Consider the following 72,089-nt stretch of genomic DNA (forward strand, 5'->3'; position numbering starts at 1 on the left):
CGTTGATGTTCCGTTCTATGCTGCTAACGGGGGCTCACTTGGCATCATTGGACAAATTCGAGCGCAAATTTGTATCGGAGATATCAAATTATCTGGCCCAATTTTTGTCTCCTCCTCGCTGGCGGTTCCGTGCCTGCTGGGGACGGACTTCCTGGGCAAAATGCCGATCCGTATCTTAATCGACCAGGGCTGTATTGAGCTCCTGTCGGGCCGACGTATGGCATTTCTGCCGTCTCCCTCTGCGGGTCGGACGGCGTTCGCGACGGTACCGGCGCTCGTTGACAGAACGGTACGCGTACCGCCGGGGGCCCAGATGCTGGTGCCTCTTAAACTACGTCGGCCTTTCGCTAAAGGGATTGGGGACCAGGGGGTTCTGCTGGGGCCTTCTAGGGTCGGGGTTAGCGGACCTCATTTAATTCCGGCCCAGACCATCGTTAAGGGGGACGGGGACCCTTTCATCGCGGTCCTCAATGTGGGGTCGCGGACGGTGGTGGTTCCACAGGTGACCGTGCTTGCTCACGCAACGCCAGTGCCCTGTGAGGAACCCGTCGTAAATCACGTGAGCGCTGCCCCTCTGCCGCGACCACATACTGACAGTGATGAGGGGTGGCTCGAGGCGCTTTGTGCGGGATCGACGGACCTGTCGGAATTAGAGCGTCAAAAGCTTAAAACACTGCTGCGTGAATTTTCCGACGTTTTCAATCGGAACAAATACGATCTGGGCTGTACTCATCTGCTGCGTCACCATATTGATACGGGTGACAGCACGCCAATACGCCAGAATCCTTTTCGGTTAAGTCCCGCCGAAAAGGACCATGTCAAATCGGCCGTTGATGACATCTTAGCCGCCGACATCATTTCTCCTTCTACCAGCCCTTGGGGAGCGCCGATTGTCTTAGTTAAAAAACATGACGGCTCATTGCGGTTTTGCGTCGATTTTCGTCGCCTCAACAAAATTTCTGTTGCCGACGCATACCCGCTCCCACGGATGGACGAATCGCTTGACGCCTTGGCGGGGGCGCGATTCTTCTCCACATTGGATTTGCTTTCGGGATTCTGGCAGCTTCCTCTGGACGATGATTCGAAACCCAAAACTGCATTCCGTACACCGCACGACCTGTTCCAATTCAACCGGTTGCCGATGGGACTCCACTCAGCGCCGGCAACTTTCCAGCGATTGATGGAATTGGTTTTGGCTGGGTTACAATGGGACTCGTGCTTGATTTATTTGGATGACGTTATCGTCTTTAGCAAAACATTCGACGACCATCTACAGAGGTTGCGAGCGGTTTTCCTCAAAATGCGGGCTGCTAATTTGAAATTTAAACCCCAAAAATGTCATTTGTTACGCGAATCTGTGCGTTATTTGGGACATATCGTCGGACGCTCAGGTATTGCTACCGATCCCGCCAAAACGCAGTGTGTCAGCTCCTGGCCGACTCCCACCTCTGTGGGAGAGGTCAGGAGTTTCGTTGGATTCGCGTCGTATTACCGACGGTTTGTCGCGGATTTTGCAACGATTGCAAAGCCCCTACACGCTTTGACATCGAAGGGGGTCCGGTTCCACTGGGGACAGGAGGAGGAGGCTGCCTTCCGATCCCTCCGGGATGCGCTGGTAAAGGCTCCTCCCTTTGTTTACCCTGATTTTTCCAAACCCTTTTTTCTCGACACGGACGCGAGCAACACGGGTATTGGGGGCGTGCTTTCGCAGGTGGTTGACGGCGTACGGTAGTCGGGTGTTGTCTCCAGCGGAGCAAAGATATTGTGTCACCCGTCGGGAACTGTTGGCAATTGTTAACTTCATCCAACCGTATCGCCCATATCTGTACGGTCGGCATTTCACCGTCCGCACAGATCATGCGGCACTACAGTACGCCCTGCGAGTTCAACAACCATCGGGACAATTGTCTCGATGGTTGGAGATTCTCCAGGACTTCGATTTCGAAACTACGTACCGTAAGGGCGTTCGCCACACCAATGCGGACGCTCTGTCACGGATGCCAACCACCTCCGAATGCGCATGCCTCCTGGGGTCGGGACGTTGCAGGCCTCCGAGTGAGATATCCGTTCCGGTCCTGGCGGCCGCCGCTGACGCAACGTCGATGACGGATTCGATTGCACAACAGGGAAAAGATTCCCTGTTGGGGTTGCCTGTTGCTGAATGGGGGCGCCTCCAGATGGAGGATACCTCCCTCCTTGCGTTGCGTCGTCGCGTCGGAAGTGCTGGGCGGGGGAGGGGTGATGTCGACTCATGGGAGATGGTCCAGGGTCTGTTAATGCATTGGGACGGGAGATCCCATCGACACCGGCTGGTGGTCCCTTCTGTTTTGCGGGGTAAGGTGGTGTGGGCCGCTCATGAGCGCCTCCTCCACCTGGGGACTCAAAAGACCCTCGCCATGCTCCAGCTAGATTTTTTTTGGCCGGGCATGACAAGGGATGTCGGGGATCTGTTGGGGTCATGTCCTCGGTGTGCGCAACGTAAACCACCAGCACGGGAGTCTAACCCGCCTTTGCAATCCATCAAAGTTTCCAGGGTCAACGAGCTTGTCGCGCTTGATATTCTGGGCCCATTCCCCTCTACCCCCAGGGGCAACAGATACCTGTTGACCGGGGTGGAATATTTTACGCGCTGGCCTATGGCCTGGCCCCTTGCCAACCAGTCGGCAGCAGCCATCGCGGAGGCCTTTGTCCAGGGATACGTCCTGGACAAAGGTGCTCCGGAGCGGCAGCTGACCGACCAGGGCAAACATTTTTCTGGTAAACTTCTCCAAGAGGTCTGTGAGCTCCTGGGCACGAAAAAAATTCGTACCTCCCCTTATCATCCGAAAACTGACGGGATGGTGGAGCGTCTGCATCGAACCATCACGTCAATGCTGTCCCAACAGGTCTCGGACTCACAGACCGATTGGGACCTTCAAATTCAAGGGGTCTTGGCAGCATATAGAATGGCTCCCCATGCGGCAACGGGATTTTCCCCCTTCTTCTTGATGTACGGCCGCGAACCTGACCCGCCTGTTCAGACCCAGCTGCAGATCTCCGCGCCGCGGGGTAAAACTAAATTGGCCGACCATGTTAAATTCAATATTGCTAAATTAACAGAGGCACGGGAGGCTGCTATGCAAAATTCCGACCTCCGCCAGAAGGCTAACGAGAGGCTCAGGCTGGGTCGGGCGCACGTGCTGCAGTGGAAACCGGGTGACAAGGCATGGTTACACTGTCCACAGGTACCACTTGCAACCTCCTCTAAACTGGTGTGGCCGTGGCGGGGCCCTCTGGAGGTGGTTCAGGTTTTGCGGCCTCAGTGTGTACGTGTAGTGGTGGTATTGACGTGCGCCGACTGTGACAGTGATGGATCACGGGGCGGCGCGGGGTGCGGGGTTGGGCACGCGTTGTGGGCGTGGTGTGGACGCGCGCGCCGGGAGTGACAGATGACGGGGCGGCGCGGCGTGGGTGGTGAGGCACGATGAGATGTGGGAAAAGAGGATCGTAGCCAGCGCCCAGCGATTGGTCGAATAAGTGGGTGCTCGCAGCGACGTCCGCAGGTGGGGTATAAAGGGGGACGCGCGAGAGCACTCGAGGAGAGTTACCCAGTTGAAGACCCGAAGACGGAGCTGAAGACCTAGTGCCCCGAGACCCCTAGTCCCGCCGTCCTTGTGGGGACCGGGGCCCTGTGTGGCTCGGAGGCGAGGCTGTGGGACCCGGGGTCCGACGCCCCCGTGGGTCGGGCTGGGGACCCACAGTCGAGACGGATACCCCGGGCAGGGAGTGTCCCGAGTAGCTCAGTGGCGTTAGTCGCCGAGTAGCTAAGTGGATGTTGGTCATCCGAGTAGCTCAGTGGCGTTAGTCGCCGAGTAGCTAAGTGGGTGTTTGTCACCCGAGATACTAAGTGGATGTTGGTCATCCGAGTAGCTCAGTGGGCGTTAGTCGCCAAGTAGCTAAGTGGGTGTTTGTCACCCGAGATACTAAGTGGGTGTTTGTCACCTGAGATACAAAGTAGGTGTTAGTCACCTGTGAACGAGTTTGATAAAATAAAGAGTGTGTTACCCGTGAAGTCGTCTCCCGCCGAGTTACTACACTACAACTGGCGTCAGAAGTAAACCTGTCTTCAAAAAGTATGGACACGAGGAAGACTACCCGTACCCACGAGCGAGGTCGGGACGACGACGGCGTACCGGGGACACCAACCTCGGGAGGAGAGGACGAGGAGTTGCCGCCGATGCAGCACTTCGCGGTGATGGCCGACGCTCCGCTTGCCTCCGACACCAGCCTCCAAGACGCGCACTCCCGGTTGGCGGAGTTGCTACTCGCCGCCGCCGCTGTCTTGGCCGACATCTCCGTTCCGGCGAGCGGAAAAACGGCTGCGGGGTTGGTGGAGGAAGCGACGTTGGAGAAATCCCGCCAAAAGGCGCTTCGCGCCAAAAGTCTGGAAGTTGCCGCCGTTTTTGGGGGGCCGCCACCGATTGGCGGGAAAGACGGACGCCACGTGGCCGGACACCTCCGCTCAGCGCAGCCCACGTCATCAGCGCGCGCCGGAGCTCTCCATTTTGCGCCTGACAACCGAGCCGACATTTTACACAACTACAGCGGAGCGCGGGAAAATCTCTCTGACGTCGACGACGATCGGGTCCTCCAGCAAAGATTGCCCGCGCTGTCGGCGTTCAAGGCGGATGGGGGCGACTGGGGAGCCTTCCAACGAAGGTTCCTCGCTCATCAGGAGATGTCGGGGTGGTCCGACACCACTGCCCTGCGTGCGTTGCCAGCGATGCTTGACGACGACGCGCTTGCAGCCTTCACATCTGCTGCAAGGTCGTCCCGCTCTACGCTCCAGGCCGCACTACACCTGATGGCGAAGGTGTTCGGGCCGCCCTCCACGTGTCGCCACCAGTTCTACGATCGGCGGAAGGTGGCTGGAGAAACGACGCTCGCCTATCGCACGGCACTACTCGCCTTGGCGGACGCAGCTTTTCCCCGCATGGATAAGGAGGGGAAGGACGCCATGGTGACGGAGCAGCTGCTGGCGTTGGCCCACGAGTTGGGGGTCCCCATCAATGTGGCGGACGAGATGGATATCTGCTCCCTGGCGGTCGCCACGAGCATTCACGCGTACGAGGTCCTCAAACGCAAGCCGGGGGTCGTCTGCAAATGGGCGGGGAACGCGGCACTGGCCGCCACGATCGCCGAACCTCAGCCAGCTGCGGATCAGGAGCAGGCCTTCGCTGCATCGCGTCCGGGGGAGTGGAGAACGGGAGGTCGTTCGCCCACACGTTCGCCCCGCAAGCTGGAGCAACCGAAACCTACGACGTCCGTCGTCTGCTACAACTGCGGCCTTCGGGGTCACGTCGCAGCCGGGTGCCGGGCCCCGCGTCAGCGCGCCACAGGACCACGTCGGGACGACGACCAGGGCCACAAGTCATCCCAACAAAACCCGGCAAGTCGCGGCACCTCACACGTTCGGTCCACAAACACGGCACATTCGGGTCGCCGCTTGGCGGTGGGGGGTTCGCGGCTGGGTGCCGGGGGTTCATTTCGGCGAGGGGGGTCCGTACGCGGCCCGCAAGCAGTCGAGTGGTCCGAATTGGCCCACAGGATCGTGGCTGCGTCGGCCGGGTCGTCCGTGGTAACGGGGTTCATTGACGGGGTTGAGGTCCGGGTGCTTGTTGACACGGGTGCGTCGGCCACCATCATCTCGGACCTTATTTATAACATTCTTCCCGTCCAAAGTAGACCCCTTCTGCCAGTAGACGTGCCATTTTATGCGGCGAATGGGGGATCCCTGGGGATCATCGGCCAGATTCGGGCGACTATTTGCATTGGTGACATCAAATTGGCGGGCCCTATTTTTGTATCATCATCGCTGGCCGTTCCCTGTTTGCTAGGTACGGACTTTTTGTCCAAAATGCCCATCACAATTCTTATAGATCAGGCCTGCATAGAGCTTCCGTCAGGTCGGCGGGTTGCGTTCTTGACGGGCCCTACAAAAATGCGCACGGTTTGTGCGACGGTGCAGGCGCTGGCAACTCACACTGTACGGGTGCCCCCGGGATCGCAAATGTTAGTACCCCTTCGGTTCAGGAAGCCACTCGAGGTGGGTGCGGAGGCACAGGGGGTGCTGTTGGGGCCGTCTAACAGGGCCAGAAGGGGCCTCGACTTAGCGGTTGCTCAAACCATGGTGAGAGGGGACAGTGAGCCGTTCGTAATGGTCCTGAATACGGGGTCGCGGCCGGCCGTAATTGCGCAGGGAACGGTGCTGGCTCACGCCGCGCCGCTACCCGTTGAGGAACGGCTCGTGGCTCAAGCAGATTTCACTGTCAAGTCGCATCCTCCAAGTGATGAGGGGACTGAGTGGTTGGACTCGTTGTGTGCCGGTTCTGCTAACTTGTCTGAGGTGCAATTGGGAGCATTGAGGGGTTTGCTACTCGAGTTTGCCGATGTGTTCAGCAAACATAAGTACGATATCGGCTGCACTGACCTGTTGCGCCACCACATAGCTACAGGGGACGCGGCCCCTATTCGTCAGAATCCCTTCCGGCTCAGCCCAGCCGAGAAGGAACATGTGCAATCGGCGGTTAATGATATGTTGGCGGCCGATATCATTTCGCCCTCTTCTAGTCCGTGGGGTGCTCCTATTGTTCTAGTAAAGAAACAGGACGGGTCCTTGCGGTTTTGTGTCGATTTCCGCCGCTTAAACAAAATCTCGATGGCGGATGCGTATCCGCTCCCCAGGATGGATGAGTCGCTGGATGCCTTGGCGGGAGCACAGTTTTTTTCCACACTCGATCTGCTTTCTGGATTTTGGCAATTGCCACTCGATAACGAGTCTAAACCTAAAACTGCTTTCCGGACACCTGGTGGCCTATTTGAATTCAACCGTTTGCCCATGGGCTTACATTCCGCTCCCGCCACGTTCCAGAGACTCATGGAATTGGTTTTGTCGGGCCTCCAATGGGATACCTGTTTGATTTATCTCGACGATATCATCGTCTTTAGTCGGACTTTCGAGGAGCACCTCCAGCGACTGAGAGCGGTGTTCCTCAGGATGCGTTCCGCTAAGCTTAAATTTAAACCGGCTAAATGTTTTCTGCTTCGGGAATCGGTCAGGTATTTGGGCCATATCGTGAGTCGTTCAGGGATCTCGACGGACCCTGCTAAGACGCATTGCGTCAGCTCATGGCCAACGCCAACCTCGGTCACGGAGGTTCGCAGTTTCATTGGTTTCGCCTCCTATTACCGTCGTTTTGTCAAGCAATTTGCCACCATAGCCAGGCCCCTGCACGCTTTGACGGCTAAGGGTGTGAGGTTTCACTGGGGGGCGGAAGAAGAGGCTGCGTTCTGCTCCCTTCGTGACGCCTTGGTGCAGGCTCCCCCCTTGTGTTACCCCGATTTCACACAACCGTTTTTGCTTGACACAGACGCCAGCAACACGGGTATCGGGGGGGTGCTCTCACAGGTGGTCGGGGGGGTTGAACGGGTGGTCGCCTACGGTAGTAGAGTTCTTTCCCCCGCCGAACAACGCTATTGCGTAACTCGTCGTGAATTATTAGCGATTGTGTTTTTTACACAGCAATTCAGGCCGTATCTTTACGGCCGTCATTTTACGGTCCGTACGGACCATGCGGCTCTACAATACGCTATGCGCGTGGCACAGCCATCGGGCCAATTGTCCCGATGGTTGGAAGTCCTTCAGGACTACCAATTCACGACGATTTACCACAAGGGATTGCGACACTCAAATGCGGACGCCTTGTCGCGGTTGCCTCCGTGCACGGACTGCACATGTTTGTTGGGATCGGCGCGGTGCAAACCCCCGGTCGCCGGCACCCCGGGAGTTGCGCTCGCCGCCTCTGACACCCCGGGAGAGGACGCCCCCACGGGGAGGGATTCGCTGTTGTCGTTGCCCCTCGTTGAGTGGGGCCGTCTCCAGATGTCCGACAGCTCCCTACTTACGCTACGTCGGAAAGTTGGCGCTCCCGAGCTAGGGGAGGCGCGGGTCGGTTTCTGGGTGTGCAGACAGGGCCTTTTGATGAAGTGGGACAACATGTCCCGGCGTCACGTGCTCGTTGTGCCTGTTGCTATGCGGGGTAGGGTTGTTCTGGCAGCTCATGAACGGCTCATGCATCTGGGTTTTCACAAAACGCTCGCCCTAATCCAGCGAGACTATTATTGGCCGGGGATGGGTAACGACGTGGCGAATATTCTTAAGGGATGCGTAGGGTGCGCCAAAAGGAAACCGCCACCATTGGCAGCTAATCCACCGCTGCAATCCATTCAGGTTTCGCGTATAAACGAATTGGTAGCGTTGGACATCTTGGGGCCCTTTCCGGCTACACCAAGGGGAAATAGGTTCCTGCTGGTTGGCGTGGAATACTTCACCCGATGGCCTATGGCATGGCCGCTCGCCAACCAGTCGGCTGCGGCGGTGGCGGACGCCTTTGTCCAGGGTTATGTTTTGGACAAGGGCGCCCCCGAATGCTTGCTGACGGATCAAGGAAATAATTTTTCGAGCGTTTTGTTGCGCGAGGTGTGCGACCTGTTGGGTACAAAGAAAGTGCGTACTTCCCCCTACCACCCGCAGACTGACGGGATGGTTGAGCGTCTGAACAGGACGATTACGTCTATGTTGTGCCAACAGGTCTGCGACGATCAGGTTGATTGGGACTTACAGGTGCCGGGGGTACTCGCGGCCTATCGAATGGCCCCTCATGCGGCGACGGGGTTTTCCCCATTTTTTCTTATGTATGGGCGGGAGGCCGATCCGGCCATGGACGTCCAACTGGGGATTTCCCAGCCACGTGCAAAATCTAAATTGGCAGACCACATCAAATTTAATATCGCCAAATTGACTGAAGCGCGGGAGGCGGCGAGGTTGAATTCGCGGTCGCGGCAAATTGCGAACGAGAGATTGCATGAGCGGAGGGTGCATACGCATGATTGGAAACCGGGCGATAAGGCCTGGCTGCATTGTCCACATGCACCGTTGGCTACGTCCCCCAAGTTGTTGAGACCTTGGAGGGGACCGGTGGAAATTGTGCGGGTTGCACGACCCCAGAGTATACAGATTAAATGGGGGAAACGCCGTTGGTATGTGCACCCCTCCCGACTGAAGCCCTATGCGGCACCGTGTGACCCCGTTCTGTGCCGTGACGACCGGGCGTGTGATGTGACCGTCGACTCGGGGAGGGAGGTGTCGCAGGCTGATCCTCACGTGTCTCCACCTGACCCACCCCCAGGTGCCTCGGGCTTGACGGCTGCTGACCGTCGGGAGCCTGAACCCCGGGGCACGCACGGGTCCTCGATGCCTGGCCGATGTCTTCCTGAACCGCCGGCACCACCGGACGTTCAACCGCGTCTGGTGCCGTACAACGGACCGGCAAGGCGGACTCGGGCTAGGGCTCAACAATTTTCATGAAGACGTTTTTTTCTCTACACCGAGCTCGCCCGGTGTTCCCCTCTGCCGGGGTATTGTCCCGTTGTAGGGACGCTCGGAAAGAAGGGGACACCGCACGAGTCGAAAGAAAAAAAAAAAAAATTTTTGTCCATTTATTTTCCTTTCTGCATACACATTGCTATTGTCACTCGCCGGTTTGTATATATTGTTCTATTGTCGCGGTGGCATTGGTTGATGGTTGCGGATGGTAGTGTTCGCGTCGTGTTGTGTTGTTACGTTAGTTGTTGTTCTTGTTGTTGTGTTGTGTTACGGGGCACACAGGGCGGTTTGTATATTTTTATAGCAGCCGGGTCGGCTGCGAGCTATGTGGTAGGGGGTGATGTAGTGGTGGTATTGACGTGCGCCGACTGTGACAGTGATGGATCACGGGGCGGCGCGGGGTGCGGGGTTGGGCACGCGTTGTGGGCGTGGTGTGGACGCGCGCGCCGGGAGTGACAGATGACGGGGCGGCGCGGCGTGGGTGGTGAGGCACGATGAGATGTGGGAAAAGAGGATCGTAGCCAGCGCCCAGCGATTGGTCGAATAAGTGGGTGCTCGCAGCGACGTCCGCAGGTGGGGTATAAAGGGGGACGCGCGAGAGCACTCGGGGAGAGTTACCCAGTTGAAGACCCGAAGACGGAGCTGAAGACCTAGTGCCCCGAGACCCCTAGTCCCGCCGTCCTTGTGGGGACCGGGGCCCTGTGTGGCTCGGAGGCGAGGCTGTGGGACCCGGGGTCCGACGCCCCCGTGGGTCGGGCTGGGGACCCACAGTCGAGACGGATACCCCGGGCAGGGAGTGTCCCGAGTAGCTCAGTGGCGTTAGTCGCCGAGTAGCTAAGTGGATGTTGGTCATCCGAGTAGCTCAGTGGCGTTAGTCGCCGAGTAGCTAAGTGGGTGTTTGTCACCCGAGATACTAAGTGGATGTTGGTCATCCGAGTAGCTCAGTGGGCGTTAGTCGCCAAGTAGCTAAGTGGGTGTTTGTCACCCGAGATACTAAGTGGGTGTTTGTCACCCGAGATACAAAGTAGGTGTTAGTCACCTGTGAACGAGTTTGATAAAATAAAGAGTGTGTTACCCGTGAAGTCGTCTCCCGCCGAGTTACTACACTACATACGCATCAAATGAGGGAAGCGGCGGTGGTTTGTGCACCCCTCCAGATTGAAACCGTTCGTTGCGGCCCGAGTTCCCACTTCACACACGCGTGGCCAGACATGTGGGGGGTCCGCCGACTCACAGGGTCCGTCTCCGCTGCTCTCACCTAACGTGCTGCCGGCTGTCCCGCCCCCAGGTGCACCGGGAGTGAGGGGCTCACGCCCGACAACCCCTCCTGGGGATGCCGAGGGTCACGCGGCAACGGAAAGTGACTCACTCGCACACGGACGGTTGCCACCCAACAGTGCGCTATCCGGGGTTGCCCCGTGTGACGGGCCTGCTGCAAGAACACGCGCGAAAACGCGCAGACTTTTGTGATGCCCGGAGGATTGTACATATGTTGTGTTCACTGTGTGTTGTGTGTGTGGTGTGTTTTCCTGTAAATTGTATATATGTTTCGATTTAAAGCTTTCGTGACTGCAGGGATTCATCTTCTTGGTTTTTTCGGTAAAGTCACGTAGAAGGGAAGTAATGAAATATTAAAAATAAAACATGTTTCATTTTATTGTTTCATTTTATTATGTTTTATTTTTATTATTTTATTACTTCCCTTCTACGTGACTTTACCGAAAAAACCAAGAAGATGTATATATGTTGTGTTCATTGTGTGTTGTGTGTGTGGTGTGTTTTCCTGCAAATTGTATATAGGGTGCTCTTCTTACGGAATTCGTATTTATTCGGGGGGGAAGGGGGGGGTGCGTCGGGTTATTTCTCTTCTTGCTGTTGTGGTTCTTGTTGGTGTTCTTGTTGTTGTTATTGTTGGAAAAAAATTGTGAGGCACACGCGGGTTCAAGGGGTAAATACACTTTTATTGTTGTTTGTTGCAGCCAGGACGGCTGCGAGCTGTACAGGGGGGGGGTCATGTAGGGGTGTTACGGAGGGGCTGTTATACAATGGGATCAGATGGGAAAGAAACACAGTGGGCGTGGCTATGTCGGTGCACGGGAAGGTGCTCCCAGCGACGTCTGCATCGGGCAGCCTGGGGGGCTGACTCGGAGCTGGGATCCCCCGGGGCCCCACCCCTCAGCGGGGGTTTTAGTATAAAAGGGGATGAGCCGGAGGGCTCAGGGAGAGATGTTGAAGCTAACCAGTGAAGGCTGAAGATCGTCGTAGATAGAGCCCTGGACTCCCTGGATCGCCGCCCTTATCAGGGCTGAACAGGATCGAGCCAGCGGCGTGGTCCCGAGAGCCAGAGCCGGTGCTCTTGTAAGAGCTGGTCTGGGACTCCGGGTACCGTGAGCCCGACTTACCAGTGTCGGGCTAGCTAGCCTCCCCTAGCCCGTTAGTGGAGGACCCAGAGGTAAGCTAGGCTAGAGAGTGTATCCCCAGTTAGACGGGTGAGGAGGCCGATACCCCCTCCAGTGTTGTATGTCAGTGTTGTGCTGTACCGACACGGAATAAATACGTGTGCCTCTAACCCCGGCGTCCAAGTCTCCTGGAACACTATTACATCTGTATACCAGGTGCCCTAATGCATCCTCATGTCTCTTATTCTGCGTGTGTGCCACTGGCTTGTGTCTTCGAGTGCCAGCGTCATGTGATGGAGCTCCAGGGGTTGCTGCGTGCCCGCCAGGAGGCGCTGGATGAGGCGGCACGGCCGCTGGAGTAGCTGCGGGCGCGGTCTCGCCGCTCTCACCCTGACGGAGCGTGGGCAAAATTATGTTAGTTATGAATTAGTATCATTATTATTATGGCCCTGAGAGGATTGATAGTTGACAGCTCCATGACCTTTCTGAAATCTCATGATTCACATATGCAAACAGGATTGGATATTTTCAAGTAAGTTTATTTACAAATATTTTAAAGTAACGAAGTCTGAAGTTGTCATCAGGTGAGAACAGTTCTATTAAATTATGAAAAAATAAGAATAGGTTTTACCCTTTTTGGCAATAAAACAGGTGTTAAGATGTTCAAACACCTAATATATACCGTTTGCAAGTAAGCAAGTCTGCATTAACCACACGCACTTGTGGTGAACATGCAAACAATTTTATTTCTATAAAGGGTAACATCTATTCTTATTTTTTCATGCTTTGATACTGGCAAAAAGGTCCCAGTTCTATTAAATAGTGTATCGTAATTCCCCTGGAATAATACTCTAAAGCAATGTGCACTTTAAAATAAATACTTGTATATGTATAATCTTTATTTGAAGCTTTCGTGACTGTCGGAATCCATACTCTTTGGTTCTTTCGGTAAAGTCACGTAGTTAGAAATAAAATAAAACAAATCACGACGATTTAATCGCAACACAAGCGGTCGTCATCAGGCCAAGGAGTCAGCCTCTAAAGGCAAACTGTTGGGCGTAGCCCAAGTGTATCAACAAACACCAAAAACACGGGCGGTGCACGAGTGCCAATGCAGCAACAATGCTAATGCAGCAACAATGCCAATGAAGCAAAAATGCTAATGCAGCAGCAATGCCAAACGCTGGGGATGCGGGGGGAAATTAACTCGGAAAATTAGACTAGTACCCGGCAGATATGATGGAACAACCATAAAAAGTTAAGGTTTTACCTGGTTAATAACATCCTTGCAATGATTGCTCAATTTGTATCCATCTTCTTGGTTGAATTTATGTTTATGTTTATATATCTGGATGGCTTCATGAACAAACCTTTGATAGTAGCCCGAAGGTTTGCAGAGTACCTTGGTCTCGGAAAAAACAATATCATGCGAGCCCACAGCGTTATAACAATGGTCAACTACGGCAGAGGTATTGGTTCTGCCGTGTTTCAGATCTGCCTTGTGTTCGCGAACACGGTCCGAGACATGTCATTTCATTTTCCCAATGTAACTGCTACCGCAGGTACAACTCAGTTTGTCGACTCTAGGATATTGCATGTCAGGAATGACATCCTTCACAGATGGGATTAAATCACGTATTTTGTGTACTGTATTGAATCGAACCTGGATCTTGTGTTTGTTTAAGATTTTGGAAATCTTTATGGTAACACCTGCTATGTATGGTAACGTTATGGTTTTGATCGGGTTCTCAGGGGGTTGTTTCTCCATGGTTGGGTGCTTGCTAGCAGCACTTGCCCCAACAGTCTGTCAGGGCTACACGGGGGATCTTTGCCTTTGTTTGTGCACCTGGCACAGGTGCACTTTACGCGCATCACTGCGAAGTGAAATGACCATCACTTCCAAGCAGTGATCCCCCCCCCCCTAAAGTGAGTAGCTCCGTTTGTCACGGCGTGAGACTGAGACGCCTGTCACACGTGAAACTCACCGAGCCATCTCAGAGTCGTTGCATCTCACGGTCGCATCTCACGATCACATCTCACGTGAGACTCACAGAGTCACATCTCACAGAGTGAGACTGAGACGCCTGTCACGCGTGAGACTCGCCGAGACATCTCGGAGTCGTCGCATCTCACGGCGTGAGCACTGTGCTGCTGCTACTACTATATCCTCCGTCTCGACTATTCATTGCGCTCTGGCTGCGCAAGAATGAGCAGGGCCGCTTCTGCGTGGCCCATAAGAGAAAATAAATGTTTTAGTCTGATCTTAAGAGCACCGGTTGTCACTCCAACTGGACTTCAGTTTCCAGAGACTATTACACATCGGGGCTACAGAAAAAAAAGCAAACGTTTCCAATCCCTACCCTGACGCCTGCTGTATATTTGAAGTTTGTGTGTGTCTCCTTAGTCGCTTGTATTTTTCTCCGGGTCCTGCGGGTTTTCACTCCACATTTAGGAACGTGAGTTTAGTGCAGTGGTTCTGTGAACCTCTTTGCTGGCTAACCCCCTTTTGTTGAATTTTGTTTCAACCGAATATACCCCCTTACCTCACCCAACATGGCTCTGAGAAATGAATGTGTAATGGGTTCTAGAGACACTTGTACAGGATACGTCTTTATTTCCACACACCATATACTTCCAGACACTGACTTCTTATACAGTTGTAATGTGAGGATATATCCGGGTTGCTGATGGATCACACCTCATTACGATGATTAGCTCTACCGGTCCTGGCCCATTGCCAATGGGGGGAAGTCTAGGGGCGAGGCCCTGACGTAATGGGAAGGTGACATTTGTAAGTAGAGGATTGGATCTGCTGGCTTTAGCCACAGCCAATGGGGGGACGAGCCAGGGGCGCGGTCCTGGGAACGTACGATGGAGTCTAGAAGATTCCATAGAGGTTAACCAGGATTGGTGGAAAGGTACCACGTGACCCCGGTATTAAAAGGGGTGGAGACGGACAACACGTGGTCAGATCTGGAACGAACAGAGGGTGAGGCCACGCTGGAGCGGGGTACAGGCTTCCACGTGGCCGCGCGTGTCTCTCTCTTTCTCCCTCCCTTTCACGCTGTCTGTCAGCAGCGTGAAGGAGTAAGATAGGAGTCTTGTGAACGAAAAACAAATAAAGACCGGATTCCAGAAGTCGCTTCCACGACCTTTATTACATTGGTGACAGAAGTGCTTCTTGAGACCGTTTGGACAATTATTAGAAAATGCCCAAGCACCTCAAGAAAAGAAACCCACCGGATCCTCCGTCGGATCAAGATGTCGAGGCGGACGAGGACGAGCTGCTGGGAGCCACGGGTCCTCTACCGCCGTCTGCCGCTCTCCCCGATGCCGCGCATCGACGACAGGCCGGCGAGGCGACGTCTCCGGCTGCGGACGAGGGGTGGCGTCGGGTGGCGGAGTGGATAGAGTCGCTCCGTGCGATCCTGCTAAATCTTGCAACGGCGGTCGCGTCATTAGCGGCCCTCGGTTGGCCGCGTGGAACTCACCCAAGGGCCGATGACCAAGATCTTCAGCGGGAAACGTCGTCCGTCATTACTCCTGCTGCGGAGGGGGAGGCCTCCATCTTGGGGGGCCACCGGACGCCATCTTGGGCGGGGCTGCTGCCATGCGGCCGCCGGACGCCATCTTGACGGAGCCGCGTGCTGCGCGGGGAGCGGGATCTGACACGCCCGAGGCCTCGGATATTTACCGCGGCCATCGCCTTCCTCAAGTTAAAGAATTTGTCGCCGGGGGCGACTGGAGCGCATTCACGTGACGGTTCGAGTCAGCCTTTCGGTCGGTGCGATGGACGGAGGCAGAAGCGCTGGAGGCTCTGCCCACGCTATTGGACGACGTCTCCTTGGCAGTCTTCCGCTCCATTCCGGCGAGTAAGAAAAAGACGCTGCGTGACGCTTTCGCGGAAATGGTGGAGTTCTACGAGCCGCCGATGGCGGCTACCAGGAAATTCATGCAGCGGTGTCGAGGAGCGGATGAATCGCCCTTGGCCTACCGAGGGGTGCTGTTGGCGCTTGCCATGGCCGCCTACCCCGATTCGTCAGCCGATCTCCTGGATCCTCTCATCCTTTCTAGAATGATTTAGTTGTCCCAGGAACTTAACATATCATTGCCGGTGTGCGGCCACGAACCGCTAATGTCTCGATGGGCGGCGCGCTGTTTGGACGCCAAGTTCAACCTCAAACGCTGGGACCAGATGGCTGCATGGACGGTAGATCCTGGGATAGACGGGCCACCGTTGGGATGGGCCCCATGTCGTGTCGTCCATGACTCCAACGACTCCAGCGATGACGAGGTGATGGCAGCCGTTCCTCGCTGGGCCCTGAAACGCCGGCCGCACGACCAGCATGACCAGCGTGACGGGGCCGGACCTCCACGAGCGGGGACCGGGGCAGCCGACCGCCGGGCGGCGACAGCCCCATCTTTTAGGTGTGGCCGACGAGGCCATTTCGCCCAGGATTGCCGCTGCCGATTTCAACCTCCTCAGCTCCCGTCGGGCCGACTTCCATCTCCTCCACCGGACGCGGATCTACGGCACCCTCGGGCAAGTCGGCACATATCGGACACCCGGCAGGTCTTGACATATCACGCATCCACTCGCACCCATGTTTGCACTCCTGAAGGGAATTGTGGGTCACCTGGGTCGATGCCACACTCAGTTACACAATGGAAAAAATTGGCTCGAAGGGTGGTGGCAGCCGCATCGGGGTCTTCGACGGTACGGGGTACTATCGATGGGATCGATGTCCGTATTTTGGTGGACACCGGCGCGTCTGCAACCATCATTTCCGATGTTATTTTTCATCTCCTGTCCATTCCTACGTCGCGGATCCGACCGGCTAACGATTCATGCATTGCTGCGAATGGGGGTAGTATGGGTATTTTGGGGCGAGTAGATGTGCGCATTGCTATAGGGAATATCACCGCGGTGGGACCAGTTTTGATCTCGCGTTCATTGGCCGTCCCATGCTTATTGGGCACCGATTTCCTTTGTCGGATGCCCGTTAAAATACTCGTCGATCAAGGTTGCTTGGAAATGCCAAGGGGCCATAGAATGTCCTTCCTGCCGTCCCTGCAGGGCCGTTCGCCCCCAGGAAATGCTGTTAACGCGATTGTTGCTGTCACGGTAGAAGGTACCATCAGGCTCACAAATGCTTATTCAGCTGCGTTACCGAAAGCGGTTGGAAGCCGTGGACGATGCGACGGGTGTGTTGTTGTCCCCGTCGAACTCTGTGGCAAAATCCTTTTCCCTAGTGGTGGCTCAAACTATCGTTCAGCCTGGTCAGGCCCCGTTTATACAAGTGTTAAATGGGGGCCCGGACCGGGTCGTCCTCCCGGCTGGCTCGGTGTTGGCTCATGCCACTACCGATTTCACCAGCTTTGAGAGCAACCAACCCACAAAAATGGCCGCTGGCGTGCCACGATCCGATTGTTCGGACGATCGATGGATCGTAGAATTGTGCGGGGAAAATACGTCCTTGTCGGCCATGCAGCGGAGCGCCTTGCATTCACTATTGTCGGAGTACGCTGACGTTTTCAGTAAAAACGATTTGGATTTGGGCCATACCCCTCGCTCTTGTTGCACCATATCGACACCGGTGCGGCGGGACCGATTTGTATGCACCCGCATCGCATGAGCCCTGCAGAAAGGGAACACGTGCGTGGCGCGGTGAACGACATGTTGGCGGCCGATATAATTTTGCCGTCCAACAGTCCTTGGGGCGCGCCGGTGGTGTTGGTTAAAAAGAAGGATGGCGGAATGAGGTTTTTTGTAGACTTCCGCCGATTGAATAAGATATCCGTGGCAGACGCATACCCCTTGCCATGGATGGACGACTCGTTGGACGCTTTGTCGGGGGCAAATTTCTTCTCTACCCTCGACCTGTCGTCTGGGTTTTGGCAGCTCCCCCTCGATAATGCGTCCAGACCGAAAACGGCGTTCCGCACGCCGCAGGGCCTCTTTGAGTTTAACCGCCTACCTATGGGCTTGATTGCAGCACCGGCGACGTTCCAATGCCTGATGGAACTGGTGCTAGGGGGGCTGCAGTGGCGAAATGTGCCTCATATATTTGGACGATATCGTATTCAGTCGCACCTTCGAAGAACACCTCCAACGGCTGACCTTAAATTGAAACCAAAGAAGTGCCACCTTTTGCAACGATCTGTCCGCTACCTGGGACACATCGTCAGCTCTGACGGTGTGTCCACGGACCCTCAGAAAACGTCGTGTGTCTGAGAGTGGCCCACGCCCACTTCAGTGGGCGACGTACGGCGGTTTATAGGGTTCGCATCCTACTATCGCCGATTTGTTAAGAATTTCGCGACGCTAGCTAAGCCACTGCATGTTCTGACAGGGAAGAATCAGAGATTTAAATGGGGCCCGGAAGAGGAGCGCTCTTTTCAATCTCTCCGGGATCACCTGGCCATCGCTCCGACACTTGACTACCCAGACTTTTCTCAGCCGTTCATCCTTGACACGGATGCTAGTGACATCGGCATAGGGGCCGTTTTGTCGCAACGGAAAGACGGGGTCGAGCGAGTGGTGGCATACGGCAGCAGGGTTCTGTCTCCTGCCGAGACGCGCAATTGCGTGACACGATGGGAATTGCTGGCAATCGTCCATTTTGTTCGCAAGTACCGGCCGTACCTGTATGGAAGGAAAATTCTCGTGTGCACTGACCATGCTGCCTTGCAATATTCTTTGAAATTGGAACAACCGTCCGGTCAATTGGCTCGGTGGTTAGAATCGCTGCAGGAGTTTTCCTTCAATATCACGTACCGCAAGGGTACTCGCCATGGCAACGCGGATGCTCTCTTTAGGTTGCCCGCGACTCCTACCTGCACCTGTCTGACGAGTACGCACCGCTGTGCGGTGCTGCCTACCCCGCCCTGTCCGGTCATGGGGGCGATATCAAAGGATGAAGGCCAGGATGTACCCGTTGGTGCCGATAATATGCTGCATTTGCCGCACTCGGTGTGGCTACGCGAGCAAGAGGCTGATGCCTCTTTGGCTCCACTGCGGGAATTGGTCGGGAAACCGAGATCTCATTTGGCAGGATGGAAATGGCAGTTGTTTCGGGGCCAGGCGGGATTACTGATGTGTACGGATGGGTTGTCGGACCGTTCACGCCTGGTTGTGCCGACGTCCCTTCGCCACGATCTGATCCGCAGTGCTGCACGCCGACAAACTGATGCAGCAGGATTTCTTTTGGCCAGGCATGACAGCGGATGTCACTAACTTTATCCGGTGATGCCATGATTGTGCGAAGCGGAAACCGCCATGTCAAAATTATGTCCCGCCCCTATGATCGATCGAGGTGTCCCGTATTAATGAGCTGGTTGCTCTGGATATCCTGGGCCCGTTCCCTCCATCGGCTAGCGGAAATAAATACCTTTTGGTCGGGGTCGAATACTTTTTTCGCTGGCCTATGGCCTGGCCTCTACCTGACCAAACGGCCTCATCCATCACTGAGGCTTTCTTGAATGGGTACGTCATGGATAAGGGAGCACCTGAAGGGCTGCTCACGGATCAAGGACGTAACTTCTCCTCTAAATTGCTCAAAGACGTCTGCTCTGCCTTGGGTACAAAGAAAATCCGCACTTCCACTTACCATCTGCAAACGGATGGCATGGTGGAACGATTTAACCGCACCCTTTCGGCCATGCTTTGTCACACGGTGAGTGAAAAACAAACCGATTGGGACTTGCACATACCGGGCGTCCTGGAGGTATACCGCATGGTTCCGCACGCGTCCACAGGAAATTCGCCATTTTTCCTGATGTTTGGCCGTGAGAATGTACCCCCGATTGATGTGCAACTTGGTGCAGTGGGGAAACAACCATCCCCTTCCTTGCCTAACCACGTGCGGGACTCGCTTAAACAGGTTACGGAGGCACGAGAGGCCGCCAGATGTGCGACGGCCTGTACACAGGCAAGGAACGAGAGGTGTGCGCGTCGATCGGGAACTGACATGCCTTGGTCGCTGGGCGATATGGCATGGCTCCATTGCCCTCAGATGCCAGTGGGTACGTCCCCTAAACTGCACAGGCCTTGGCGGGGGCTTGTGAGGCTGGTGGACATTCGGAATCCCCAGAGTGTTCGCATCCAGTACGGCCAACGTCGTTGGTATGTTCATTCCTCGCGGCTCAAGCCCTATGTTGACCTGCGTGCTGGCCCTTCATCCCCACTTGTTGACCTGCCGGGGTCTGGCGTGCCGATTGTGCCACTTGGCTCGCCGATTGCTCCCCAGCGGGGCTGTGTTCTACCACCCGCAGACGCACAGGTTTTGAAGGACGACGAGACCCCGGACGATCCACCTCCAGCGGGGCCTGTTCCAGACACAATGGAAACCGAAAATTCTTCTTCTCCACTGCAACCACCTCCTGCTGAACAGTCGGCGAGGCAACCATGCGCGAGGGGAGGAGAGGGTCCAGCGTCGCGTACGCGGTCGAAGTCTCTCCCATTTCGCTAATACTGTTGTCCTTGCGGTCTGTCGCCCTGGTGTTACTACGCTACAGGGGCGCCCTAATGTATGTCGGTTGTTTTAATGTTTTAATTCATCTGCGCGTTGGCGCCTACTCCCCTTACTTTGCTAATGCGTCATGGACGCCCTAAGATATTATTCAAAGGGATTCGGGCTGTCACTCTTTTCCCAGCCGAGACGGCTGACTTTTTACACCGGGGGGGGGGGGGGGGGGGTGATTTAATGTGAGGGTATATCCGGGTTGCTGATGGATCACACCTCGTTATGATGATTGGCTCTACCGGTCCTGGCCCATAGCCAATGGGGGAAAGTCTAGGGGCGTGGCCCTGACGTAATGGGAAGGTGACATCTGTAAGTAGAGGATTGGATCTGCTGGCTTTAGCCACAACCAATGGGGGGACGAGTCAGGGGTGTGGTCCTGGGAACGTACGATGGAGTCTAAAAGATTCCATAGAGGTTAACCAGGATTGGTGGAAAGGTACCACGTGACCCGGGTATTAAAAGGGGTGGAGACGGACAACACGTGGTCAGATCTGGAACGAACGGAGGGTGAGGCCACGCTGGAGCGGGGTCCAGGCTGCCACGTGGCCGTGCATGTCTCTCTCTCTCTCTCCCTCTCATGCTGTCTGTCAGCAGCGTGAAGGCGTAAGATAGGAGTGTTGTGAACGAAAGACAAATAAAGACCGGATTCCAGAAGTTGCTTCCACGGCCTTTATTACACAGTTACTCTAGCCTACTCCCATGGGTCTTCTGGTTATGCCTATCTACGTAGCGTGCCTAGCCTCGTCTACGTTCCCAGGTCCTCCGGCTATGAATATCCTAGGGGAGGCTATCCGACCCGACCCAGCCAAGGTGCAGGTCTAGACTACTGGCTTCCTCGGACCTCGCCCTTACAAGGGCGTCGGGCAGGGAGTCTCAGAGTTTCACCACTGGCCTGCACAGCGGCTTGGCCTTTACAAGGACAGCGGGGTGACGGGATCCAGGGTCCTAAGCTGGCTGGCCTTCTGGCTTCTGTCTGCGACTGGCCCTGAGCTACTGGGGAGGTTCCCCTTCATATACCTTGCCATCGAGGGGTGGGGCTGCGTGGGTTCCTGGAACCCCCACAGCCCCTCCCGCTCTTGGGCTGGGCAATGCAGCCCCTCCCCTGGCGGTACGAGGTACCGTCCTTGATGGGCCCTCTCCACCATTGCAGGTAAGTGCGGCCCATCTACGGTGCTACAAATGCATGAATAATGAACATCAATATTTTAATAAATTGTCAATTTTGTGATGATTCCTAATTATCTAGTAACTGCAAACGAACAAAACAAGCAACGGATGCTCTGCACGCGTGACGTAATTTGTTCGCGCTCGCTGGTTACTCTTGGAAACACGCATTATTTACGATCCATGAGTTTACAAAGGTTTCTTTGATATTGTTCTATGTTACCATATGGATTTACATTTTATCGTAGTTATTTTATATTGGCAGATTCATACGTGATAATTATTCACCAATGACTCGCGTGTGTTATAATTTCAGACATTTCTAATGCGAGCGTAAACGGGGTTCGCTGCTGGGCTCTGGCCCAATCATACGGCCCAGGGTATTGGGGGGCGGAGCCCAGTATGGGGGCATATGGGAGGGCCCGCCGTTCATCTCGGGTCCAATCAGAAGCGAGGTGAATGGGGGTGGAGCCAGCAGTGCACTATGGGAAGGCCGGATCTGACGGTCCGGAAGGGGCAGAGACAGGATGACGTGGTAAAGGGGATATAGATGGGAGCCCGGAAGGGTTCCGGGTCAGTTGTTGGAGTGAAGAAGCTGAACCACGTTGGGTGGTCGGAGGGGATCCGCGCCATCAGCCACGTGGCTGGAGGAGCTTCGGCACACCGTCGGCCAGCGGTGTGCGGAGTGGGGGAGCGGAAGGACTGACGAGGAAGCGCGTGTGGGGCGCGCGTGAGGAGACGCTGGTCCGCTGTCAGGACCAGCGGGGTGCGAGCAAGAAGCTAAATAAAAGAGCAACGGAGACCAGCAGTGTGTGACGAAGTCTTTTATTACATTGGGGTAAGAAGTGCTTCGAGATGTCAGAACATCTCAAGAAGAAAAATCAACCTCCCCCTTCTTCAGAGGACGACGAGGACCTTCCTCCAGCGGTGGCGATCCCGAACACGGAGGGCGCGGGCGGGACGGTGGTGAGCGACACAACAGGTGTTCAAGATCTCGTCGCGGGAGCCGGGCCCTCTGCGTCTTCGGGCGCCGAGGACGGCTGGTGGCTCGTAGTGGAGCAAATTGATTTGCTACGGGCCGTTTTGCTGGATTTGGTCACCCTGGTCGCGCCAGCGACGATGACGGGACAGCCACGTGTCGGGACTCTCCGGGGGGAAACTTCGGGTGGGGTCGAGACATCCGCCATTGCGGCCTCTGCGAGGCTTCCCGCCTTCCCCGACATGGGGCAGGACGCCGCTATCTTGGGCGCGGCCACGACTGACTGGCGGGAAGCCTCCATCTTGTCTCCGCCACGTGGGGCTCCCGCTTCGGGTGACAGCAGCGGGGGGACTCGCAGCCACCGTCTGATGACTATTAAAGAATTTACTGTCGGAGGGGATTGGAGCGCATTCGCTTGGCGCTTTGAATCGGCTGTCTGCTCCGCCAAGTGGACGGATGCAGAGGCTAAATTTCGATTTAAAGCTTTCGTGACTGCAGGGATTCATCGTCTTGGTTCTTTCGGTAAAGTCACGTAGAAGGAAAATAATAAAAAAATAAAAATAAAACATAATAAAATTATTCTGACGACGTTTCGGCCACAACGCAAGCAGCCGTCTTCAGGTGGAGAACAGGTCTGTCAAGTAGACAGAGTCTGAATGGCACGCCCTAGGCTTGGAGCGACTATTTATGCTGGGATGGAGGGGCGAAGAGCGCCTTGACAAAATAATTTTCATATCAAGAGGAATTTGGCATATTTATGGGAAATGCAGATATGCGATTAGTACTACTTGTGAAATGCGTAGGAGGTTTGGCGAGGGGTTTAAAGTCATTATGCCTATGCATTATGCAGGATTAGCAGTATCAAAGGGAGGGAGTAAGGTTAGAATTAATAAAGGGAAGGAATGTTAATAATATGGCGCCACAGCAACTAATATGGTTATAGACTATACATTGTAATATTACACTATGTTTTATTCTACCCACCCAACTGTATACCACACTGCTATATATTCACTATAAAATTACGATACTATATATTACCTTATACATTGTATTTAACATTACACTTTAATACTATTTATTATTATACAATATGCTATACACTATACCATTGACCGTCGCTTGATGCAGCAAATCTGGCTGTGACGGTCCCACCTGATGACGGAGACTTGTGTTGCCTCCGAAACGTCGTGATTTTTATTGTTTTATTTTTATTAATTTTTATTTCATTTTTTACCTACGTGACTTTACCGAAAGAACTAAGAGTATAAAACCAACTTAATTACGGTGTGACTTTGGGTGTCGGTGTCACTGTGAGTGTGTGTGTCACGGTGTGGGTGCGCGTCACGGTATGTGCGCGTCACTGCGAAGTGAAACCAGCTCACTTCCCAGCAGTGACCCCCATGGTGAGACTCACGTAGTCACATCTCACGGCGTGACCCCCGTGCTGCTGCTGCCACCTTCCTCCGCTGGCAATGGCGAGCAGCTCTCGCTGTCCCCTGGCCGCGTTCCCAGCGCCGCTGCCCCTGCTCGTGACGGATGAGCAGGGCCGCTTCTGCGTGGTGGTAGACACGGCCCGGGCACTTGCGAGGATCGCGAAGCCCGTGGTGGTGGTGGCCATCGTGGGCCGGTACCGCACGGGCAAGTCCTTCCTGATGAACAGACTCGCGGGGACCAGGGCCGGATCGTGCACCCCGGTGCAGGGTGAGTGTGCTGTGTGTGTGCAGGGTGTGTGCCGTGTGTGCGTGTTTGCAGGGTGAGTGTGTTGTGTGTGTGTGTGTGCTGTGTGTGTGCAGGGTGAGTGTGCTGTGTGTGTGTGCAGGGTGAGTGTGCTGTGTGTGTGTGTGTGCAGGGTGAGTTTGCTGTGTGTGTGTGTGCAGGGTGTGTGTGTGTGCAGGGTGAGTGCGCTGTGTGTGTGTGCAGGGTGAGTGTGCTGTGTGTGTGTGTGCAGGGTGAGTGTGCTGTGTGTGTGTGCCGTGTGAGTGCGCTGTGTGTGTGTGCATGGTGAGTGTGCTGTGTGTGTGTGCAGGGTGAGTGCGCTGTGTGTGTGTAGGGTGAGTCTGCTGTGTGTGTGTGCAGGGTGAGTGCGCTGTGTGTGTGTGTGCAGGGTGAGTTTGCTGTGTGTGTGCAGGGTGAGTGTGCTGTGTGTGTGCAGGGGGAGTGCGCTGTGTGTGTGTGCATGGTGTGTGTGCTGTGTGTGTGTGCAGGGTGAGTGCGCTGTGTGTGTGTGCATGATGAGTGTGCTGTGTGTGTGTGCAGGGTCAGTGCGCTGTGTGTGTGTGTGCATGGTGAGTGTGCTGTGTGTGTGTGCAGGGTGAGTGTGCTTTGTGTGTGTGCATGGTGAGTGTGCTGTGTGGGTGTGCAGGGTGAATGCGCTGTGTGTGTGTGCATGGTGAGTGCGCTGTGTGTGTGCAGGGTGAGTGTGCTGTGTGTGTACATGGTGAGTGTGTGTGTACAGGGTGAGTGTGTTGTGTTTGTACAGGGTGAGTGTTGTGTGTGTACAGGGCGAGTGTTGTGTGTGTACAGGGTGAGTGTTGTGTGTGTGCAGGGTAAGTGTGTGTACAGGGTGTGTTGTGTTTGTACAGGGTGAGTGTTGTGTGTGTACAGGGTGAGTGTTGTGTGTGTGCAGGGTAAGTGTGCAGGGTAAGTGTGTGTGCAGGGTGAGTATGCTGAGTTCATCTAGGGTGAGTTTTGCTGGCTGGCTGGCTGGAGGGACGAATAGGTGGGCGGTCACGTGCAAAGGCCGTGCGGACTGCTCGGTGTGTGAAGCAATTAATGTGGAGAGACAGCTACGGGGAGGAGGTACTTAGGTCAGGTTTTTTTATCTGTTAATTATGTTAACACCGCTCACCGCGTGTTATGCGGGCCAGTATAGTGGTTGGGAAGAGTGGCCTCTGCAACACGACGGTTGATACGAGGGTGAGCGTGGAATCGTCCCGCTGCCCAAACCGGTTTGGCCGGCACTGTGACGCAAGCCCCGCAGTCCTCCATTCGTTGGTGGAAAATCCCACACACGGCCGCACATTCATTTCGTTCACGAGCACAAGACAATAGCTTTGCACACAATCTTCATGAGCACTGCATGATAACAAAACTGTCTCACAGAAAGATACATATAATAGGCTGACCTTGTAGGTGATAGCCCTACTTAAGGCAGGGTTCGGAATGAATGTGGCGACTTATCCGTGTCACCATCTGCACGAGAGGCCCACCCTTGATCTGCCAGGCAAGCGGCGGCCAATGCACGTCGACACGAAACGTTTAAATGTCACAGTTGGAATTTTCCGAAATAAGTGGAATAGCAAATATACCATGATATTCATGTGGTCATCGCTGACTGCGCTGATGTAATCGACTTCCTATAATTGAGAGCATTGTTTAACCATGGGAGGCTGCGATCCAGTTTTGAACCCGGATCTTGGTGATGCTACTGGCCCAGTGCTTTGATCTGATTCCTTAGTAGCCCGTAAAGGCAGGTGGCCACCTTTCTAAGTTCCACATTTCAATATCGAGGGCACTCTGGCCACAGGAGAACCACTGATGATGATCAGACGCTACTTCTATTATTATTGCTTTAAATTTTTGTGTAAGGTTGTTTTTTTATATTTATTTAGAGTAAAATGTGGCTGTGATTGTAGGAGTAATGTGTGGTCATGTTTAAGATAGTTACGTATCTTATACAAAGCACACTTCAAACCTTTGGCATTCTCTGGAAGGCTCCACAGCTCCCTCGTGGAGATCCACGGGGACGTCACCCGTGGATCTCTAAGGTGACATCACTTGTCGGTCTTCACAGTGACGTCACTTGTCGGTCTTCACAGCGACGCCACCTGTCGATATCCACAGCGACATCACCTGCCAATCTCCACAGTGACGTCACCTGCCAATCTCAACAGTGACGTCACCTGCCAATCTACACAGCGACGTCACCTGTCGATCTCCACAGCGACGTCACTTGTCGGTCTACACAGCGACGTCACCTGTCGATATCCAGTCACGTCACCTGTCGATCTTCACAGTGACGTTACCTGTCGATCTCCATAGTGACGTCACCTCTCGATCTCCACAGCGACGTCACCTGTCGATCTCCACAGCGACGTAACCTGTCGATCTTCACAGCGACGTCACCTGTCGATCTCCAGTCACGTCACCTGTCGATCTTCACAGTGACGTTACCTGTCGATCTTCACAGCGACGTCACCTGTCGATCTCCACAACGATGTCACCTGTCGATCTCCACAGCGACGTCACCTGTCGATCTCCACAGCGACGTCACCTGTCGATCTTCACAGCGACGTCACCTGTCGATCTACACAGCGACATCACCTGTCGATCTCTACAGCGACGTCACCTGTCGATCTTCACAGCGACGTCACCTGTCGATCTACACAGCGACATCACCTGTCGATCTCCACAGTGACGTCACCTGTCGATCTTCACAGTGACGTCACCTGTCGATCACCACAGTGACGTCACCTGTCGATCTCCGCAGTGACGTCACCTGTCGATCTACACTTTGATGTCACCTGTCGGTCTTCACAGTGACGTCACCTGTCGATCTTCACAGTGACGTCACCTGTCGATCTCCGCAGTGACGTCACCTGTCGATCTCCGCAGTGACGTCACCTGTCGATCTCCGCAGTGACGTCACCTGTCGATCTCCGCAGTGACGTCACTTGTCAATCTCCGCAGTGACGTCACCTGTCGATCTCCAAAGTGACGTCACCTGTCGATTTCAATAGTGACGTCACCTGTCGATCTCCACAGTGACGTCACCTGTCGATCTTCACAGTGACGTCACCTGTCGATCTTCACAGTGACGTCACCTGTCGATCTTCACAGTGACGTCACCTGTCGATCTACACAGTGACGTCACCTGTCGATCTTCACAGTGACGTCACCTGACGATCTTCACAGTGACGTCACCTTTCAATTTCCACAGTGACGTCATCTGTCGATCTACACAGTGACGTCACCTCACGATCTTCACAGTGACGTCACCTGTCGATCTTCACAGTGAGGTCACCTGTCGATCTTCACAGCAACGTCATCTTTCGATCTCCACAGTGACGTCACCTGTCGATCTTCACAGTGACGTCATCTGTCGATCTACACAGTGACGTCACCTGTCGATCTTCACAGCGACGTCACCTTTCGATCTCCACAGTGACGTCATCTGTCGATCTTCACAGCGACGTCACCTGTCGATCTCCACAGCAACGTCACCTGTCGATCTACACAGCGACGTCACCTGTCGATCTCCACAGCGACGTCACCTGTCGATCTCCACAGCGACGTCACCTGTCGATCTCCATAGTGACGTTACCTGTCGATCTCCACAGTGACGTCATCTGTCGATCTCCACAGCGACGTCACCTTTCGATCTCCACAGTGACGTCACCTGTTGATCTACACAGTGAGGTCACCTGTCGATCTACACAGCGACGTCACCTGTCGATCTCCACAGTGACGTCACCTGTCGGTCTTCACAGTGACGTCACCTATCGATATCTGGTGATGTCACCTGTCGATATCCACAGCGACGTCACCTGTCGATCTCCACATTGACGTCATGTGTCGATCTCCGCAGCGACGTCACCTGTCGATCTCCATAGTGACGTCACCTGTCGATCTACACAGTGACGTCAACTGTCGATCTCCATAGCGACGTCACCTGTCGATCTCCACAGCGACGTCACCTGTCGATCTCCACAGTGACGTCACGTGTCGATCTACACAGCGACGTCACCTGTCAATCTCCACAGTGACGTCCCCTGTCGATCTACACAGCGACGTCACCTGTCGATCTCCACAGCGACGTCACCTGTCGATCTCCGCAGTGACATCACCTGTCGATCTCCGCAGTGACGTCACCTTTCGATCTCTGCAGTGATGTCACCTGTCGATCTCCACGGCGACGTCACCTGTCGATCTCCGCAGTGACGTCAGCTGTCGATCTCCGCAGTGACGTCACTTGTCGATCTCCGCAGTGACGTCACCTGTTGATCTACACAGTGACGTCACCTGTCGATCTCCACAGTGACGTCACCTGTCGATCTCCATAGTGACGTCACCTGTCGATCTCCACAGTGAGGTCACCTGCCGATCTCCAAAGCGACGTCACCTGTCGATCTCGACAGTGACGTCACCTGTTGATCTCCACAGCGACGTCACCTGTCGATCTCCACAGCGACGTCACCTGTCGATCTCCATAGTGACATCACCTGTCGATCTCCACAGTGACGTCACCTGTCGATCTACACAGTGACGTCACCTGTCGATCTCCACAGTGACGTCACCTGTTGATCTACACAGTGACGTCACCTGTCGATCTCCGCAGTGAGGTCACCTGTTGATCTACACAGTGACGTCACCTGTCGATCTCCACAGTGACGTCACCTGTTGATCTACACAGTGACGTCACCTGTCGATCTCCACAGTGACGTCACCTGTTGATTTACACAGTGACGTCACCTGTCGATCTACACAGTGACGTCACCTGTCGATCTCCACAGTGAGGTCACCTGTCGATCTACACAGCGACGTCACCTGTCGATCTCCGCAGTGACGTCACCTGTCGGTCTTCACAGTGACGTCACTTGTCTATATCTAGTGATGTCACCTGTCGATATCCACAGCGACGTCACCTGTCAATCTCCGCATTGACGTCACCTGTCGATCTCCGCAGCGACGTCACCTGTCGATCTCCACAGTGACGTCACCTGTCGATCTCCGCAGCGACGTCACCTGTCGATCTACGCAGCGACGTCACCTGTCGATCTACACAGCGACGTCACCTGTCGATCTACGCAGCGACGTCACCTGTCGATCTCTGCAGTGACGTCACCTGTCGATCTCCGCAGCGACGTCACCTGTCGATCTTCGCAGCGATGTCACCTGTCGATCTTCGCAGAGACATCACCTGTCGATCTACGCAGCGACGTCACCTGTCGATCTACGCAGCGACGTCACCTGTCGATCTCCACAGTGACGTCACCTGCCGATCTTCACAGCGACGTCACCTGCCGATCTCCACAGTGACGTCACCTGTCGATCTACACAGTGCCATCACCTGTCGATCTCCACAGTGACGTCACCTGTCGATCTCCACAGTGACGTCACCTGTCGATCTACACAGCGACGTCACCTGCCGATCTTCACAGCGACGTCACCTGTCGATGTCCAGAGCGACATCACCTTTCGATTGCAACAGCGACGTCACCTGTCCATCTCCACAGCGACGTCACCTGTCGATCTCCGCAGTGACGTCACCTGTCGATGTCCAGAGCGACGTCACTTTTCGATCTCCAGAGCGACGTCACCTGTCGATCTCCACAGCGACGTCACCTGTCGATCTCCGCAGCGACTTCACCTGTCGATCTCCACAGCGACGTCACCTGCCGATCTCCGCAGCGACGTCACCTGTCGATCTCCGCAGCGACGTCACCTGTCGATCTCCGCAGCGACATCACCTGTCGATCTCCGCAGCGACGTCACCTGTCGATCTCCGCAGTGACATCACCTATTGATCTCCGCAGCGACGTCACCTGCCGATCTCCAAAGCGACGTCACCTGTCGATCTCGACAGTGACGTCACCTGTCGATCTCCATAGTGACGTCACCTGTTGATCTCCACAGCGACGTCACCTGTCGATCTCCACAGCGACGTCACCTGTCGATCTCCATAGTGACATCACCTGTCGATCTCCACAGTGACGTCACCTGTCGATCTCCACAGTGACGTCACCTGTCGATCTCCACAGTGACGTCACCTGTCGATCTCCACAGTGACGTCACCTGTTGATCTACACAGTGACGTCACCTGTCGATCTACACAGCGACGTCACCTGTCGATCTCCGCAGTGACGTCACCTGTCGGTCTTCACAGTGACGTCACCTGTCGATATCTAGTGATGTCACCTGTCGATATCCACAGCGACGTCACCTGTCAATCTCCGCATTGACGTCACCTGTCGATCTCCGCAGCGACATCACCTGTCGATCTCCACAGTGACGTCACCTGTCGATCTCCGCAGCGACGTCACCTGTCGATCTATGCAGCGACGTCACCTGTCGATCTACACAGCGACGTCACCTGTCGATCTACGCAGCGACGTCACCTGTCGATCTCTGCAGTGACGTCACCTGTCGATCTCCGCAGCGACGTCACCTGTCGATCTTCGCAGCGATGTCACCTGTCGATCTTCGCAGAGACGTCACCTGTCGATCTACGCAGCGACGTCACCTGTCGATCTACGCAGCGACGTCACCTGTCGATCTACGCAGCGACGTCACCTGTCGATCTCCACAGTGACGTCACCTGCCGATCTTCACAGCGACGTCACCTGCCGATCTCCACAGTGACGTCACCTGTCGATCTACACAGTGCCATCACCTGTCGATCTCCACAGTGACGTCACCTGTCGATCTCCACAGTGACGTCACCTGTCGATCTACACAGCGACGTCACCTGCCGATCTTCACAGCGACGTCACCTGTCGATGTCCAGAGCGACATCACCTTTCGATTGCAACAGCGACGTCACCTGTCCATCTCCACAGCGACGTCACCTGTCGATCTCCGCAGTGACGTCACCTGTCGATGTCCAGAGCGACGTCACCTGTCGATCTCCAGAGCGACGTCACCTGTCGATCTCCACAGCGACGTCACCTGTCGATCTCCGCAGCGACTTCACCTGTCGATCTCCACAGCGACGTCACCTGTCGATCTCCGCAGCGACGTCACCTGTCGATCTCCGCAGTGACATCACCTATTGATCTCCGCAGCGACGTCACCTGTCGATCTACACAGCGACGTCACCTGTCGATCTCCCCAGAGACGTCACCTGTCGATCTCCGCAGCGACGTCACCTGTCGATCTCCGCAGTGACGTCACCTGTCGATCTACACAGTGACGTCACATGTCGAACTCCACAGTGACGTCACCTGTCGATCTCCATAGCGACGTCACCTCTCGATCTCCACAGTGACGTCACCTGTCGATCTCCACAGCGACGTCACCTATCGATCTCCACAGCGACGTCACCTGTTGATCTCCACAGTGACGTCACCTTTCGATCTCCACAGTGACGTCCCCTGTCGATATCCACAGTGACGTCACCTGTCGATCTCCACAGCGACGTCACCTGTCGATCTCCACAGCGATGTCACCTGTCGATCTCCACAGTGACGTCACCTGTTGATCTCCATAGTGACGTCACCTGTCGATCTCCATAGTTACGTCACCTTTCGATCTCCACAGCGACGTCACCTGTCGATCTCTGCAGTGACGTCACCTGTCGATCTCCGCAGCGACGTCACCTGTCGATCTTCGCAGCGATGTCACCTGTCGATTTTCGCAGAGACGTCACCTGTCGATCTACGCAGCGACGTCACCTGTCGATCTACGCAGCGACGTCACCTGTCGATCTACGCAGCGACGTCACCTGTCGATCTCCACAGTGACGTCACCTGCCGATCTTCACAGCGACGTCACCTGCCGATCTCCACAGTGACGTCACCTGTCGATCTACACAGTGCCATCACCTGTCGATCTCCACAGTGACGTCACCTGTAGATCTCCACAGTGACGTCACCTGTCGATCTACACAGCGACGTCACCTGCCGATCTTCACAGCGACGTCACCTGTCGATGTCCAGAGCGACATCACCTTTCGATTGCAACAGCGACGTCACCTGTCCATCTCCACAGCGACGTCACCTGTCGATCTCCGCAGTGACGTCACCTGTCGATGTCCAGAGCGACGTCACTTGTCGATCTCCAGAGCGACGTCACCTGTCGATCTCCACAGCGACGTCACCTGTCGATCTCCGCAGCGACTTCACCTGTCGATCTCCACAGCGACGTCACCTGCCGATCTCCGCAGCGACGTCACCTGTCGATCTCCGCAGCGACGTCACCTGTCGATCTCCGCAGCGACATCACCTGTCGATCTCCGCAGCGACGTCACCTGTCGATCTCCGCAGTGACATCACCTATTGATCTCCGCAGCGACGTCACCTGTCGATCTACACAGCGACGTCACCTGTCGATCTCCGCAGAGACGTCACCTGTCGATCTCCGCAGCGACGTCACCTGTCAATCTCCGCAGTGACGTCACCTGTCGATCTACACAGTGACGTCACCTGTCGATCTCCACAGTGACGTCACCTCTCGATCTCCACAGTGACGATACCTGTCGATCTCCACAGTGACGTCACCTGTCGATCTCCATAGTGACGTCACCTCTCGATCTCCACAGTGACGTCACCTGTCGATCTCCACAGCGACGTCACCTATCGATCTCCACAGCGACGTCACCTGTTGATCTCCACAGTGACGTCACCTTTCGATCTCCACAGTGACGTCCACTGTCGATATCCACAGTGACGTCACCTGTCGATCTCCACAGCGACGTCACCTTTCGATCTACACAGTGACGTCACCTGTCGATCTCCACAGCGACGTCACCTGTTGATCTCCACAGTGACGTCACCTTTCGATCTACACAGTGACGTCACCTGTCGATCTCCACAGCGACGTCACCTGTCGATCTCCACAGCGACGTCACCTGTCGATCTCCACAGTGACGTCACCTGTTGATCTCCATAGTGACGTCACCTGTCGATCTCCATAGTGACGTCACCTTTCGATCTCCACAGTGACGTCACCTGTCGATCTACACAGTGATGTCACCTGTCGATCTCCACAGTGAGGTCACCTGTCGATCTACACAGCGACGTCACCTGTTGATCTCCACAGTGACGTCACCTGTCGGTCTTCACAGTGACGTCACCTGTCGATATCCAGTAATGTCACCTGTCGATATCCGCAGTGACGTCACCTGTCGATCTCCGCAGTGACATCACCTGTCGATCTCCATAGTGACGTCACCTCTCGATCTCCTCAGTGATGTCACCTGTCGATCTACACAGTGACGTCACCTGTCGATCTCCACAGCGACGTCACCTGTCGATCTCCACAGCAACGTCACCTGTTGATCTCCACAGTGACGTCACCTGTCGATCTCCACAGTGACGTCCTTGTCGATATCCACAGTGACGTCACCTGTCGATCTCCACAGCGACGTCACCTGTCGATCTCCACAGCGACGTCACCTGTCGATCTACACAGTGACGTCACCTTTCGATCTACACAGTGATGTCACCTGTCGATCTCTAAGGTGACATCACCTGTCGATCTCCAGTGACGTCACCTGTCAATCTCCACAGCGACGTCACCTGTCGATCTACACAGTGACGTCACCTGTCGGTCTTCACAGTGACGTCACCTGTCGATATCCAGTGATGTCACCTGTCGATATCCACAGCGACGTCACCTGTCGATCTCCACAGTGACGTCACCTGTCGATCCACGCAGTGAGGTCACCTGTCGATCTACACAGCGACGTCACCTGTTGATCTCCACAGTGACGTCACCTGTCGGTCTCCACAGTGACGTCACCTGTCGGTCTTCACAGTGACGTCACCTGTCGATATCCAGTTATGTCACCTGTCGATATCCGCAGCGACGTCACCTGTCGATCTCCGCAATGACATCACCTGTCGATCTCCATAGTGACGTCACCTGTCGATCTCCATAGTGACGTCACCTCTCGATCTCCACAGTGACGTCACCTGTCGATCTCCACAGTGATGTCACCTGTCGATCTACACAGTGACGTCACCTGTCGATCTCCACAGCGACGTCACCTATCGATCTCCACAGCGACGTCACCTGTTGATCTCCACAGTGACGTCCCCTGTCGATATCCACAGTGACGTCACCTGTCGATCTCCACAGGGACGTCACCTGTCGATCTCCACAGCGACGTCACCTGTCGATCTCCACAGTGACGTCACCTGTTGATCTCCATAGTGACGTCACCTGTCGATCTCCATAGTGACGTCACCTTTCGATTTCCACAGTGACGTCACCTGTCGATCTACACAGTGATGTCACCTGTCGATCTCCACAGTGAGGTCACCTGTCGATCTACACAGCGACGTCACCTGTTGATCTCCACAGTGACGTCACCTGTCCGTCTTCACAGTGATGTCACCTGTCGATATCCAGTGATGTCACCTGTCGATATCCGCAGCGACGTCACCTGTCGATCTCCGCAGTGACATCACCTGTCGATCTCCATAGTGACGTCACCTCTCGATCTCCACAGTGATGTCACCTGTCGATCTACACAGTGACGTCACCTGTCGATCTCCACAGCGACGTCACCTGTCGATCTCTACAGCAACGTCACCTGTTGATCTCCACAGTGACGTCACCTGTCGATCTCCACAGTGACGTCCTTGTCGATATCCACAGTGACGTCACCTGTCGATCTCCACAGCGACGTCACCTGTCGATCTCCACATTGACATCACCTGTCGATCTCCACAGTGACGTCACTTGTCGATTTCCACAGCGACGTCACCTGTCGATCTACACAGTGACGTCACCTGTCGATCTACACAGTGATGTCACCTGTCGATCTCTAAGGTGACATCACCTGTCGATCTCCAGTGACATCACCTGTCAATCTCCACAGCGACGTCACCTGTCGATCTACACAGTGACGTCACCTGTCGGTCTTCACAGTGACGTCACCTGTCGATATCCAGTGATGTCACCTGTCGATATCCACAGCGACGTCACCTGTCGATCTCCACAGTGACGTCACCTGTCGATCTCCACACTGACGTCACCTGTTGATCTCCATAGTGACGTCACCTGTCGATCTTCACAGTGACGTCACCTGTCGATCTCCACAGTGACGTCACCTGTCGATCTTCACAGTGACGTCACCTGTCGATATCCAGTCACGTCACCTGTCGATATCCACATTGATGTCACCTGTCGATCTCCACAGTGACGGCACCCATGTATCTCCACAGTGACAAGCACGTGCTCTCCCGCACTTGTGTGAGTCAGCTGAACGTGGACCAATTTGCCCACACGAACAAGAATAGTCCACGTGCGTGTCACGCATGTGCATGTCTGTGTCACGTGTGTGTCACAAGTGTAATAAAGGACTCTTTCACTGTGTCTGTCTCCGTTGTCCTTTATTGGGTTCTTTACACTTGTCCCACACGGCCCTCGCTCAGAGCCTCCCCGCTTGGCAGCTCGACAGCTGCCGTCGCTCCCGTAGCCTTTCTCCACTCCGATGCAGCTCCGCTGCAGGTTCCCTTGTGCAGTCCTCCGGCTGCTCTCACTGCAGCTCCACTGCTGCTCCCCGTTCCTCCATGCTCGGTCACCGCTGGCCGACGGTGCCGAATCTCTCCGTGTGGCGATCTCGCCACTCTCCACTCTCCGCCCTGTGTGGCCTCACTCTCTGTCTACTCCCAAACTCTCCTCCCGTCTCTTCCGGTTCTCTCCCTTAAGACCTTACCCCTCTCTCTCACGTGACCTAACCCCTCCCCCCGTGACGTCATATCCGCGAGGCCGTTTACGCCCGCATTACACAAGCATGACTCTCCCACATTACCCCTTTGTCTGTTAAACATAGTTTCTGAGCACGCACCTAAACGCCCGACACGTCATACGACCAGCAATAAACAGCGCTGTTAACGTAAGAGATAAGAGTCGTAAGAGATAAGTGGACCACATTTCTTCAATTGAGGCGGGTTATTATTAAAAGAGCTTGGCGAAAAGATACGATGGGAACGATTTCCAAAGTGGAGCAGGGCGAGGGAAGAAGCAGAAAGAAACATGTTACGTGTGACCTGCAGTGTGTTGAGTGACCGAGTGTGTGGTTGTGTTGTTGTGACCTGCAGCGTGGTGGTTGAACAGTATGGATGAAACACAGCACAGTCTGATACACCAAGTCCTCAACATGGGTGGAGGAATCCGTGAGTGACGTAAGCGTGGAAGTAGCGACAGAAGAGTTATAGAATCAGAATATCTATTTATACTGGAGGAATCCGATGAGCTCTTTTTCACAGATGTCCAGGAGGTGACTGGCCACCGGTGAGCGAGTGAGCAGAGTGAATGAGCGGTGGATTATAGGAGCGTGCTGATTTTTTCTATGTCGAGGAGGAGTGTTTCTGTGGCATTTACACAAGTGCGGGATTGTGTGTCCCCTCGAATCCCTTGTCTCTACAATGCCAGCGTTTCCCCTGGGGAGCACGGTGGAGGCTCACACAAAGGGCATCTGGGTCTGGTTACGGCCACACCCACGGGACCAAGAGAAGTGCCTCCTGCTGCTCGACACCGAGGGCCAGGGAGACATCCACAGCGTGAGCAACGCATTCTCACTCCCTATGCGTACAGCGCGTAGCCGAGGGCGTCGTTCCTCACGGCGCAGTGGTAGCGCGTTCGCCGCTTATCGCAGCGGCTTGCAATATTATGGTGGGTAAAATTACCGTGCTGATGTATGCCACGTGCCTCCTAGTGGACGTGAAAGATTCCCTGGCATCATTTGAAACGAGTCAGCCATTTTGTGGCGGCGTCACGGTCTGATTTTTGCCAAATTAGAAAAACTACCCACAAATGACTCGATTGAGATTACACAAAGCAGCAATCATCGCCCCCCTCCCCTGGTGGCAGACTAACGAGTCACCTCGTGCTGCACAGGGACAGCTGCCACTGGGGCTTCCCTTTGATTGTCTGAGATGTGACATAATGCAAGTCTCGATTTAAAGCTTTCGTGACTGCAGGGATTCATCTTCTTGGTTCTTTCGGTAAAGTAACGTAGAATGGAAATAATAAAATAATAAAAATAAAACACAATAAAATAATTATCACGACGTTTTGGCCACAATGCAAGCAGCCGTCCTCAGGTGAAGAACAGGTCTGTCGAGAAGACAGAGTCTGAATGACACACTCCAGGCTTGGAGCGTCTATTTAAGCTGGGATGGAGGGGGGGAGAGCGCCTTGACAAAATAATTTGCATATCAAGAGGAATTTAGCATATTTATGGGAAATGCAGATACGCGATTAGTACTACTTGTGAAATGCGTAGGAGGTGGGCGGGGGGTTTAAAGTCATATTATGCCCGTGCATTATGCAGGATTTGCAGAATCAAAGGGAGGGGATAGGGGGTAGCATTAATAAAGGGAAGGAATGTTAATAGTCTTTCTCCTAATTTTAATCTTTCTCCTAATTTTCAAGCTTGCGTACCGTACCACGTCGTCGTCCACTCATTGACATGCTAATTTTTTCCCTGCCCCTTCCCTCTCTCCGCCCCCGCCCCCTCTCTATATTTAAGGCCTCGTCACAGAGACGACCTCTCTCTTTGTGCGGATACGTGTTCTCTCTCTGTGTATCTTTGTGATATCTGTCTGCTTAAATGTCTGTCTATAGTTTTCTGGTTAGATTTGTGTTGCTATTTCTTTTATACCTGATGATGATTGCTTGTGTTGCAATCGAAACGTCGTATTATGCTATTATTTAATTTATTATTTTATCTTTATACGTGACTTTACCGAAAGAACCAAAGAATAATTCCTGCAGTCACGAAAGCTCCAAAATTAAGAATGTTAATAGTATGTAGCTGCAGGAACTAAACCACCACGTAAACAACTAAAGTATAAACTACATAGTATCATCAGTATACTAAATACACTCTTCAACAAGCTGAGCTACTAACAGTAAGTAATACATTACAATTCTAAGTCGCAAAAAATTATAATATGCTTCCAGCTAAACTTTATTCTCTTACATCACACGGGTATACCCCGTACTATATACTGCCATAGACAAACCCAACATTAAATTATATACTGTATTGCTATACACCACCCTATACCTTATACATTGTAATATTACACTATGTATTATTCTACCCACCCTACTGTATATCACACGGCTGTATATGCACTATACAATTACGACATTACCTTATACATTGTATAAAACATTACAATTTTATACTAATTAGTATTATACAATCCGCTATACACTATACCATTGACCGTCGCGTGAAACACACTAAGAGGAAGCAACGAAATATGTCAATGGGAGAGTGGTGAAAGGAGACTTGCAGCGGAGCAAATAATCCATTCCCTGCGGAGAATACAAGATATATAGTCAATGCCAGTGAGTTGACTGCGGTCTGAAAGTCACCGTAAACGTGAACACAATCAGTTAAGATCCGAAATGGTTTATTACGTCCTTCCAATGATTGCTGAGCCAGAATCCATCTTCTCGGTTGAAATTGTCTCTGTGTTTGTATATGTGGATCGCCTCATGAACGAATCTCTCATGGTAGCCAGATGGCTTGCAGAGAACCTCTGTCTTGGAGAAGTCAATATCATGTGAGCCCACTGAATTGTAACAGGGATCTGCCACGGCTGAGGTGTTTGTCCTACCGTGTTTCAAGTCTGCTTTATGTTCACGGATGCGGTCCGAGACATGTCGTTTGGTTTCTCCAATGTAACTGCTACCACAGAGGCAACTTAGTTTGTAGACGCCAGGGTACTGTATGTCTGGAACCATATCTTTTACAGACGGGACCAGATCACGGATTTTATGTACTGTGTTGAATCGGACCTGGATCTTGTGTTTTATCAGGATTTTGGAGATCTTTCTTGTGACCCCAGCAATGTAGCGTCAGGTGATGGTTTTGAAAGGCTCCTCAACAGGATCCTTCACCTATCCCCTCCCTTTGATGCTGCTAATCCTGCATAATGCACGGGCATAATATGACTTTAAACCCCCCGCCCACCTCCTACGCATTTCACAAGTAGTACTAATCGCATATCTGCATTTCCCATAAATATGTAATAAATGGACTCGACCACAGTATCTGGTCTGGTGTCCTTTATTCGGGTTCGTTTCTGTTTCCCACACGGCTGTCCTTTATCTGGCTCCTTCCACACGGTGCCGACTTCGCTGTCGCTCCCGTCACCGCCAACAGCCCCGCTGTTGGTCTCCGTCGCTCCCGTAGCTCCTTAGCAGCCTTGCTGCTGTTCCCCCACACGCAGCCCCTCCGGCTGCTGTCGCTCCCGTAGCCCTCTTGCTCTGCAGCCCCCGGCTGCTGTAGCCCCTAGCAGCCTCGCTGCTGTCTCCCACACGCAGCCCCTCCGGCTGCTGTCGCTCCCGTAGCCCTCTTGCTCTGCAGCCCCCGGCTGCTGTAGCCCCTAGCAGCCTCGCTGCTGTCTCCCACACGCAGCCTCTCCGGCTGCTGTCGCTGCTCCCAGCTTTCGCCCTCTCTGGCCTCACCCTCGTCCAGTCTCCAACCAACTCTCTTCCATCCCGCTGGCTGGCGCTGTCACCGAGCCCCTCAGCCGCCAGGCTGAGGGCACGGCGACCACCCAACGCGGTCTCCACTCTTCCCTCGCCCGACTGCCCCGATCTCTTCCTGTCTCACCGCTATACCATCTCCCTCTCACGTGACCCTGACTCCTCCCCACATGACGTCACATCCGCCAAGCCCTTTACGCCCGCATTACAAATATGCTAAATTCCTCTTGATATGCAAATTATTTTGTCAAGGCGCTCTCTCCCCCTCCAACCCAGCTTAAATAGACGCTCCAAGCCAGGGGTGTGTCATTCAGACTCTGTCTTCTCGACAGACCTGTTCTTCACCTGAGGACGGCTGCTTACGTTGTGGCCGAAACGTCGTGAGAATTGTTTTATTATGTTTTATTTTTATTATTTTATTATTTCCATTCTACGTGACTTTACCGAAAGAACCAAGAAGATAATGCCAGTCGCTCATGTATATACATATATGTTGAACTTATTTCGCCACTGTACGTAGCCAGCCTTGCTAATTGGAGGTGCAGAGTGCTCAGTCGTAAACCTAACATTCTCGTTAAAGAATCATAACTAGAGAGCAGTTAGAGCCAGGGCAATTCGGTGACACACCGCGTGATTGGGAGTCAAGATATTTAATAATCCGCGTTTCGTCCCTCATCTACATCCTCTTTCTACACCCGCACCTTTTCATTTGTAGTGGCCTTGTATGATGACAGAGACGGTTGACTTGAGGCAACACGTATTTATTAATCTCAACTTGACAGCTCACACTTGAAGAGGTAATGGCCTCTCCACCCGTTCTATGGAGGGAAGTATTTCCCAAAATTAACACCCCACGTTAACTCCTCGACTTCCCTCAATTCTACGATCTTCCTCTCAAGGAGACTAACTGACCTGGCCCAGCTTCGGCACAGTTCTCGACCACCAGCCACACGAATCTGGCCCTGAAAAGGACATCGGCCTTCGCGGCTCTGGGGTCGTACCACTGGCTTGCTCTGCCAAGCCCTTAGAAGGGCAGCGGGTCAGAGGAGTCCCAGGGTCTATCTAGCTGGACTTCAGTCTTCAGCTGGTTCTTCGTCTTTGGCTTGATTGAACTGCCTCTCTGCTTAACACTTAGGCTTTCGCGACCAATATTGTTCATAATCAACGATTTTTGGGTTTAGATCGCGTTATTTATAAATGTGTCGTAACCCTCCACCACCCGACACGGCCAATCAGTAAAAAAAAAAAGTGTCACGTTGACAAAAGACAAATAGTTCACTGCTTTAGCCCACCGGTGTGTTGAAGCGTGAAACCACAACATTTACAATTTGAGTACGACGTTTCGCTGGTAATTGCATCCAGCATCATCGGGCAATTCGCCAGAATGGTGAGGCTCTGCTGTGTCTCCCGTTCTTATATAGAGCAGCAGCAGGGTGACGTCATCATTAACTCATTAACTCATCAGGTGCAAAGATTTGAGGGGGGGGGGGGTTATTGTAATTATATACTTGATTAGTAATAAGGCTATTGTTACGATGCGAGTTGTAGATTAGTAATCATTTGGAATGTGTTCTATTGTGATTATGCTACATTAATAATCAGTTAGTGCTTGTTTCCCTTATAAGGAATTGTAATGCATCTTATTTAATAATACGCTTCCAGGCCGCACTAAGCCTGTAGCTGTCTGAGCGATTAAAGTTATTTCTGTTTCTCTCAATCTCAATGGATTCTCTAATTAGTCTTTGCCAGTAGTAACTAGTTTTACACAACACTTCAACGTTGTCAAAATCAATTGAGTGTCCCTGTTGGCAAGCATGTTCTGCCACTGCCGACAGTTGTGTTTGCGATAGTTTAATATTTCTCTGGTGTTCTTTTAGTCTTACACTAACGTTACGCCCTGTCTGTCCAATATAGCATCTGCCACATACACAATTAATCCGATATACACCTTCTGTTGATAATTTAGGTAATTCGTCTTTAGTGCACGTTACTAGTTGTTGAATTTTGTGTACAGTGTGTACAGTACAGTACACAAAATTCAAAAATTCAACAACTAGTAACGTGCACTAAAGACGAATTACCTAAATTATCAACAGAAGGTGTATATCGGATTAATTGTGTATGTGGCAGATGCTATATTGGACAGACAGGGCGTAACGTTAGTGTAAGACTAAAAGAACACCAGAGAAATATTAAACTATCGCAAACACAACTGTCGGCAGTGGCAGAACATGCTTGCCAACAGGGACACTCAATTGATTTTGACAACGTTGAAGTGTTGTGTAAAACTAGTTACTACTGGCAAAGACTAATTAGAGAATCCATTGAGATTGAGAGAAACAGAAATAACTTTAATCGCTCAGACAGCTACAGGCTTAGTGCGGCCTGGAAGCGTATTATTAAATAAGATGCATTACAATTCCTTATAAGGGAAACAAGCACTAACTGATTATTAATGTAGCATAATCACAATAGAACACATTCCAAATGATTACTAATCTACAACTCGCATCGTAACAATAGCCTTATTACTAATCAAGTATATAATTACAATAACCCCCCCCCCTCAAATCTTTGCACCTGATGAGTTAATGAGTTAATGATGACGTCACCCTGCTGCTGCTTTATATAAGAACGGGAGACACAGCAGAGCCTCACCATTCTGGCGAATTGCCCGATGATGCTGGATGCAATTACCAGCGAAACGTCGTACTCAAATTGTAAATGTTGTGGTTTCACGCTTCAACACACCGGTGGGCTAAAGCAGTGAACTATTTGTCTTTTGTCAACGTGACACTTTTTTTACTGATTGGCCGTGTCGGGTGGTGGAGGGTTACGACACATTTATAAATAACGCGATCTAAACCCAAAAATCGTTGATTATGCCTCTCTGCTCTCAGGGTCCCGCCTTTTATACAATTCCTCACTGAGGGGCGGGTTTCTGTGGGATCACACACACCCCACAGCCCCCTCCCCTCAAGAGGGGCCCTGGTCAGCGATAACACAACCACCCCGCACCGGTAAGTACTGTGATTCACCCAGGTTCAGTGTGCGCGCGTTCCAACATCACCACCACACATTCGTGATGTCGAAGAAGCACGGCACGGCGAGATTGGAGAGAGTGCCAGGTCTCCGCAAACGTCTCGGCTGTGATTGATGTTTCCGTTGTTTGCTGTTGAAGGTCACTCGAACGTTTTGTTTCATTTAACGTCATCATTGAACCAGGTGGGTCAACATGCTGACTCGTGATAATTCTTTAATAATGGGTGATACATTGACGGACACCCTGTATAACTTGTATTTTATTTATGAATTACAATATTTCATCTGGATAATCCCTTGAGGTGGTACACAAAGAAAACCCTTAATGACACGCGTACAAACAGTACGCATGTAACATATACAGTATCCATTTATGTGATGAATATTAACGGCCTGATTGAATGAACTGGATGATACAACAGATGTATTTGGCAAAAACGTGATTGTTTTGTGTTTTTGTTTTTTTGCAGTCGGGCAGTGAGCATGACACATGGCTGTTTGTGCTGGCCATGCTGCTGAGCTCCACGCTGTTGTTTAACACGAAGGGCACGCTCGACAAGGAAGGCATGGAGCAGCTGCAGTATCCTCGGCAGTAGAAACACTTTTTTACGTACACACATTTACGCGTGTTTACACGCCCTACGAGTGCACATTCATGTGCATGCAAAGTGACTGGCCAGGTCGCTCAGTTGTAGAGCTTGAGGCTCGCAATTAAAAGGTTGCGGGTACCAAATCGTGGCTGTGGGTTAATTCCTCTGGTCATCCTTCCAGGGTTGATAAAATACATACTATTCACAATAAAGGTTTTTAGTGTTAGATCGCGTAAATATAAATGTGTTAAATTTCGATTTAAAGCTTTCGTGACTGCAGGGATTCATCTTCTTGGTTCTTTCGGTAAAGTCACGTAGAAGGGAAGTAATAAAATAATAAAAATAAAACATAATAAAATAATTCTCACGACATTTCGGCCACAACGCAGGCAGCCGTCCTCAGGTGAAAACCAGGTCTGTCGAGGCGACAGCGTCTGAATGAAACAGCACCATGCTTGGAGCATATATTTAAGCTGGGTTGGAAGGGGGGGAAAGGGCGCCTTGACAAAATAATTTGCATATCAAGAGGAATTTAGCATATTTATGGGAAATGCAGGTATGTGATTAGTACTACTTATGCCCGTGCATTATGCAGGATTAGCAGCATCAAAGGGAGGGGATAGGGGTAGCATTAATAAAGGGAAGGAGTATAGTAGTAGGTTTTTACCCTTTTAAACTGGTACAAAACTGACACCTTTATTCAAGGCATCATGTTTGCAATAACCACAACACAAATAGTCAAAAAAGCAAACAAAAAGAAGCAACTCTGATAATGATAATAATTGCCTCTTTTTGTTCGCTTTTTTGACTACTTGTGTTTTGGTTATTGCAAACATGATGCCTTGAATAAAGGTGTCAGTTTTGTACCAGTTTAAAGGGTAAAAACCTACTACTATATTTTGCCACTGGTAAAAGAGATCTCAGTGTAAGCGAAGGAGTGTTAATAGTATGTAGCTGCAGTAACTAAAACCACCACATAAACAACTAAAGAATAAACTACATAGTATCATCAGTATACTAAATATAATCTACAATAAGCTGAGTTACTAACAGTAAGTAATACATTACAATTGTACGTCGTAAAAAATATAATATGCTTCCATCTAAACTTTATTCTCTTACATCACACGAGTCTACACCGTACTATATACTGCCATAGACAAACCCAACATTAAATTATATACTGTATTGCTATAAACCACCCTATACCTTATACATTGTAATATTACACTATGTATTATTCTACCCACCCTAATGTATATCACACTGCTGTATATTCACTATACAATTACGATACTATATATTACTTTGTACATTGTATTAAACATATAAATGTTATACTATTTGTTATTATACACTGTACCATTGACCGTCGTGTGAAAGATACTAAGAGGAAGCAAAGAAATATGTCAATAGGAGAGTAGCAGAAGGAAACTTGCAGCGGAGCAAAGAATCCATTCCCTGCGGAGAATACAACGCCAGTGAGTGGAACGCGGTCTGAAAGTCACCGTAAACGTGAACACAATCAGTTAAGATCCGAAATGGTTTATTATGTACTTCCAATGATTGCTAAGCCAGAATCCATCTTCTCGGTTGAAATTGTCTCTGTGTTTGTATATGTGGATCGCCTCATGAACGAATCTCTCATGGTAGCCAGATGGCTTGCAGAGCACCTCTGTCTTGGAGAAGTCAATATCATGTGAGCCCACTGAATTGTAACAGTGATCTGCTACGGCTGAGGTGTTTGTCCTACCGTGTTTCAAGTCTGCTTTATGTTCACTGATGCAGTCTGAGACATGTCGTTTGGTTTCTCCAATGTAACTGCTACCACAGAGGCAACTTAATTTGTAGACGCCAGGGTACTGTATGTCTGGAACCACATCTTTTACAGACGGGACCAGATCACGGATTTTATGTACTGTGTTGAATCTGACCTGGATCTTGTGTTTTATCAGGATTTTGGAGATCTTTTTTGTGACCCCAGCAATGTAGGGTAAGGTGATGGTCTTGAAAGGCTCCTCAACAAGATCCTTCTTAATGGTTGGAGTGATGGCTTTGCGGATTGTGTAGTCGGAGTAACCATTAGCCTTAAGAGCTTGGCGTACGTGTTTGAGTTCACTGGCAATGTGTTCCTGGTCGGATATGCATTGGGCTCTATGGTATAAAGTCTTGATGAGGGAATTCTTCTGGGATGGATGGTGGTGGGAATCCGGTTTTAGGTAAGCATCTGTAGGGGTGGCTTTCCTGTAGATAGAGTGGCTCATTGGACCATCAGGTCTCCTTTTAATTAGGACATCCAAAAAGGGTAGCTTGCCATCTTTTTCGACTTCCATGGTGAATCTGATGGCTGGGTGTATGGAATTGATGTGGTCGAGAAATTGGTCTAGAGCAGGCCGGCCATGTGGCCAGATGACAAAAGTGTCATCTACGTACCTCTTCCATAAGGTCGGGCGTAGAGTGGCAGTCTGGATGGCGTCAGTCTCAAATTTCTCCATATAAATGTGTTGTTAACTCGACACCACTCGACACCGCAAACCAGTAAGGTTTGTCACGTAAAAAAACGTGCCAACTAGTTACTACTTCAGCCCAATGCTGTGTTAGAGAGTACATCCACAACATTCACAATTTGAGTACGACGTTTTGCTGGTAATTACATCCGGCATCATCGGGCGATTTTACCAGAAAGTATATATACGTGATCTAACCCAAAACACCTTTATTACAAATAATATTGGCCGTGAAAGCCTCCGTGTCAAAATATATACTATTTTATGAGATCTCTTTTACCAGTGGCAAAATATAGTAGTAGGTTTTTACCCTTTTAAACTGGTACAAAACTGACACCTTTGCAAACATGATGCCTTGAATAAAGGTGTCAGTTTTGTACCAGTTTAAAAGGGTAAAAACCTACTACTATATACTATTTTGTGCAGAAGTCAACGATAGTTGTCCTCTAAATATACTTGCCCCCGCCATAGGATTGTGGAATACCCACCACTGACTCAGGGTTGTAAATCGAAAATGGGTACCGCTTCAATGCTCAATTGGCAGTAAATCACTTTCGACTTTGTCCGAATGCACATGTGTACGTGCGCATGGGCCGTGTGCATCTTTCTGCACCATGTTTGCACGCATGCATTCAAAACGATTCCAGCCGAAATTTAAAATAAAATTATACTCATAATAAAAATAAATAAAAATCTTCAATTGGTGCAGATGTTCGAGATTGTAATCTGGTAACTAACAATCAAGGTCAAATGATGAAATCACTAGCAATATAAGATGTGGTACTATTTACGTTAAGGGGCATATTACGACTGTGTGAGCGAATCTAAAACTGCAAAGGCTTGGTGAAGGAAAGGACAAATGTGAAAACATTGCCGAACAAAGGAGTTGAAAGACAAAGATCCCCCAATATAGCCATAGCCTAAACTAACTGTTAGGGCAAGTGCTTTTAGCAAGCACCTATGAAGGCTGGCACGGCACACGAGGGGGTGGATGGTCAGCACCACGCCCAACCGCCTTTGTCTGCCCAGTGGTGTTGTTTACACACCGCACCAGTTACTCATTTGAGAGTGAGTCGACCTAGAGGAGGAGGCCCAGGACCGGTGCAGATAATTGTCGCAGGTGTTGGCCGTGAGCAGGTATCAAACTCGAGTTGCCAGGTTCGTAGCGCAGCTCGATAACTACCGCTCCCCACACACAGACATACAACTATTAGCATAGAAACACTACCTGAATGAGCATGTTGTGTTGTCTTACCCTTGACTGCAATACGTCGTAGCTTCATATTGAACCTAGCAGACCACGTGAGAACGAAGGAGCACCAAAAGGATGACCGCATCGGCTCGGACTTTCACCGACACTTCCCGTCGCTGGTGATGTGCATGCGGGACTTCACGCTGCACCTGGAGGTGGGAGGCAGGCCCTGCACGGCCGACGACTACATGGAGCACTGCCTGCAAATGCGCAAGAAGGGGCTAGCCAAGGCTTGCCGCGAGTTCAACGAGCAGCGGGAGATGCTCTGCGGTTACTTCAAGGTGCGGTCGCACACCTTGACCAACGCTACTTTGTCAAACGCACGATTGGGCCGTATGTGGTTTACTTGTTGAGGTCGGTTTTCTGGAACACGGGGGGAGGGGCTGGGGGTGGCAAGTGGTGCGCTGTGCACTTGTACTCTACAGTCGATGATTTCGAACCCAGGAACGCAACCCTATATTTCATATATTTGGCGACTGTGGTTTTGCCCAACACGCCATTTTTTAGGATCGTAACCCCCACGTTTGGCGTGGTGGTGCAGCTCTAACACTCTTGCCTCACAGCAGGAAGACCCTGGGTTCGATTCCTGACTCGGGCACCTTTCTGTATGGAGCTTGTATATTCTCTCCCCCTGTTCTGCAAGGGTTTCCTCTGGCTTCTCTGGTTTCTTCCCGCAGATGCACAATATCATTGTAACTGGATATCGGGCAAACTTCCCAATGCTGAAACATTTCCTGCAAATCACTAACTCGGGATTACAATCCAGCAGCGGCGGCAACATTGCCCCACTCCTGTGAAAACCTGGCAGGGCCCTCCTGAAAAAGAGTTGAGACCCAGGTTCCATGGGTAAACAAACCGAAATAAATTGATCATGTTAAATTACACATTGTTGGGGCGATTCGCGGTTCTGGGTGCACTTTTTCCGGTTTGCAAAAACATCACGGAGTTACTTGTAGCCCCAATCGTGTGTTGGTAAGTAATCTGTGGTTATTTATGTCTGGACAAGTCAGTTGCAAAACAGGTTCAGCAAGGAAAGCCTCAATGAATCTCAAGGCAAATTTGTCAGAAGGATCCTGCCGAGTGTTTACAGTTCGGTGCATATTACGACTGTGTGAGCCCAATCGAGTAATTTGGAGGTAATTTTTCAGCATCTGGATATTTTGGGCAACACCAGTCAACATTGTGCGGAGTTTTCTTTTAGCTATGGGATGAAACCGAAGAACCTAACGGAAACCCATGCAGAACAGGGAGAGAACATGAAACTATTTTTGTTTGACCAGGTATGGTCCACTGAGCTATATAGCTCTTTTTCAGAAGCGACCTGGCCACAAATGATAGATGCAGCTAATTCGGCTGTGACGGTCCCACCTGATGACGGAGACTTGTGTTGCCTCCGAAACGTCGTGATTTTTGTTTTTATTTTATTTTATTTTCATTAATTTTGATGTTTTACCTACGTGACTTTACCGAAAAAACCTAAGAATATGATAGATCTAGATTTGAAGTTTTCGTGACTGCAAGAATCCATACTCTTTATTTCTTTCGGTAAAGTCATGTATTCTTATTTTTCACAAATGATAGCTCAATTAATTGGAGATTTATAGCAGCCAAATACCACTGTTCTAAACGCATGTTTCTAAATGTGGATGGAAAAACCGGAGGACCCGGAGAAAAAAATCCATGCCACCACGGGGAGAACATGCAAACTCCAAATATACAGGCGTCAGGGTCAAACCCACGACCTCCTGTATACCAGACGAGGTAGTTAATATCTCGCCACCGTGGCACCCCTAACATACAAACTCAACACATAAAGCTGCCCGAGTCGGGAATCGAACTCGGACCTTTCTTACTGTGGAGCGAAAGCATTGCCATTGCGTCACCCTAATTGAACTGTGCCACCCTTATTGACTTAATTCAATATAATCGGTATATAGTACTTAAAATTGTACACGTCAGACAGACACATTTTCAATGCACAGAATTTAAATATTTTTTCGAAGTAGCTGTCTATTCTTCAAACTGTATTTTTTGTAGGAATTCGGTTTAGACACGTCTAACACGCACATATAATGATGAATGAGCATCCTGTTTCCTTTACATGATTGTTTGCGGGGAATTAATTCACTGTAGTGTTATAATTTTGCCATTCAAATGAGGCAAAAAGCCACCGACTGGAGCTTCACGTTTCTCACCATTGTTTTCTTTCCAGGAGCGAAAGTGTTTCGTGTTCCCAGTGCCAGCTGAAGCACAACACCTGGAGCACCTTGAGGAGCTACCGGACGACAGGCTCAACCCAAAGTTCCTCAGCGTGGCCGACAATTTAATTAAGTACATCTTGGATTCTGCCAAAGTCAAGCACGTCTGCGGAACAGTCATCTCCACCCACAGTAAGGTCGCTTGTGTAGGCTGCATGTAGGTGAACGCTTCACGGTCGGCGCGCCTTCAGATGTTGCGGATCTCATGTGGCGTGTCTTAAAAACACATGTTCTCCTATAACGCGGTGGTAGTTGCGTTCCTGAAGAACATCGCGTTGTGGAAAAATTGTTTTGTCATAAATTAAAAATAATATAACGTAAAGCACAGTCTGCGATAACACGTGAGATACGTACACAGGCTGAACAAAGACCGAGGCACGTGGGTTGCATCTAGAAGCATCCAGCAGCATATCCAATGCCTTGTGTGATGCGATGCCGAGGCAGCCTTACGACCGCTTATTCCTACTCGCGCGACATAGTTCTGTTCACTCAATCGTGTTATATCTCATCCGCATCCGCACTCCGAAAAATGTGTTCCCCCTTAATACATTCATTGCGTTCTCTACAATTTGTGTTATGAACACACCCGACGTTACAGGAGAACAGACTATAAATACTCAAAGCAGGGGGGGCCTCTTTCAGGACATATGACTTCCTTGTCAGCTCTCCCTCCTGACTTCTAATCATACCCTGGAGCCTCTAAGCTGGAAAATGGCCTGGTCCCTCTTCCCTCTCTCATCGCACAACCACTGGTACTCGCAGGGTTGACATTGTTGGGCACACTTGGTGACCATTACCCTCGCTCCAGTCGCATCTGTCTTGTAGCGTTGTTCGTGGAGTTCGCCAATCATCTTTTGTCATTTATTTTTACTGCTTGTGAAAATAACTGTGTCATCAGCAAATCTGAGCTGGCTAATGCTTTCTCCATTTACGTTCCACTTTTTTTCATGCTTTCATTTCTCCATTCTGACGTTTTGCCGCACGCACTTGTGTTATCTCAATAACGTTTGTCTATTAAAATGCAACACAGCTTCATGCGTCTTCACGAACCACCAACCGGCTCCTGAAAATATTTCACTTTTTCTTTGTCGTTTAAGCTTTCATTGAACTGGTGGAGCAGTATGCGTCAGCTCAGCGGGCGCACGCATTGCCCTGCATGGAGAGCGCCCTCGTGCAGGTGGTGACGCTGGCGAACCGGCAGGCCAAGGAGGCGGCGCTAGCACTCTACCGGGAGGCGATGGGCCCGGTCGCGGAGCGTCTCTCTCTTCCCACGCTGGAGCTCAATGCGCGGCACCAGGAGGGCGTGGAGGCGGCCGTTGCGCTGTTCCACGGCCGCTCTGTGCTCGACAAGGACCACGCTCACGAGAAGGAGCTCATGGTCAGTTTGAGTTTCAGCACAAGTTCTTTTTTATCTCTGTTCGTCATCTTTCTTTCTGTTTTCTAAAAGTATAATAATGTCTTTTTGGTTCTTTCGGTAAAGTCACGTAGAAGGGAAGTAATAAAATAATAAAAATAAAACATAATACAATAATTCTCACGACGTTTCGGCCACAACGCAAGCAGCCGTCCTCAGGTGAAACCAGGTCTGTCGAGGCGACAGCGTCTGAATGAAACAGCACAAGTGCTTGGAGCATATATATAAGCTGTGTTGGAAGGGGGGGGGGAAAGGGCGCCTTGACAAAAGAATTTGCATATCAAGAGGAATTTTGCATATTTATGGGAAATGCAGGTATGTGATTAGTACTACTTATGTCCGTGCATTATGCAGGATTAGCAGCATCCAAGGGAGGGGATATGGGAAATGCAGGCAGGTATGTGATTAGTACTACTTATGCCCGTGCATTATGCAGGATTAGCAGCATCACAGGGAGGGGAGAGGGGTAGCATTAACAAAGGGAAGAAGTGTTAATAGTATGTAGCTGCAGTAACTAAAACCACCACGTAAACAACTAAAGTATAAACTACATATTATCATTATTATACTAAATATACTCTACAATAAGCTGAGTTACTAACAGTAAGTAATACATTACAATTCTACGTCGTAAAAAAATAATGTTTCCATCTAAGCTTTATTCTCTTACATCACACGAGTCTACACCGTACTATATACTGCCATAGACAAACCCAACATTAAATTATATACTGTATTGCTATAAACCACCCTATACCTTATACATTGTAATATTACACTATGTATTATTCTACCCACCCTAATGTATATCACACTGCTGTATATTCACTATACAATTACGATACTATATATTACTTTGTACATTGTATTAAGCATATACATTTGTATACTATTTGTTATTATACATTGTACCGTTGACCGTCGTGTGAAAGATACTAAGAGGAAGAAACAAAATATGTCAATGCAGCGGAGCAAAGAATCCATTCCCTGCGAAGAATACAATGCCAGTGAGTGGAACGCGGTCTGAAAGTCACCGTAAACGCGAACACAATCAGTTAAGATCCGAAATGGTTTATTGCGTCCTTCCAATGATTGCTAAGCCAGAATCCATCTTCTCGGTTGAAATTGTCTCTGTGTTTGTATATGTGGATCGCCTCATGAACGAATCTCTCATGGTAGCCAGATGGCTTGCAGAGAACCTCTGTCTTGGAGAAGTCAATATCATGTGAGCCCACTGAATTGTAACAGTGATCTGCCACGGCTGAGGTGTTTGTCCTACCGTGTTTCAAGTCTGCTTTATGTTCATGGATGCGGTCCGAGACATGTCGTTTGGTTTCTCCAATGTAACTGCTACCACAGAGGCAACTTAGTTTGTAGACGCCAGGGTACTGTATGTCTGGAACCTTGTATATGTGGATCGCCTCATGAACGAATGTTCATGAGGCGATCCACATATACAAGCACAGAGACAATTTCAACCGAGAAGATGGATTCTGGCTTAGCAATCATTGGAAGGACATAATAAACCATTTCGGATCTTAACTGATTGTGTTCACGTTTACGGTGACTTTCAGACCGCGATCCACTCACTGGCATTGTATTCTCCGCAGGGAATGGATTCTTTGCTCCGCTGCATTGACATATTTTGTTTCTTCCTCTTAGTATCTTTCACACGACGGTCAACGGTACAATGTATAATAACAAATAGTATACAAATGTATATGCTTAATACAATGTACAAAGTAATATATAGTATCGTAATTGTATAGTGAATATACAGCAGTGTGATATACATTAGGGTGGGTAGAATAATACATAGTGTAATATTACAATGGATAAGGTATAGGGTGGTTTATAGCAATACAGTATATAATTTAATGTTGGGTTTGTCTATGGCAGTATATAGTACGGTGTAGACTCGTGTGATGTAAGAGAATAAAGTTTAGATGGAAACATATTATATTTTTTACGACGTAGAATTGTAATGTATTACTTACTGTTAGTAACTCAGCTTATTGTAGAGTATATTTAGTATAATGATGATACTATGTAGTTTATATTTTGGTTGTTTACGTGGTGGTTTTAGTTACTGCAGCTACATACTATTAACACTTCTTCCCTTTATTAATGCTACCCCTATCCCCTCCCTGTGATGCTGCTAATCCTGCATAATGCACGGGCATAAGTAGTACTAATCACATACCTGCATTTCCCATATCCCCTCCCTTGGATGCTGCTAATCCTGCATAATGCACGGACATAAGTAGTACTAATCACATACCTGCATTTCCCATAAATATGCTAAATTCCTCTTGATATGCAAATTCTTTTGTCAAGGTGCCCTTTCCCCCCCCCTTTCCAACCCAGCTTATATATATGCTTCAAGCACGTGTGCTGTTTCATTCAGACGCTGTCGCCTCGACAGACCTTGTTTCACCTGAGGATGGCTGTTTGTGTTGTGGCCGAAACGTCGTGAGAATTATTTTATTATGTTTTATTTTTATTATTTTATTACTTCCCTTCTACGTGACTTTACAGAAAGAACCAAGAAAATGAATCCCTGCAGTCACGAAAGCTTTAAATAGAAGTATAATAATGATCATAAATAATGTGTAATGCGCACGGTTTTCGTTCACTCTGAGAGAAAGAGAATACATTTGGAGGCATTGGAAACCACAGGCAAGCAGTAGGGCAACCTCGAGCTGGTGCCAACAATTTCTTGAGCTCTGTGGTTCAATATTGGGATGTTTGGCCAAATTAATCACCCTTAATCTTAAGCTCAATATCGCTGCTGAGCATATAGTATTACTGTAGAGCTGAAATGAACAGCTGACGCATTCATAATTTAAAATATATTGAATACTTGATTACTCAAAATGCAATTAACAATGCCTGATATTGCACATCTGCTGCTGATGTCATTGATTTTGTTGTTCCTTCTGTAAAAGAGCTATATAGCTAAGTGGGCCTTACTTGGTAAATAAAAAATAGTTTAGTAGTTGTAAATAATAACTTTGTCTTAGTTTAGAGAATCTGGGTTTTGCTCTAAATGTACTTTCTAGGAATAACGACAGCATAGTCCGTACACAACATACGACAAATTTAGATATGGATGCCACGTTACACAATTTATTTTCAATATCTGAATATCTCTGCTCTAATTTAATTTTAGAAAGAAATCACTGAAGTTTACAAGGGGCTGATTATGAAAAATGCAGAGGCGTCACAATGCAAGTGTAAGGAACGCCTTCTGCAGCTGTACCAGCCCATTAAAGTGAAGGTGCAGCAGCGTGAATTCTATCGGCCAGGAGGCTTCCAGGAGTACCAGGCCTTGATGGAGAATCTCCAAGAAAACTACAACAGCACCCCAGGACTGGGCATGGCGGTAAATCCCTTTTAAAGCCTCACCTGTTGCATTTCCACCCCCATTGTCAATCAAGTCATTTTAAATACATGTTTTGAGAACAAGACCTGCCACGGTGTAATGGTGAGAACAGTGGACTTACAATCAAGGGGTGCATTCAGTGGGCAGAGCGCGATAGACGTTGGCTCTTATAGAGTGGTGGGTTTGGATGCTAAGTGCATTGTGGTTGCCTGATGTCACACCACAACCATTGAGCCCGCGTGTTTCATCCACGAACCCGAGAGTTCGCAGCAAGGTACGGCGCCTCCCATTGGCTGGATTGTGAGATGCCCATCTCACTCTGAGCGAGGGAGTCCATTGTAATGGCGGCCTCCAAACTTTGTCTTGTACCATGCTGCCCTAATGTTGGGTTTCTGTTCTAGCAGCCGGTCCCACCTTCACACACGTGTCACATGCGCTCTTTCATGTTGTTGTCTTCCTATCCGGGTTACCGGGCTCCGCTTTCGTAATTGTTACAGCTGGGTCGGCTGATTTTTTTTTCACGAGGCGGGGGGGGTAATGTAGAGGAGTAGTCAGGGACATTACGTCATGCGGCCCTTCCGGTGTGATGACGTCACGGGAAGTGACGTCATGCATAGGGGGCGGGACGACAGCGTCATGTCTCCCGGGGGTACTTAAGCTGGAGCCCGTGACGTGAGCGGGGTCGTCGCAGTGAAGGGTGGAAGTTAGATCCTGGGGAAGGGCTGACGGAGCCTAGAAGGGAACCAGCACTAGTGTAGTGGTGATACGCGCTGGGTGTATATGTCGTGTGCCAGCGCGTATGTACGGGTGTGTGTGTGGTGACGCGCGCTGACGGGGAGGAGCAGGCGTCAGTGCGCGGGTGGGGGTAGTGCTGCTGATTGGCTGTGTGCCGGTGACGCGCCCAGAGGGAGTGATCGGGTAGCAGCGCGGTGTGATTGGTCGGGGAGTGGAAACACGCGCTGAGCGGAACCGGATCGTAGGGATAGCGCGTGGGGATTGGGTAACTGAGGAGCGGTGCCGACGTTGAGGTCCGCATCCGCTCCGTCTCCCGGGAAGAAGGGGTATATAAGGTGATGCACAGAGGAGCAGGGGAGAAGTGGAACCATCTAAGAATGAAGACGAAGGTGCAGAGATAGAGCCCGGAGAGGAGAGTAATGGAGAGGAGAGGAGAGTAATGGAGAGTAGAGGAGAGTAAGGTATAAGTGTGTAGCCAGCGAGAGAGAACGGTCTACACGAGCTGAGTAATGTATAGTGTGTAGCCAGCGAGAGAGAACGGTCTACACGAGCTGAGTAATGTATAGTGTGTAGCCAGCGAGAGAGAACGGTCTACACGAGCTGAGTAATGTATAGTGTGTAGCCAGCGAGAGAGAACGGTCTACACGAGCTGAGTAATGTATAGTGTGTAGCCAGCGAGAGAGAACGGTCTACACGAGCCGAGTATGCATACGGTGTAGCCAGCGAGAGAGGAAGGTCTACACGAGCCGAGTATGCATACGGTGTAGCCAGAGAGAGAGATGCAAAGTCTACACGAGGCGAGTGGAGAGTGTAGCAGAGGCGCAGAGTCTACACGAGGCGAGAGAGGAGTGTAGCCGAGGCGCGGAGTCTACACGAGGCACAGAGAGCCGGCAGCACAGAATCCAGAGTCAAGAGAAGCGCATTGTGAAGAAGAGAGGCCACGCGTTGTATTGTTACAAGTCAAGATTTAATAAAAGAAGTGTGTTCCCGTCAAGGAGTTTCCTGCCGTCATTTTCCAATACTTCATCTGGCGTCAGAAGTGAAACGGGCTTCCAAGTATGGAGACGAGGAAGACCCGTAGGACCCACGGGATTGACCGCGAGGAAGACCTGGACGACTCGGGGCCGCTGGTGGCGGGGGGTGAGGAAGAGGACTTGCCCACGCTGCAGGGTCCGTCGACGGCGCCGGCCGAGCGACCGGGGACAGACGCCGGGCTTCGTGAGGCGCACTCCCGACTGGCGGAGCTGCTGCTCGCCGCCGCGTCCATCTTGGCGGAGATCAGCTCGTCGGGAGGAGCGGGGACGGTGGGGGACATTTTACAAGGTCGCCCCGCAGTTTCCCGCCAAAACGAATGGGGGATTCCCGCCATTGCGCCTGGGCCTACTTTTGGCGGGAACGGCGAGCGCCACGTGGTGGTGGGTTCCCAAGCGCGCGCATCGACGTCATCAGCGCGCGAGGGGGTCCGCCATCTTACGTCTGCTGCTGGAGCCGCCATCTTAGACACCGACGGACAGGCGGAGAGGAACCACGAGGCGGATGACTTCATTTTTCAGCAGCGCCTGCCCACGTTGTCAGCCTTCAAGGCGGAAGGCGGAGACTGGGGCCAATTTCAGCGAAGGTTTTTGGCGCATCAAGAGATGTCAGCGTGGTCCGATGCTACGGCGCTGCGGGCATTGCCCGCCATGCTGGACGACGATGCGCTCGCGGCCTTCAGGGCTGCACGGAAGTCGGACCGCTCCACGCTGAAGGATGCGCTGGGCTTGTTGGCCAGGGTCTACGGGCCTCCCTCTACGTGCCGCCATCAGTTCTACGCAAGACGGAAGGCGGCCACGGAGACCGCGCTGGCCTATCGCACGGCGTTGCTGGCTCTTGCTGATGCTGCGTTCCCTCGGATGGACGAGGAGGGCCAAGACGCGATGGTTTTGGAGCAGCTGCTCAAGTTGGCGCAGGACCTGGGGGTCCCTATAAACACAGCTGACGAGATTGATATTTCTTCTTTGAGAGTCGCCACGAGTATTCAAGCGCACGAGGCCCTGCAACGGAAGCAAGGCGTCGGTTGCAACGCTGCTGTCGTCGCAGCCCCGGGTTTGGTGGTCGCCGAACCCCAAGTCGTCAGCCCACGAGAGGAGGCGTTCGCCACGGGACGACCAGGGGACTGGAGGCTGGGGGCCCGGTCGCCTCTGCGATCGGGCCGAAAGTCGGAGCAACCAAGATCTACTCCGACCCTCGTCACGTGCTATAACTGCGGCCTCCGGGGCCACGTGGCGTCCGGGTGCCGCGCTCCGCGGCAGCGCGCCATGGGAGCTCGGCTGGACGACGACCGAGAGCCCAAGTCATCTCTACAATCCCCGGCAAGTCGCGGCACCTCACACGCTTGGCCTGTTTATTCGGCACACATGGGACGCCGCGTTGCGGCGGAGGAGGGCCGGTTAAGGTTCGGGGATTCGGTTCGGCGAGGGGGGTTCGGCCGGGACCAGGGAGACATTGAATGGGCGGAATTGGGGCATAGAATTGTGGCTGCTTCGGCGGGTTCGTCCGTTGTTACGGGATCTATTGATGGGGTTGAGATTAGGGTGTTAGTGGACACGGGGGCATCGGCAACTATTATATCGGACCTCATTTATAATATTCTTCCGGTCCAATGTCGTCCGCTGCTTCCAGTGGATGTGCCATTTTACGCCGCTAATGGGGGATCGTTGGGCATTATCGGTCAGGTTAGGGCGTCCATTTGCATTGGAGATATCAAATTGTCGGGACCCGTTTTCGTTTCGTCTTCTTTGGCAGTTCCGTGTCTTTTGGGCACTGACTTTTTGGCTAAAATGCCCATTAAAATTCTTATCGATCAACGATGCATTGAACTGCCATCGGGTCGCCGGATTTCATTTTTGACGGGCCCTACTGACATTCGGACGGCGTGCGCTACGATACAAGCGGTGGCGACGCAGACAGTGCAAGTGCCCCCGGGTTCACAGATGTTGATTCCCCTCCGGTTGCGGAAACCATGGGTGAGGGAGGCTTCGGGACAGAGTATGCTTTTGGGTCCTTCTAACAAGGCTGTCGGGGGTCTTGATTTATCGGTGGCTCACACTTTGGTGCGGGCTGACAGGGATCCGTTTGTGATGGTTTTGAACGCGGGGTCGCGACCAGCTGTCATTCCGCAGGGCACCGTGCTGGCTCACGCGGCGCAGGTCCCTGGGGATGATGGGTTGGTTGCGCAGGTGGGCTCGAGCCCCGCGCGGAACGTTGAGCCAAGGGAAGACCTTGAGTGGGTCCATTCGTTATGTGCCGCCTCGGACGATTTGTCGGCGGCGCAGTTGGGTGCGCTGCGCGAGTTGCTCATTGAATTCTCTGATGTATTCAGTAAACATAAGTATGACATTGGGTGCACGGATTTGTTGCACCATCACATTGAAACGGGCGATGCGGCGCCGGTCAGGCTAAATCCCTTCCGACTGAGTCCCGTGGAGAAGGAACATGTTCAGTCGGCTGTTAACGATATGCTAGAAGCCGATATTATTTCGCCCTCCTCTAGCCCGTGGGGAGCGCCTATTGTGCTGGTTAAGAAGCAGGACGGGTCCCTGCGATTCTGCGTTGATTTCCGTCGCCTGAATAAGATCTCTGTGGCTGACGCGTATCCGCTCCCCAGGATGGATGAGTCCCTCGATGCATTGTCTGGTGCGCGATATTTTTCGACTCTTGATTTGTTAGCGGGGTTTTGGCAGTTGCCGCTCGACGAAGAGTCGAAACCTAAGACAGCATTTCGGACTCCAGGGGGGCTGTTCCAGTTTAACCGGTTACCCATGGGACTTCACTCCTCTCCAGCGACGTTTCAGCGACTTATGGAGCTGGTTTTGTCGGGCTTGCAGTGGGATACATGCTTGATTTATATGGACGATGTCATTGTTTTCAGTAAAACGTTTGAGGAACACCTCCGGCGATTGAGAGGGGTGTTCTTGCGAATGCGATCGGCTAAGTTGAAATTTAAACCGGCCAAATGTCACCTCCTTCGTAGGTCCGTTAGATACTTGGGTCACATTGTCGATTCTTCGGGGATCTCCACCGATCCCGCGAAGACGGATTGTGTCGGTTCGTGGCCGACACCTACGTCCGTTTCCGACGTGCGTAGTTTCATCGGGTTTGCTTCTTATTATCGGCGGTTCGTTGAGCACTTCGCCACTATTGCAAAACCCTTGCACGCTCTAACGGCGAAGGGAGTGAAGTTCAAATGGGGACCGGAGGAGGAGGCCGCGTTTCGCTCCCTCCGGGACGCCTTGGTGGGTGCCCCACCCTTGTGTTATCCCGATTTTGCCAGTCCCTTTTTGCTGGACACGGATGCTAGCAACACGGGCATTGGGGGGGTGCTATCCCAAGTCGTTGGGGGTGTCGAAAGAGTTGTCGCCTACGGTAGTAGGGTGTTGTCTCCGGCGGAGCAGCGCTACTGTGTCACCCGTCGCGAGCTGCTTGCCATTGTTTTTTTTGTGCAGCAGTTTAGGCCATATCTTTATGGTCGTCACTTTACAGTCAGAACGGACCACGCGGCGCTACAGTATTCATTGAGGGTCGCCCAGCCCTCGGGCCAGTTGTCGCGTTGGTTGGAAGTCCTCCAGGACTATCAGTTTACGACTACGTACCGTAAGGGGTTGCGACACACGAATGCCGATTGCTTGTCGCGGTTGTTGCCTTGTGATGAATGCGCGTGTTTGTCGGGATCGGCGCGCTGTAAACCGACGCTTGCGGGGGAGATGGGGGCACTGGCTGCGACAGCGGGCGCACCGATCGGGGATGATTCCACTGCCTCTCAGGGTCGGGACTCGCTGCTCTCGCTGTCGCTCAGCGAATGGGGCCGCCTCCAGATGGCGGACAGCTCGCTGCTAGCATTGCGCCGCAAGGTTGGGGGTCCCGAGGGGGACCAGGAGCGTACCGGCTCCTATGTACTTGAGCGGGGCGTGTTATTGAAATGGGACAGTTTGTCCCGGCGGAACGCACTCGTGGTGCCTTCCGCTGTGAGGGGGAGGGTTGTCTTGGCGGCACACGAACGCCTCTTGCACTTGGGAGTTAACAAGACGCTTGCCCTGCTTCAGCGTGACTATTACTGGCCGGGAATGGGAAGTGATGTGGTGCATATTCTGAAGGGGTGCGTTGAGTGCGCCAGGCGTAAACCACCGGCCGTGGCAGCTAATCCACCGCTGCAATCTATTCAGGTCTCGCGTACCAACGAGCTCGTTGCACTCGATATTTTGGGGCCCTTCCCAGTCACGCCGAGAGGGAATAAATATTTGTTAGTGGGGGTCGAATACTTTACCCGATGGCCTATGGCGTGGCCTCTCGCTAACCAGTCGGCAGCGGCTGTGACGGATGCCTTCGTCCAGGGCTATGTCCTGGACAAGGGGGCTCCCGAACGCCTGCTGACCGACCAAGGTAAAAAATTTTCGAGTAAATTGTTGCAAGAGGTGTGCGATCTGTTGGGTACCAAGAAGGTGCGTACCTCCCCGTACCACCCGCAGACTGACGGGATGGTGGAGAGACTCCACAAAACCTTGACTTCCATGCTGTGCCAGCAGGTGTGCGAGGCACATGTAGATTGGGACCTGCAGGTCCCGGGAGTCCTTGCCGCGTATAGAATGGCCCCCCATGCAGCTACGGGGTTTTCCCCATTCTATTTGATGTACGGTCGGGAAGCTGACCCGCCAATAGAAACGCAACTTGGCCTGTCCGCTCCACGAACTAATTCTAATTTGGCAGAACATATTAAGTTTAATATTCACAAGCTGACAGAGGCGAGGGAGGCCGCGCGGCTTAATTCGCGGGCTCGCCAAATTGCTAATGAACGGTTGCGGGCACGGAAGGTGTCCATGCACGAATGGAAATCAGGTGACAGGGCCTGGCTGCATTGCCCTCAGGCACCCTTGGCTACGTCGCCTAAATTGTTGAGACCGTGGAGGGGACCCGTGGAGGTCGTGCGCGTTGCACGGCCCCAGTGCGTTCAGATAAAGTGGGGAAAGCGCCGGTGGTACGTTCACCCCTCCCGACTGAAACCGTTCTCGCCTCCATATGGCCTCCCCTTGTGTCGTGATGGCCGGGCGTGTGACGTGACCGGCGACCCAGAGGGGGAAATGTCTCTGCCTGATCCACACGTATTTTCGCCTGATCTGCTCCCAGGTGTCTCGGAACTGACAGCTGCCGATCACCGGCGGCCGGATCTCCGCGGCGGGGCCGGCCCTTTCAGGCCCGTTCCGCGCCGTCTGGAGCAGCCGGAACCGCCGGACGGTCGTCAGTGTCCCGCCCCATACGATGGACCAGCCAGACGGACTCGCGCCAGGTCGTGCTACTTTGCATGACCTGCCTCGTGAGGAGTCGGGGCAGTTGGAGCGCCTCGTCACTGCGTGTAGTCGCAGGGACGTGGGGCGCGTTCGTTTCGAATTTGCTCGTATCGTGTTATTGTTGACTTTTCGGGTTCATTGTCAATCTGTACATAGTTATTCTTGTTGTTGTTGTTGTTGTGTTATGTTACGGGGCACACTCGGGGGGTTACGGGGTTTTTTTTTGTTGGTTGTCGTTTTATCGTCGCGGTTGGTTGTTGTTAGCAGCCGGGCCGGCTGCGAGCTATGTGGGAGGGGGTGATGTAGTGGTGATACGCGCTGGGTGTATATGTCGTGTGCCAGCGCGTATGTACGGGTGTGTGTGTGGTGACGCGCGCTGACGGGGAGGAGCAGGCGTCAGTGCGCGGGTGGGGGTAGTGCTGCTGATTGGCTGTGTGCCGGTGACGCGCCCAGAGGGAGTGATCGGGTAGCAGCGCGGTGTGATTGGTCGGGGAGTGGAAACACGCGCTGAGCGGAACCGGATCGTAGGGATAGCGTGTGGGGATTGGGTAACTGAGGAGCGGTGCCGACGTTGAGGTCCGCATCCGCTCCGTCTCCCGGGAAGAAGGGGTATATAAGGTGATGCACAGAGGAGCAGGGGAGAAGTGGAACCATCTAAGAATGAAGACGAAGGTGCAGAGATAGAGCCCGGAGAGGAGAGTAATGGAGAGGAGAGGAGAGTAATGGAGAGTAGAGGAGAGTAAGGTATAAGTGTGTAGCCAGCGAGAGAGAACGGTCTACACGAGCTGAGTAATGTATAGTGTGTAGCCAGCGAGAGAGAACGGTCTACACGAGCTGAGTAATGTATAGTGTGTAGCCAGCGAGAGAGAACGGTCTACACGAGCTGAGTAATGTATAGTGTGTAGCCAGCGAGAGAGAACGGTCTACACGAGCTGAGTAATGTATAGTGTGTAGCCAGCGAGAGAGAACGGTCTACACGAGCCGAGTATGCATACGGTGTAGCCAGCGAGAGAGGAAGGTCTACACGAGCCGAGTATGCATACGGTGTAGCCAGAGAGAGAGATGCAAAGTCTACACGAGGCGAGTGGAGAGTGTAGCAGAGGCGCAGAGTCTACACGAGGCGAGAGAGGAGTGTAGCCGAGGCGCGGAGTCTACACGAGGCACAGAGAGCCGGCAGCACAGAATCCAGAGTCAAGAGAAGCGCATTGTGAAGAAGAGAGGCCACGCGTTGTATTGTTACAAGTCAAGATTTAATAAAAGAAGTGTGTTCCCGTCAAGGAGTTTCCTGCCGTCATTTTCCAATACTTCACTAGCAATAGGAGTGGCTGCTTTACCCGGTCGGCCGATGTTGGATGATCCCTCGGCCGGCGCAGAGGGAAGAGCCTGGGAAGCTGGTTGTGCTTGGTAGCCTCGGACCCCTACCACTGGGGACAAGTATATTATCCCTGAGCCCGTTATTGGTGTAAGCCCCTAATAAACCCTTGGCGTAAGCCCCTAATAAACCCCTGGTGTGAGCCCCTAAAGAAGATCTGCCTCCAAGTCGTCTTTGCACCACAACACTTTGATACTCTTTATATAAGTGATTGATCATGCAGAATCTTCATGACCAACCAGGCATTTCACTAAACTGTAATGAAAACGGGATTTCCTATGGTCATACATTTTGTGCATTGAGATAATTTCATCGGACAGAGACTACATAATCTCACGGTTATGGAAATAAGCAGTGCCGTATTAACGCGATGAACTGTATCGAGTTAAGAGATATAACCTGATGAACATGCTGGAAAATCTTCTTGGTTTTTTCGGTAAAGTCATGTAGAAGGGAAGTAATAAAATAATAAAAATAAAACATAATAAAATGAAACAATTCTCACGACGTTTCGGCCACAACGCAAGCAGCCGTCCTCAGGTGAAGAATGAGACAATCCAAGCTAGGAGCTTACATATAAGCTGGGTTTGGGGTGGGAGAAGAGCGCCTTAACAAAAAGAATGTGCATATCAAGAGGAATTTAGCATATACATGGGAAATGCGCAGGGGGCGGGGGGGCTTCAAAGTCATACCATGCCCACGCACTATGCAGGATCAAGAGCACCAAGGGGGGGTGCAGGGATTAGCATTAACAAAGGAAAGGAATGCCAATGATATGTAGCTGCAGTTACTAAACAACACCGTAGAAAACTAAAGTATAAACTACATACAAAAAACTAAAATATAAACTGCATAGCACCATCAGTATACTTACTATACTCTACAATAAGCTGAGTTACTAACAGCAAGTAATACATTACAATTCTACGTCGTAAAAGTTATATAATATGCTTCCATCTAAACTTTATTCTCTTACATCAACCGAGCATATACCGTACTATATACTGCCATAGATAAACCCAACATTAAATTATATACTGTATTGCAATAAACCACATTTCAACATAACACTATGTATTATTCTACCTACCCTAATGTGTATCAAAATGGTTTATTACGTCCTTCCAATGATTGCTAAGCCAGAATCCACAGAGGCAACTTAGTTTGTAGACACCAGGGTGCTGTATGTCTGGAACCACATCTTTTACAGACGGTACCAGATCACGGATTTTATGTACTGTGTTGAATCGGACCTGGATCTGTGGTAGCAGTTACATTGGACAAACCAAACGACATGTCACGGACCGCATCCGTGAACATAAAGCTGACCTGAAACACGGTAGGACAAACACCTCAGCCGTGGCAGATCACTGTTACAACTCAGTGGGCTCACATGACATTGACTTCTCCAAGACAGAGGTTCTCTGCAAGCCACCTGGCTATCATGAGAGATTCGTTCATGAGGCGATCCACATATACAAACACAGAGACAATTTTAATCGAGAAGATGGATTCTGGCTTAGCAATCATTGGAAGGACGTAATAAACCATTTTGATACACATTAGGGTAGGTAGAATAATACATAGTGTTATGTTGAAATGTGGTTTATTGCAATACAGTATATAATTTAATGTTGGGTTTATCTATGGCAGTATATAGTACGGTATATGCTCGGTTGATGTAAGAGAATAAAGTTTAGATGGAAGCATATTATATAACTTTTACGACGTAGAATTGTAATGTATTACTTGCTGTTAGTAACTCAGCTTATTGTAGAGTATAGTAAGTATACTGATGGTGCTATGCAGTTTATATTTTAGTTTTTTGTATGTAGTTTATACTTTAGTTTTCTACGGTGTTGTTTAGTAACTGCAGCTACATATCATTGGCATTCCTTTCCTTTGTTAATGCTAATCCCTGCACCCCCCCTTGGTGCTCTTGATCCTGCATAGTGCGTGGGCATGGTATGACTTTGAAACCCCCCCGCCCCCTGCGCATTTCCCATGTATATGCTAAATTCCTCTTGATATGCACATTCTTTTTGTTAAGGCGCTCTTCTCCCACCCCCAACCCAGCTTATAATTGTAAGCTCCTAGCTTGGATTGTCTCATTCTTCACCTGAGGACGGCTGCTTGCGTTGTGGCCGAAACGTCGTGAGAATTGTTTCATTTTATTATGTTTTATTTTTATTATTTTATTACTTCCCTTCTACGTGACTTTACCGAAAAAACCAAGAAGATGAATCCCTGCAGTCACGAAAGCTTTAAATCGAAATGCTGGAAAATGTTGCCTTTCATACACTTGTAATAAACGACTGGACCACGATGTCTGGCTCAGTGTCCTTTATTCGGTTCGTGCTGTACACCCACACGGCTGTCTTTACTCTGTAGCTTCTCCACGGTGCTGACTCCAATGTCGGCCCGATCCACAACAGCAGCTCCGCTGCTGTTTCTCTCACACAGCCCCCCTTGGCTGTACTCGCTGCAACTCCTCTCCCTCCGCAGCTCTGACAGCCTCTTGCTCTCTCTCTCTCCGCAGCTCCTCCTGGCAGCCACACCGCTGCCTCTAACACGCAGCCCTTCTGGCTGTCTCCTCTGCAGCTGCACACCACTCCGCAGCTTCCTCTTATCTTCGGGGTTGGCTCCCGATGGCCGTCGGCGCCCCCCCCTCTCCACACCCGCCCGCGTGGCCTCACTCTTTTCCGCTCACACCCCGACTGCCTTCCCCTTCCGGTTTACCCGCTTAAGGACCCGAACCTTCCCCCCACGTCACATGACTCCACCCCCCGTGACGTCACATCCGGAAGGTCGCTTACGCCCGCATTACACACTTTTGAAGAAAATCCAACGTCTTCATTACTTTGCGTAAAATCTCGATGGCAGCTGGTTTCTACTGGCAATTTCATCAGTCAAGAATATGAATCTGGCCCATATTTACGTTCATAAAAGCATTACTTTACTTTCAATCACAAAGTTGTTAAGTGCCGACAAATATTTTCTTATATAGCAGGAAAATGTCCTCAAGGTGTTCATGGATCAAACTAAGGACACAGGAAGCAACATCCTCATGATGGACAAAGGCATCTCACAAATGGAAAGGAATACGCGAGGTAATTTGTGTTCTTAATTGCGGTGGGAGTTAGCGGTGAGCAGTCCGACCTCAAGTTTTTGGAAAGCCATACACTGTGCATAAGATGTTGTTATGGCACCATTTTGAAAAATTCAGACATATGAAACGTTTTGCTAATTTAACTGCTATGTTACTGATTACAACTACAGTACGTCTCAACCAATGAAACCTGCAAATGTTAATTTACCCAAATTCCACTTAAACATAATGAAAACAAAGACAAAGATTCCCCGTATAACCAAACAGACTGTTGGGGCAAGTGCTGTTAGCAAGTAGCACCTATAAAGGCCTGCATAGCACACGAGGGGGTGTGTGGCCAACACCACGCCCGGCCGCCTTTGTCTCCCTAGTGGCGATGTTTACACATCGCACCAGGTACTTATTTGAGGCTGAGTCGCACACGCGCACTCACGCACACACACACCCGCATATTACGTGGAGTAAACCACTGTTACATGGCAATGTGCGCCCTCTGTGTTTAGCTATGCGTTGTGAAATGTTTTCGGTAGAAAATGACGAGCGGAAGAAACGATTGGAGCAGGGGAAGAGAGCGCTGCAAGAACAAAATAATCAGAAACAGGTCCAGATGGAAAGCTTGAAGAATCAACTGGAGGTACTCGATTAATTGTAACAATAAAAAATATGTTTTTATTTCACAAGAGGTGTTTTTTGTGTTAGATTGTGTAAATGTAAATGTGTCGTTAAACCCGCCACCACCCGACACAGCCAATAAGTAAGGGTTATTAAGTAAACAAAACATTCTTGATTTGAAGCTTGCGTGACTGCAGAAATCCATTCTCTTTGGTTATTTCGGTAAAGTCACGTAGGTAGAAAAAATAATAGATCACGACGTTTTGATCGCCACAAAAGCAATTGTCTCCCACCTGAAGATTAAACAAAACATGCGAATTCGTTACTAGGTCAGCACACCAGTATGTTGGAGAGTAAACCCCAAACATTTACAATTATTATCCAAAACACTGGTGTGCTAGTAACGAATTGGCATGTTTTGTTTACGTGATAAACCTTACTAATTGGCTGTGTCGGGTGGTGGCGGGTTTAACGTGATCTAACACAAAATTAACCTCTTATGGATAATATTGGTCGCGAAAGCCTACGTATTAAACTGATGTTTTATTTGTATAGACCATCATTCATGCAAACTGGCTCTCAAAAGGCTGTAGAATGTATAATGTTCAGTTATTGTGCGGAGCCACAGAAGATCACAGGCAAGTGGAAGGGGCAGCCAGAACCAGCGCCAACAATTGGCCAAGTCCTGGTCCTATATTTGGGATCTTTGGCCAAGTTTTATTATGAATGAGTGTTTATACATGAGGGTCACGGTACGTATCGCACACTCTTTATATTTGTATCCGGTGAGAATACTCACTCGGTCGGAAGGGTTTTTACATTAATACTTTGTTGAATAAGGAAAAGGGAAACAGTCCTCAATATGAATTTAAGCCATTCTTAAGTACCGTACACTAATGTACATTTCACAGCAAAAACAAATAAGTTGACAAAAACAAGGATAGGCTTAACCTGACCAGCAATAATATAGGTGTTAAGATGTTCAAACACCAAATAGACAGACGTATTGCAAAGGTATCAAGTCTGCATTAACCACACATACTTGTGGTAAAACATGCAAACAAGCATGCTTCGATAATGTATGCCTTTGAAATTGATTGGCCTACACCAGAAACAGCCTCGTTATGACCTTGTCTCACCGGTGCTGTTAGACCAGAGAACGCCAAAAGGCAAAGAGCACAAAGGCGATGCAAATGTCAAAGCATTTATAGCTCAGGTTAAACAGTTATATTTACGGGACCTTTTTCATCAGTATAGAGATGATGAAAAGAGAATAGGCTTTACACTTTATTTATATTATACCGGCTAAAAGGGTCCCATAAAAATAAGTTGACAATTCGCCTCCTTCCCAAATTTGTCTACACATTAAAACAAGTATTTTTTTGTTACACATCCCAATGGTCACATTGCTTCTGGGAGTACATTGCAGCAAAAGCATTGTTTTACTACAAGCTAGCATTGACATTTAGTATCTCATCAACAGGCAGACTTTCTATCGGCCGAATGGCCGATAGGATATGTGTAGCAAAAATACCTTTATTGTTTTTGAGCGACACAAATATGAGGCATGCGATCAACTTATTTATTTTGTTATTTATATTTTCCACTAAGAAAATTAGTTTCATTTTGCATTTCATTTTACGTGGATTTTACAGTTATGGACTTTGGTACACAAGCCAAAAGTGTGATGGACGTGAAACAGCCTTCACGTAATACCGTCTCTGCTTTCCACCCTTCCTAGTTAACCTTTCCCTCCTCTTGGTGTCCAACTCGTACTTTTCCCAATGTGCGGCGCTCCGAGACTTTGGTTCAACGATTCAGCCCCTTACAAATGGAAGTTGTTGCTGATGTTGTTGTAGTATATGTTTGAAAAGCAGAAAATGTAGTTATTTTTTTACATTGACAATGAGTTTTAAAAGTTTTATTTGCTGTCTGCGACATTTGTAGAGAAGTTCAACAATGACACCGCCTAGTTGAGGCGTTGTGAATGCTTCTTTATTTTGTAACAAACTTTTTTGTGATCATCTAGACCAACAAGACAGAGTTTGATAAGAAGGTGAAACGCATGAAGGAGCAAACATTGTCTATTCCCGAGGACATGGACATTGAAGATGACAGTATGGACATGTATGACATGTTAGAGAACGTATTGGGTTTTGGACTGAAAGTTGCATTCACCGTTTTATTGTTTATTTGAGATTCCAAATTGGCAGTCAACCTCTATCTTACCTATAAACGTCATTTTTTGTCTGTCTGTCCGTCTGTCTGTGGACGTGTACTTGAAGGATTTGGCTCGAAAACCGTGGGATTTACATTTAAAAAAGTATCCATGTACCACGCCGTAAGCCCCATGGTGAGCCAGCGCTATTCCGTTTTCACATCCGTCAACTTTAAAATATTGAAATTATCAATTAATTGCAATTCCGATTTATTTAATTATTTCCTCGCACCGCTAAAGCTGCCTGCGGGTTGCCACTAGCAACACACACACATCATCGGATTGCTCATTTGTGTTCAAAATGCAAAAAAATACACACAAAGTTGAGGTAAATTCATCAAAGTGTCATGTCCTCTTCTCCCCCCCCCCACCCCAAAGTGTCAGTAGATACTAATATTATAGCGCTTAGTGTTATTGTAGCGCGGGCGGGAGGATGGTGGGAGGGGGGGGCTGGGTTAGCGGCCCAACCCCCAGCCTGCCAAGGTGCCACCTCGGCCGGCTGGGCAATCTAGGCGAGGCCGGGGGCTCTGCACGGGACTAGGCCTCACCACGCCACTTTGTCAGGTGAATACTTTGTGCTATAGAGTCGATATATACTGCTATAGAGTCAGCACGTACTACTGTCGGGATAGCAGGTACCACCACAGTTACTTTGCACTGCTGTTATCATACCAGGTACCATCACAGTCAGTTTGCACTGCTGTAGTGAAAGCAAGTACCACCACAGTATGCACTGCTGTAATCATAGCAGGTACCACCAGTCAGTATGCACTGCTGTCGTCATAGTGGGTACCACCACAGTCGGTATGCACTGCTGTAGTGATAGCAGGTTACCACCACTGCTGTAGTCATAGCAGGTTACCATCATAGTCGGTATGCACTGCTGTAGTGATAGCAGATACCACCAAAGTCGCTGTGCGCTCCTGTGGTCATAGCAGGTACCACCACATTATGCACTGCTGTAGTCATAGCGGGTACCACCACAGTCGTTATGCACTGCTGTAGTGATAACAGGTATCACCACAGTTGGTATGCACTGCTGTAGTGAAAGCAGGTACCACCACAGTCGCTATGCGCTCCTGTGGTCATAGCAGGCACAACCACAGTATGCACTGCTGTAATCATAGAAGGTACCACCACAGTCAGTATGCACTGCTGTAATCCTAGCAGGAACCACTACAGTCAGTATGCAGTGCTGTAATCATAGCAGGGACCACCACAGTCGGTATGCACTGCTGTAGTGATAGTAGATACTGCTATCGAGTTGCTAGATATATGCAATATAGAGTTAGTAGATACTAAAACAGTATATACCACTACGGTCAGTAAATACTACAATACTACTTACTCTGTTGTCTGTAGGGTGTGTACGTATATATAAACCTACGCGGGGGTAAACATTTTCGGAAACCTTTTATATCAACTATTTACCCCCCACTTTCTATAACTTTTTGGACTTCTACAAGCCTCTTATAATTTTGTTGGTGGAGAAATGGACAAACGGCCCGCCGGGCTTTCACAATAGCTTACTATCTGTGTATGGATATGTATTTTTAAGAGAAGTTGTGAAATATATTTTTCGCCTGGGCAACGCCAGGTACTTCCCGCTAGTACACTATATAATACTCCTCCTTCTCGTGTCCTGCCACCACGGTCGCATGTTTATCTAGCATCGGGCCACGTCGTGGTGATGATGATGTTGGCCTGGGTCTGTAGCCCAGGCTAGGTCCTCTGGGATGCGTGCCTCCTCCAGGAGCCGACAGACCAAGAGATGCTCCATGGTCTCTGCCTCACTGCCATCTCACACGAGTCACAATACTCAGAGCTTCCGATGCACTTTCACACAGGGATTTATTGTGGCTCTTTTTCTACTGGATTATAACTATGTTCTATCCACTGCTGGATAGAAGCCAGACTGGAAATCTCTGAAAAAGAGCTCCATAGGGTAATCGGATTCCTCCAGTTTTAAATAAAGATTATTATTCTGATGGACGAGCCCCTCTAGTAAAGCAATGAAAGTAAAGTTAGGAAATGATTGAAGAACTTCGCAAAGTCTCGAGATGAATACAACCAAAAGTTAAGTACAACAATTTTGCCGAACATAATAATTACTGGCGGTATACCACGAGGAAACACAGCTGAATGTGTATGATGATTACCTCAATCACAAAGAATGGTCCTTTGGGTACGATGCTGCCTCACCTAGGATTGGTTAGATGTTTGCAAGCCCTACCTTCATTGGAATTCGGAAAACGTGTGGTAACAAACTACTTGAGTTGCCTCATGCAGTTTTAGTTAGTATACGTAATCTGCTCTACCTTCGTTAATCTGTGTTCTATGTGCTGCTAAGAAAATGTGTAAACGTGAACGTGCATTTGCACATGCCCAAATGTGCAACATGTATATTCCATATCTCGGGGAACTTTTTGTCAGTATCCAAAATGATAAACATAAGAATAGGTTTTTGGTGTTCTCTGGTCTCACACTGGTGAGAAAAGGCCATAAAGAAGGCTGTTTCTGGTGTAGGCCAATCAGTGTCAAAGACAATGCATATGTGATAAAGGACTCGTTCACTGGGTCTGTCTCCGTTGTCCTTTATTTGGGTTCTTTACACTTGTCCCACACGGCCCTCGCTCAGAGCCTCCCCGCTTGGCAGCTCGACAGCTGCCTTCGCTCCCGTAGCCTTTCTCACTCCGATGCAGCCCCGCTGCAGGTTCCCTTTGTGCAGTCCTCCGGCTGCTCTCACTGCAGCTCCACCGCTGCTCCCCGTTCCTCCGTGCTCGGTCACCGCTGGCCGACGGTGCCGAGTCTTACTGTGTGTGGCGATCTCGCCACTCTCCAACCTCCGCCCTGCGTGGCCTCACTATGTCTCTATTCCCCACTCTCTCCCGTCTCTTCCGGTATCTCTCCCTTAAGACCTCACCCCTCTCTCTCACGTGACCTAACTCCTCCCCCCGTGACGTCATATCCGCGAGGCCGTTTACGCCCGCATAACACATATATTAGCAAAGCATGTTTGTTTGCATGTTTTGTTACAAGTATGTGTGGCTAATGGAGTACTTTATGAAAGGGTAAAACCTATTCTTAGCTTTACCATGTGTAATGCGGGCGTAAACGACCTTCCGGATGTGACGTCACGGAGGGGAGGAGTTACGTCACGTCGGAGAAGGGTTCGGGTCTTTAAGGGGAGAAACCGGAAGAGGACAGGAGGTTGTTGGAGACTGGACTAGGGTGAGGCCACGCAGGGCGAAGGCTGGGAGGAGTGGCGAGATCGCCACACACACTCGGAGAGAGGATTGGCACCGTCGGCCAGCGGTGACCAACCCAGGGAGCAGCGGCGAGGCTGCAGCAAGAGCAGCCAGCGAGGCTGCACGAAGAGGCAGCAGTGGGACTGCTCGGAGAGGGAGAGCAGTGGTGGAGCTTCAGCGAGGGCAGCCGGAGAGGCTGCGTGAGGAGATCAGCAGCGAGGCTGCTAGAGGCTACGGAAGCGACACGAGGAGATCAGCAGCGAGGCTGTTAGCGGCGACGGGAGCGACAGCAGCGTCGGCGCCGAGCGGAGGGTCTCAGAGGGAGAGAGCCGTGTTGGAAGAGTAGACGAACCCG

At 51.0% G+C, this 72,089-nt stretch overlaps 1 protein-coding gene across 1 annotated transcript; it reads left to right on the top strand.

The window, feature by feature from the left end:
• The first annotated feature begins 23,966 nt into the window (after nt 1–23,966).
• LOC144950353 (guanylate-binding protein 2-like) lies at nt 23,967–54,135 on the top strand. The gene is made up of 7 exons (XM_078880469.1): nt 23,967–24,195; nt 36,598–36,725; nt 43,185–43,294; nt 47,089–47,344; nt 49,276–49,453; nt 50,419–50,699; nt 53,908–54,135. Exons 1-7 carry the CDS (start codon nt 23,967–23,969, stop codon nt 54,133–54,135), a joined length of 1,410 nt encoding a protein of 469 aa, XP_078736595.1.
• Nucleotides 54,136–72,089: the final 17,954 nt, after the last annotated feature.

Source organism: Lampetra fluviatilis, chromosome 57 (genome assembly GCF_964198595.1).
Source record: "Lampetra fluviatilis chromosome 57, kcLamFluv1.1, whole genome shotgun sequence".
NCBI lineage: Eukaryota > Metazoa > Chordata > Hyperoartia > Petromyzontiformes > Petromyzontidae > Lampetra > Lampetra fluviatilis.

What these genes read in the sequence shown, in the direction of transcription:
- LOC144950353 (XM_078880469.1), top strand. Translation starts at nt 23,967, where the DNA reads ATGGCGAGCAGCTCTCGCTGTCCCCTGGCCGCGTTCCCAGCGCCGCTG. An exon ending in GAAGGCATGGAGCAGCTGCA is followed by an intron (nt 43,295 to 47,088) that starts GTATCCTCGGCA and finishes AATACGTCGTAG; the next exon opens with CTTCATATTGAACCTAGCAG. An exon ending in TGCTCTGCGGTTACTTCAAG is followed by an intron (nt 47,345 to 49,275) that starts GTGCGGTCGCAC and finishes TTTTCTTTCCAG; the next exon opens with GAGCGAAAGTGTTTCGTGTT.